This window comes from Triticum dicoccoides, chromosome 4B, assembly GCF_002162155.2.
Source record: "Triticum dicoccoides isolate Atlit2015 ecotype Zavitan chromosome 4B, WEW_v2.0, whole genome shotgun sequence".
Taxonomy (NCBI): Eukaryota; Viridiplantae; Streptophyta; class Magnoliopsida; order Poales; family Poaceae; genus Triticum; species Triticum dicoccoides.
This window is the reverse complement of record NC_041387.1, coordinates 39,906,658-39,972,309: the sequence shown is the minus strand read 5'-3', so window position 1 is coordinate 39,972,309 and position 65,652 is coordinate 39,906,658. Positions and strand designations below refer to the sequence as shown.

Here is a 65,652-nt window from a genome sequence, read left to right as displayed (position 1 = left end):
GCTATTCTGTTACGCGTAACAGAATATTATTTTGTTACCCTACTTGAACTGATGAATTCAAGCGGTTGAACTGATGAAATTCGAGCGGTCGAACTGATGCTTTCTGTTGCTATTAAAAATCGTCTTCTTTAGTTCAAATTGTTTTGCAATTTTTTTTGTCGAAACGAGGCATGTAATATATCGTTGGAAAGCACTTGGCATCCACATTACAATCTTATAATTTGTTTTTGCAAAAAAATTATGATTTTAGAGCAGTTTTGAAAATACCGTTTTTCTCAAAATCGAAAACACGAATTGTATTTTGGATTTAATTTTCAAACGGTTTGTCGGAATTGAGCAAATGAGATGGCGTTGGAAAGCTTGTGAAAATCCGCATCTTCCACATATCTACTTTTTTCAAATTTTATATGATTTTAAAGTAATTTGAAAAACGGTGAAATTCTGGCAAAATGTATTTTCACTGTTTTTGCAAACGATTTGTCGGATTGATGCAAATGACACGGCATTGAAAAGCTATGGAAAATTCACAACTTTTGCGTATAGAAAGATTTTTCTAATTCCTTACGGTTTAAATATGAATTCAAATACGGTTAAAATTGGTTTCGAACGCGTTTTTTTTAAAGTTTGTCGAAATGGGGCAAATAATATATCGTTGGATAGCTATCGAAAATGCGAAACTTAGTCATGTTGGACATTTTCTCTACTTCGCAACGGTTTAAGAGTAATCTTGAATACGGCATGACGGATCCTGCTGTTTTCTCGTGTGAAAAACATAGTAGTCGTACTGATATATGTGTATGTTTGTACTGAGCTATTTTTTGTAGAGTAATTTTGAATGGTTCCGAAAAAGGGTACTTGTACTGATGCTTGCATGGGTTTGTACTAAGCGTGTTTTCACTAACTAGACTTTGCTCTGTTTTTTGGGTAAGATTTTTCTCGTAAGTTTTCAATGGTTTACTGTATCGTCGCCTCTGTACTTGTATGGTTTGTATCATCGAACTGAATGATATTTTATATTGAGTAGTTTTGAATGGTTCCGAAAAAAGAGTACTTGAACGGATACCCGTATGTTTTTGTACTGAGCGTGTTTTCACGTAGTAGACTTTACTCTGTATTTTTCGATATGATTTTCCTCGTAACTTCTCAACGGTTTACGATATCATCGTCCCTGAACTTCCATGGTTTTATATCGTCGAACTGAATGACATTTTATTTAAAAAAAAAATATTGTGTGTTTCTTTTTTTTCAACTCTAATGTTTTTTTCAACATTGTTCTGGACTTCTCTCATTCCGTGACTTGAACTTTCACCATTTGAATTTCCACAGGGTTTCTTTTTGTTTGAGCTTTTTCCTAAAACTTATCTCGGACTTCGTGTTGAACTTACAACTTTTTAAATTGTGAACGTATTGTGTTTTTACAATTCCAAAGCTAGCAAGTAGTAGGAGATTTACCCAACAAAGGGTTTAATTACATGGAGCAGCCGCAGTAGTACCACAGTCTGATCGATAGCTAGCAGCAATACCAGTGATCACTAATACACATACACATGAACTGATAACCAACTTGCGCACGACCTGAGAAACAAGAAAATGCATTAACCGACAAAAAGAACACAATACACATGAACTGATAATCCCCACGGCTGATGGCAGAGCTTTGTAGCATCTAGGTTCACCCGTTTACTGAAAGTAGAACTTCTGAGTTTTATTAATTCAGGTGATGTTTAAATGCTCACCATTTTGTCCTACATCAGAATACTCACAACACAACAATATTTGCTAAAGGTCCTGCAATTACAGAGTTACAGAACAAATTCTTGGTCCAACGACAATGTAAGAGTCATGACCAGTAATCACAAACAACACTAGCTCGACCGCCCAGCACGTGTGTGCGGCAAGGGGAGGAGATACTATGATGCTAGTGTTGGGGAACGTAGTAATTTCAAAATTTTCCTACGCACACGCAAGATCATGGTGATGGCATAGCAACAAGAGGGGAGAGTGTTGTCCACGTACCCTCGTAGACCGTAAGCGGAAGCGTTAGAACAACGTGGTTGATGTAGTCGTACGTCTTCACGGCCGACCGATCAAGCACCGAAACTACGGCACCTCCGAGTTCTAGCACACGTTCAGCTCGATGACGTCCCTCGAACTCCGATCCAGCCAAGTGTCGAGGGAGAGTTCCGTCAGCACGACGGCGTGGTGATGATCTTGATGTTCTACCGTCGCAGGGCTTCGCCTAAGTACCGCTACAATATTATCGAGGAGGACTATGGTGGAGGGGGGCACCGCACACGGCTAATAGATCTCATGGATCAATTGTTGTTGTGTCTTTGGGGTGCCCCCCTGCCCCTATATATATAGGAGCAAGGGGGGAGGCGGCCGGCCTATGGAGGAGGCGCACCAAGGGGGGAGTCCTACTCCCGGTACTCCCACCGGGAGTAGGACTCCCACTTTCCTTGTTGGAGAAGAAAAGAGGAGGAGAGGGAGAAGGAAAAGGGGGCCGGCCCCCTTGTCCAATTCGGACCAGAGGGGGGGGCGCAGGCCTCCTTCCTTTTGGCCTCTCTCCTCTATTCACGTATGGCCCAATAAGGCCCATATACTCCCCGGCGAATTCCCGTAACTCTCGGTACTCCGAAAAATACCTGAATCACTCGGAACCTTTCCGAACTCCGAATATAGTCGTCCAATATATCGATCTTTATGTCTCGACCATTTCGAGACTCCTCGTCATGTCCTCGACCTCATCCGGGACTCCGAACTCCTTCGGTACATCAAAACTCATAAACTCATAATATAACTGTCATCGAAACCTTAAGCGTGCGGACCCTACGGGTTTGAGAACAATATAGACATGACCTAGAACTATTCTCGGTCAATAACCAATAGCGGAACCTGGATGCTCATATTGGCTCCCACATATTCTACGAAGATCTTTATCGGTCAAACCGCATAACAACATACGTTGTTCCCTTTGTCATTGGTATGTTACTTGCCCGAGATTCGATCGTCGGTATCCAATACCTAGTTCAATCTCGTTACTGGCAAGTCTCTTTACTCGTTACGTAATGCATCATTCCGTAACTAACTCATTAGTTACATTGCTTGCAAGGCTTATAGTGATGTGCATTACCGAGAGGGCCCAGAGATACCTCTCCGACAATCGGAGTGACAAAACCTAATCTCGAAATACGCCAACCCAACATGTACCTTTGGAGACACCTGTAGTACTCCTTTATAATCCCCCAGTTACGTTGTGACGTTTGGCAGCACCCAAAGTGTTCCTCCGGTAAACGGGAGTTGCATAATCTCATAGTTATAGGAACATGTATAAGTCATGAAGAAAGCAATAGCAATATACTAAACGATCAAGTGCTAGGCTAACAGAATGGGTCATGTCAATCACATCATTCTCCTAATGATGTGATCCCATTAATCAAATGACAACACATGTCTATGGTTAGGTAACATAACCATCTTTGATTAATGATCTAGTCAAGTAGAGGCATACTAGTGACCATATGTTTGTTTATGTATTCACACATGTATCATGTTTCCGATTAATACAATTCTAGCATGAATAATAAACATTTATCATGATATGAGGAAATAAATAATAACTTTATTATTGCCTCTAGGGTATATTACCTTCAGTCTCCCACTTGCACTAGAGTCAATAATCTAGTTACACAGTAATGATTCTAACACCCATGGAGTCTTGGTGCTGATCATGTTTTGCTCGTGGAAGAGGCTTAGTCAATGGGTCTGCAACATTCAGATCCGTATGTATCTTGCAAATCTCTATGTCTCCCACCTGGACTTGGTCCCGGATGGAATTGAAGCATCTCTTGATGTGCTTGGTCCTCTTATGAAATCTGGATTCCTTTGCCAAGGCAATTGCACCAGTATTGTCACAGAAGATCTTCATTGGTCCCGATGCACTAGTTATGGCACCTAGATCGGAAATGAACTCCTTCATCCAGACTCCTTCATTTGCTGCTTCTGAAGCAGCTATGTACTCCGCTTCACATGTAGATCCCGCCACGACGCTTTGTTTAGAACTGCACCAACTTACAGCTCCACCGTTTAATAAAAACACGTACCCGGTTTGCGATTTAGAATCGTCCGGATCAGTGTCAAAGCTTGCATCGACGTAACCCTTTACGACTAGCTCTTTGTCACCTCCATATACGAGAAACATATCCTTAGTCCTTTTCAGGTATTTCAGGATGTTCTTGACTGCTGTCCAGTGATCCACTCCTGGATTACTTTGGTACCTTCCTGCCAAGCTTATTGCTAAGCACACGTCAGGTCTGGTACACAGCATTGCATACATGATAGAGCCTATGGCTGAAACATAGGGAACATCTTTTATTTTCTCTCTATCTTCTGCTGTGGTCGGGCATTGAGTTTGACTCAACTTCACACCTTGTAGTACGGGCAAGAATCCTTTCTTTGCCTGATCCATTTTTAACTTTTTCAAAACTTTATCAAGGTATGTGCTTTGTGAAAGTCCAATTAAGCGTCTTGATCTATCTCTATAAATCTTGATGCCCAATATATAAGCAGCTTCACCGAGGTCTTTCATAGAAAAACTTTTATTCAAGTATCCCTTTATGCCATCCAGAAATTCTATATCATTTCCAATTAATAATATGTCATCTACATATAATATCAGAAATGCTACAGAGCTCCCACTCACTTTCTTGTAAATACAGGCTTCTCCAAAAGTCTGTATAAAACCATATGCTTTGATCACACTATCAAAGTGTTTATTCCAACTTCGAGATGCTTGCACCAGTCCATAAATGGATCGCTGGAGCTTGCACACTTTGTTAGCACCTTTTGGATCAACAAAACCTTCTGGCTGCATCATATACAACTCTTCTTCCAGAAATCCATTCAAGAATGCAGTTTTGACATCCATTTGCCAAATTTCATAATCATAAAATGCAGCAATTGCTAACATGATTCGGACAGACTTAAGCATCGCTACGGGTGAGAAAGTCTCATCGTAGTCAACCTCTTGAACTTGTCGAAAACCTTTTGCAACAAGTCGAGCTTTATAGACAGTTATATTACCATCAGCGTCAGTCTTCTTCTTAAAAATCCATTTATTCTCAATGGCTTGCCGATCATCGGGCAAGTCAACCAAAGTCCATACTTTGTTCTCATACATGGATCCCATCTCAGATTTCATGGCCTCTAGCCATTTTGCGGAATCTGGGCTCATCATCGCTTCCTCATAGTTCATAGGTTCATCATGGTCAAGTAACATGACTTCCAGAATAGGATTACCATACCACTCTGGTGCGGATCTTACTCTGTGGACCTACGAGGTTCAGTAGAAACTTGATCTGAAGTTTCATGATCAATATCATTAGCTTCCTCATTAATTGGTGTAGTTGTCACAGGAACCGGTTCTTGCGATGAACTACTTTCCAACAAGGGAGTAGATACAGTTATCTCATCAAGTTCTACTTTCCTCCCACTCACTTCTTTCGAGAGAAACTCCTTCTCTAGAAAGGATCCAATTTTAGCAACAAAAATCTTGCCCTCAGATCCGTGATAGAAGGTGTACCCAATGGTCTCTTTTGGGTATCCTATGAAGACACATTTCTTCGATTTAGGTTCGAGCTTATCTGGTTGAAGTTTCTTCACATAAGCATCGCAGCCCCAAACTTTAAGAAACGACAACTTTGGTTTCTTGCCAAACCACAGTTCATAAGGCGTCGTCTCAACGGATTTTGATGGTGCCCTATTTAACGTGAATGCGGCCGTCTCTAAAGCATAACCCCAAAACGATAGCGGTAAATCAGTAAGAGACATCATAGATCGCACCATATCTAGTAAAGTACGATTATGACTTTCGGACACACCATTTCGTTGTGGTGTTCCGGGTGGCGTGAGTTGCGAAACTATTCCGCATTGTTTCAAATGTAAACCAAACTCGTAACTCAAATATTCTCCTCCACGATCAGATCGTAGAAATTTTATTTTCTTGTTACGATGATTTTCCACTTCACTCTGAAATTCTTTAAACTTTTCAAATGTTTCAGACTTGTGTTTCATCAAGTAGATATACCCATATCTGCTTAAGTCATCTATGAAGGTGAGAAAATAACAATACCCGCCGTGAGCCTCAATATTCATTGGACCACAAACATCAGTATGTATGATTTCCAACAAATCAGTTGCTCGCTCCATAGTTTCGGAGAACGGCGTTTTAGTCATCTTGCCCATGAGGCACGGTTCGCAAGTACCAAGTGATTCATAATCAAGTGATTCCAAAATCCCATCAATATGGAGTTTCTTCATGCGCTTTACACCGATATGACCTAAACGGCAGTGCCACAAATAAGTTGCACTATCATTATCAACTCTGCATCTATTGGTGTCAACACTATGAATATGTGTATCACTACTATCGAGATTCAATAAAAATAGACCACTCTTCAAGGGTGCATGACCATAAAAGATATTACTTATATAAATAGAACAACCATTATTCTCTGATTTAAATGAATAACCGTCTCGCATCAAACAAGATCCAGATATAATGTTCATGCTTAACGCTGGCACCAAATAACAATTATTTAGGTCTAAAACTAATCCCGATGGTAGATGTAGAGGTAGCGTGCCGACCGCGATCACATCGACTTTGGAACCATTTCCCACGCGCATCATCACTTCGTCCTTAGCCAATCTTCGCTTAATCCGTAGTCCCTGTTTCGAGTTGCAAATATTAGCAACAGAACCAGTATCAAATACCCAGGTACTATTGTGAGCATTAGTAAGGTACACATCAATAACATGTATATCACATATACCTTTGTTCACTTTGCCATCCTTCTTATCCGCCAAATACTTGGGGCAGTTCCGCTTCCAGTGTCCAGTCTGCTTGCAGTAGAAGCACTCAGTTTCAGGCTTTGGTCCAGACTTGGGTTTCTTCTCTTAAGCAGCAACTTGTTTGCTGTTCTTCTTGAAGTTCCCCTTCTTCTTCCCTTTGCCCTTTTTCTTGAAACTGGTGGTCTTGTTAACCATCAACACTTGATGCTCCTTCTTGATTTCTACCTCCGTGGCTTTTAGCATTCGAAGAGCTCGGGAATAGTCTTGTCCATCCCTTGCATATTATAGTTCATCATGAAGCTCTTGTAGCTTGGTGGCAGTGATTGGAGAATTCTGTCAATGACACTATCATCAGGAAGATTAACTCCCAGTTGAATCAAATGATTATTATACCCAGACATTTTGAGTATGTGTTCACTGACAGAACTATTCTCCTCCATCTTGCAGCTATAGAACTTATTGGAGACTTCATATCTCTCAATCCGGGCATTTGCTTGAAATATTAACTTCAACTCCTGGAACATCTCATATGCTCCATGACGTTCAAAACGTCGTTGAAGACCCGGTTCTAAGCCGTAAAGCATGGCACACTGAACTATCGAGTAGTCATCAGCTTTGCTCTGCCAGACGTTCTTAACGTCGTCAGTTGCATCAGCAGTAGGCCTGGCACCCAGTGGTGCTTCCAGGACGTAATTTTTCTGTGCAGCAATGAGGATAATCCTCAGGTTACGGACCCAGTCCGTGTAATTGCTATCATCATCTTTCAACTTTGCTTTCTCAAGGAACGCATTAAAATTCAACGGAACAACAGCACGAGCCATCTATCTACAACAAACATAGACAAGCAAAATACTATCAGGTACTAAGTTCATGATAAATTTAAGTTCAATTAATCATATTACTTAAGAACTCCCACTTAGACAGACATCTCTCTAGTCATCTAAGTGATCACGTGATCCAAATCAACTAAACCATGTCCAATCATCACGTGAGATGGAGTAGTTTCAATGGTGAACATCATTATGTTGATCATATCTACTATATGATTCACGCTCAACCTTTCGGTCTCCGTGTTCCGAGGCCATATCTGTATATGCTAAGCTCGTCAAGTTTAACCCGAGTATTCCGCGTGTGCAACTGTTTTGCACCCGCTGTATTTGAACGTAGAGCCTATCACACCCGATCATCACGTGGTGTCTCAGCACGAAGAACTTTCGCAACGGTGCATACTCAGGGAGAACACTTCTTGATAATTAGTGAGAGATCATCTTAAAATGCTACCGTCAATCAAAGCAAGATAAGATGCATAAAGGATAAACATCACATGCAATCAATATAAGTGATATGATATGGCCATCATCATCTTGTGCTTGTGATCTCCATCTTCGAAGCACCGTCGTGATCACCATCGTCACCGGCGCGACACCTTGATCTCCATCGTAGCATCGTTGTCGTTACGCCATCTATTGCTTCTACGACTATCGCTACCGCTTAGTGATAAAGTAAAGCAATTACAGGGCGTTTGCATTTCATACAATAAAGCGACAACCATATGGCTCCTACCAGTTGCCGATAACTTTGGTTACAAAACATGATCATCTCATACAATAAAATATAGCATCATGTCTTGACCATATCACATCACAACATGCCCTGCAAAAACAAGTTAGACGTCCTCTACTTTGTTGTTGCAAATTTTACATGGCTGCTACGGGCTTAGCAAGAACCGTTCTTACCTACGCATCAAAACCACAACGATAGTTTGTCAAGTTGGTGCTGTTTTAACCTTCGCAAGGACCGGGCGTAGCCACACTCGGTTCAACTAAAGTTGGAGAAACTAACACCCGCTAGCCACCTGTGTGCAAAGCACGTCGGTAGAACCAGTCTCGCGTAAGCGTACGCGTAATGTCGGTCCGGGCCGCTTCATCCAACAATACCGCCGAACCAAAGTATGACATGCTGATAAGCAGTATGACTTATATCGCCCACAACCCACTTGTGTTCTACTCGTGCATATAACATTAACGCATAAAACTTAGGCTCTAATACCACTGTTGGGGAACGTAGTAATTTCAAAATTTTCCTACGCACACGCAAGATCATGGTGATGGCATAGCAACAAGAGGGGAGAGTGTTGTCCACGTACCCTCGTAGACCGTAAGCGGAAGCGTTAGAACAACGCGGTTGATGTAGTCGTACGTCTTCACGGTCGACCGATCAAGCACCGAAACTACGGCACCTCCGAGTTCTAGCACACGTTCAGCTCGATGACGTCCCTCGAACTCCGATCCAGCCGAGTGTCAAGGGAGAGTTCCGTCAGCACGACGGCGTGGTGACGATCTTGATGTTCTACCGTCGCAGGGCTTCGCCTAAGCACCGCTACAATATTATTGAGGAGGACTATGGTGGAGGGGGGCACCGCACACGGCTAATAGATCTCAAGGATCAATTGTTGTTGTGTCTTTGGGGTGCCCCCCTGCCCCCATATATATAGGAGCAAGGGGGGAGGCGGCCGGCCTATGGAGGAGGCGCACCAAGGGGGGAGTCCTACTCCTAGAAGAAAAGAGGAGGAAAGGGAGAAGGAAAAGGGGGCCGACCCCCTTGTCCAATTCGGACCAGAGGGGGGGCGCAGGCCTCCTTCCTTTTGGCCTCTCTCCTCTATTCCCGTATGGCCCAATAAGGCCCATATACTCCCCAGCGAATTCCCGTAACTCTCCGGTACTCCAAAAAATACCCGAATCACTCGAAACCTTTCCGAACTCCGAATATAGTCATCCAATATATCGATCTTTACGTCTCGACCATTTCGAGACTCCTCGTCATGTCCCCGACCTCATCCGGGACTCCGAACTCCTTCAGTACATCAAAACTCATAAACTCATAATATATCTGTCATCGAAACCTTAAGCGTGCGGACCCTACGAGTTCGAGAACAATGTAGACATGACCTAGAACTATTCTTGGTCAATAACCAATAGCGGAACCTGGATGCTCATATTGGCTCCCACATATTCTATGAAGATCTTTATCGGTCAAACCGCATAACAACATACGTTGTTCCCTTTGTCATCGGTATGTTACTTGCCCGAGATTCGATCGTCGGTATCCAATACCTAGTTCAATCTCGTTACTGGCAAGTCTCTTTACTCGTTACGTAATGCATCATTCCGTAACTAACTCATTAGTTACATTGCTTGCAAGGCTTATAGTGATGTGCATTACCGAGAAGGCCTAGAGATACCTCTCCGACAATCGGAGTGACAAAACCTAATCTCGAAATACGCCAACCCAACATGTACCTTTGGAGACACCTGTAGTACTCCTTTATAATCACCCAGTTACGTTGTGACGTTTGGTAGCACCCAAAGTGTTCCTCCGGTAAACGGGAGTTGCATAATCTCATAGTTACAGGAACATGTATAAGTCATGAAGAAAGCAATAGCAATATACTAAACGATCAAGTGTTAGGCTAACGGAATGGGTCATGTCAATCACATCATTCTCCTAATGATGTGATCCCATTAATCAAATGACAACACATGTCTATGGTTAGGAAACATAACCATCTTTGATTAATGAGCTAGTCAAGTAGAGGCATACTAATGACCATATGTTTGTCTATATATTCACACATGTATCATGTTTCCGGTTAATACAATTCTAGCATGAATAATAAACATTTATCATGATATGAGGAAATAAATAATAACTTTATTATTGCCTCTAGGGTATATTTCCTTCAGCTAGATGTGTAGAGACAACAAGCTCACACATAGAAGACGATGGACGACTCACGCAGGAGGCCTCGAACTGCTCTCCTGTTGCCACCGATGGCTATGGATCATGCAAAATCCTGACCAAAAGATCACATTTATTTTCACGAAACTAATCTCTTGTACTTGCTCCAAGATAATCTTGGAACCTCCTACAAGAACATTCATTATTTTAAAGTCCACATGAATACCTACAAGCAATGATCACAAACATTTACAGGACATTCTTTTAAAGAGCTATGCAAGAATAATTAAAATAGGGTGAAACAAATATCATCTAGATTCTAGCAACAACCGTTTTGCATGATCATTGACATTTGGAATAGCATCCAACAACTATCAGAGTTCCATAAGACCACATTTGTACTTACTATGACGATGTACTTGTGCTGCGCAAAAACATACATGGAAGCACAAAATAAACATTTAAATACATTGGTGCTCACATGAATAGTCACAAACACCTAAAGAGCATGTTTTTTTCACATCTCCCCAACTACTCAGTTAGCAGAATACCACATCTATGCATTTTAATAGCAGGAGCAAAGAAAGAGAGAGAGATTGCTGTGAGAGAGTGCCATTGACGCACACATAGGACTACCATCAGCGCTCAACTTGGACGGCTGCCATCAACCATGGTGGACGGCTGCCACCAAAAAAACAAATTGCAAACTACACAACTACGAATAGGCCAAACCGGTAAGCACATCAGAATCATAAGCAATCCCACCAGGTACAGGCACACCCTCCTATTCACAACTCTGAAGTATTGATGAACCCTGTTCTCAAAGATAATGCCATATTGTGGGATCATTTAAGTGCACAACTAAGAGCACTATGAGACAGAAATATTGTACAACTACAGCGACAACTGCAAAAAAGTACAATATTGGTAAAAAAATAGATTCTTTGTGACAGCAGGGCAGATGGCAACTCGGTTATTCAAGTTCCAATTGCTTAAATCAGACCGTTCTAGCTTAGAATCTAGCTAACACAAAACAAATCTGAAGCAGTCGGCCTAGCCACACCCCCAACATAACTAATTCCACCAGAAGAGCCATTTGCAACCTACATGGCCTTCGCTCGACCAAGATCTTAGCAGTCCTCACACAGGATCCAGGCACTGGAGCAAGAAGTGACAGCTTGCCAAAGTGTGAGGAGGGGCTCTTCCGGTGGCGTATCAAGGAGAGATTGCGGTGACACGCTGAGACCGTGATGCGGGCGCCCCTGAACTGATGTGAATTTTCTTGCGAAACTGCTGTGCAATCGTGCAATGAGTGAGGTACCATATAATATAAAGTCGAGCTCTCTCTAACACACATCAAAATATTTTTTACGGTTGTTCTGTATGAACTAATGACAAAATACACACTGAACTGATAATAATATATTATTTTCTCATATAGGAAACATGTTCTTCGCCACATGAATTGATACTCTAACACACAGAGAATTGTTTCCATGCTAAGAACGGAGGATAAAATAAATAGTGATTTTCCAGGGTCTCATTGCAACCTTGCTTCCTATTCAATTAAGGATTCATGTGACACTTGCTTCCCCTTTCATCAGTACTAGTACGACTCAACAATAAGTTCAGAATTGTAGACGACATCCTTGTCAGTATGACTCATCAGTATTATATGGATGTTAGTTTTAACATTAAGGATAGTACTGATCAGTACTAATATTTTGTGTAAGTTGTACTGATCAGTACTGCTACTTGTCGTACTAATGAGCAGTACTGATGTAGCTAACACAAAGATTTTTTCATCTAGTGGATTTTTAACATTATATTAGAAAAAGAAATCTAGAGCAATTATCTTGTAGAACCAATAAACATGTATAGCGGAGAAGCTGCAAACACAACCCGCAATCGTCAACTGAAGTTGTGTTCTTACTCTGACCAAGTTCAGTTTTCTTCAGAAAAATGGATAAAAATAGCATCGGCTTTGCCATCAAATTTTTAGCATGTATGGGGACAGACAGGTGATGAGAGGATGGACCTTCTAATGGTGGAGAAGAACTACGATCTGAGGGGTGGCAGGAGACGTACTAGTGTAGGACGCTGTCGATGGTGCAGCGTTGTCCATGGAGAGTCCTCCCAGGTGGCGCTCACTATCTCAAATCAGAAAAAGACCGACAACAATGGTGTGTGAACCAGTACGACGGACGCTGGGCACGAACCAGGACGCCGGCTACCGGATTGTTGAATGGATCAAGGGTGCCCTGCAAGCAGCCCTTCTGGTGACCGACGACGGAGCGTGCAGTTGTACTGCTGAGAGGAACAATCTCGACCCGCGGCTCCCTCCTGCAGCCGCGGGTGGCGTGTGGGAGGGAGGCGACAACTGGTGGTGCGGGGATCTGGGGATGGCCGGCGATGCGCGATTTCAGGGATGGCCGGCGGCGCGCGGACCTGGGGGTGGGCAGCGGCGCGCGGACCCGAGTGTGGGTGGCGGCAAGCTGGTGGAAGGAGGTCGCCGGCGATGTGGAAGGAGGAGGCTGGCTGGGCGGCGCAGGACGACAACAAACGCAGTGGCGGTGGTGCGCGGGTAGGGAGGGGCCCGGTGGCGACAGCGCGTGGGGAGGGAGGGGCGGCGGGCCGGCACCGGCAGCGCGCTGGTAGGGAGGGGCGGCCGGCCGGCGGCGGAAGCGCACAGGTAGGGAGGGGCGAGCGGCCGGCGGCGGCATCGCGTGGGTAGGGACTAGGAGGGAGTGGTTAGGGGTGGGCTTGGTTTTGCTCTTTTAGTTTTTCCATTCGGGTGGGGCGGCCGGTCTGTCGAGATTATATATATATATATATATATATATATATATATATATATATATATATGGAAAATCCATCCTACCACCCGGTGGTAGTATTAAATCCTAAAAATATCAAACATTTGGCTTTTTTGTGGAAAGCGGCTGAAAAAACAAAAAAAACAAAAAAAATAAAACTGCTGAACATAGTGCACCATGCGTAACCAGAGTGGGTCAGCCCATTAGCTTGAACTTGTGCGAAGCCTCAACTATTTGACCCTAAAACCGTCAAATAGGAGGTCTCTACACCTTTGCTCGCCGATTGTTTTGGCCTTTGAGGACTTGTTCGAGTTCAAGCCGTGCGTGTGTTCTCTTTTTCTTTTTCTTGTTTCGTCCGCATGTAATCTGTTTTATAAAATGCAGAGAACATTTTATTATTCACGGTGAATATATGGTGAACATTTTTTAATTACACTGAGCTTACTTAAACACATTTTTATACCAAGTGGATTATTTAAATGTGTATTTTTATTTTTAATAAGTATATATATTAAATCCTAAAAATATCAAACAACTGTCTTCTTTGAGGAAAACCGACTGAAAAACCCAAAACCCAATAAAAGAAAACTGCACAACAGAGTGCAGCACGCGTCGCCAGAGTGGCTCGGCTCATTAGCTTGGACTTGTGTGAAGCCTCAACTATTTGACGCTAAAAATCGTCAAATAGAAGGTCTCTACACCTCTACTCGCCGATCGTTTTGGCCTACGAGGACTTGTTCGAGTTCAAGCCGCGCGTATGTTCTCTTTCTCTTTATCTTGTTTGTTCCCATTGTAAAGTAGTTTCCTAAACATTCTTGGGTCATGGATTTATTAATTCAAAGCTAAGTGTGATGCATTTTATATAGAGAAAACATCGATCTCACTTGCTAGTGGCTGGTAATTTTAAAAGCAACATCGTATCTTAAGGCATCTCCAAGGCGGATCCATAAACCGCCCGCATCCGTCCGGACTGTGTTGTCCGGACCGTGAAAGTCATCCAACGTGGTCCTGTATCGGTCCGCGGGGTAATTCGGACGCGATTTCTGTCCAAATTGAAGGCAAGGTTGGGGAGGTGTGCGGGATTTCGGACACCCAAAATGTATGACTCCGCCACCCCGACCCACCCAATCCCTCCTCCCGGTCCCACTTTCTTCCACTCCGCCCTCTCCCCTTTGCTTTGCATCCGCACCCTTCACCTTCGCCGTCGATGTTGTACGTCTCCAGCCGCTACAGAGGCATTGCCGGACATCCGCAACTAGCATGGGCACGCCCGCTCTCCGTTATGACAGAGCTTTCCACCCTGGAGCCCCGGGCGATGAATGAATTTTGGAATGAACAACAACAGTGCACCATTTTTGTTGATTTGGATTCTGTCCAACGCGTTATGCTGCCAAAATTTCTAGCCACGACTTGTCCAAATTTTGACCTTCTTTGTAACAAAACCGAAACTTTTGGGTCTTGACTGCAAACATTTTAGCCTTGTTTTTTGGAAAGCCAAAACTTATGGGTTTGGAACAGTTGGATCTGACGCGTGCGGATGACTCCTTCGAAAGTACCCATATCTGCCCCACACATGAAGATGTTCAGAAAATGTCTCCGGTATTAGCCCTTTCCAGTCCAGAATTCCAGCTGCCGGCAATCTCCCCCTTTATGTGAAACTTACAAAATATGGCAATCTCTCTCATGTGAAACTTACAAAATAAGAGAGAAAAGACATAAGAATTGTATCATAGTGCGAAATAACAATCCATAATGCACTAAATATCAACATAAAAACATGATGCAAAATGGATGTATCATAAACCCATCACACAAGATACATGTAAACAATCCTTGGTCATGATGAAAAAAGGGAGACTAAAAAAAGCAAAGAACCATCCTTTTTGAGCAGCATAATGTCTTCGATGATGTTCAAGAAGCCTTTGCCGACAGAAGCCATATTCGTCATAAGGGGAGCCATCTGCCAAATGTGAATGATGTCTTCGTCAAGGATATAGCATCGTTGAAGACAACATTCGGATAAAGGCCCTGTTTGGATCCATGATTTAGAGTTAGTTTGGGTTAGTTTGGACTCAAGTAACCCAAAAATATCCAAACATGAGGGTTAGTTTGGTTAGATGCATCTAAGCCATCCAAAAAATCTAACACATCCAAGAGGTGCTTATTTGGGTTAGTTCTCCTTGGGACCGCTAAAAAACACCTTTTTCTCTCGCTCTCCCCGTAGCAGATCCCTCCCCACTTCCTCGAAGCTTCTCGTCCTCTCCCTCCCTCCCTCTCGCACTGCCCGTGAAGGCGCCTCGTTGTATCCGCGCTCCATCTAACCCTGCCGTCCAAACACCTCTTTGGCTAGAGTTAGTTCAGAGTTAGAATCTAACTCTAACCTCTAACTGAGTTAGAGTATCCAAACAGGGCCAAAGTATCGTCAAAGACAACATTCAATGATGTTCTCTGCGATATGCCATATTTGAATATTGTCTTCGGCATTGCTAGCAAGCACCCAGTTCAAGTCCTCATCACCAGGGGCAAAGATAAGGGGGCCCTTGCCCCCTCCCATAATACCATTGATTTCAGCTAATCTTTGTATGAACATTGTGGATTTGTTCTTATTGCTCCCCCTCAACATCTAAAATTACGCAATCCTGCCTCCGCCACTGAATATCTATATACAGAGAACTATTAAACACCCCTTATTCTTCATGTTATCTTGGTCTCTATCAGTTCAATGTTCATTTTGTTAGAGGCACCACATGAACTTGGAGATGATAAGTTACAACACTTGCATAAAATAAAAGTATGAAAATTTTTCTACATTAGTTTGGTATTAAAGTAGGACACTGGGAGAGATATGTTGTCGGTTTCTTAACCCAAAGCTTGATGGATTCTCTCCAAAAGGTCAAGCGTCAACGTGCGGAAATTGACACGCACGACGACGTGGAGTACAAGTTCCAGACTCAAGAGTATGAAATGGAACAAGTACGTGATGAAGCAGACGAGCAACGAGCCAAGGCATTGCCGGACATCCGCAATCAGCATGGACGCGCCCGCTCGCCGTTATGACTGAGCTTTCCACCCTGGAGCCGTTTGTACCAAGGTACACTCCGTCCCCTGTCGATGACCTTCATGGTGGACACCACGCCCAACAGGTGCTCGGTCAAATGCCATTAAGCTTATCTAGATCAGTGTCACCAAGTTTTGCGACGTGGTTCGTCAGGTCGAGGCAAGGTGGCCATTGCACGTGGCAGAGGATGAGATGGTAAGTTTTTCTTTCTCGTGCTCAACTTGTTGATTTGATTCATTCATTCAATGTTGGTCTAGATGTTATATGTATCTCGCACGCGCTGCCGTGGTCCCACATGATAGAGCGACGGCCATTTACGTGCATACACTATTGGATGAAGCTGAAGGGCAAATATGTGTGAGATGACATGATCCGTTTATGAAAAACTTGTTGGACATCCGGGATCTAGTCGAATTTGAGACCTCGTTGTACTAAACTTAATTTGCATGATACGTATGGATGACTTGTGCTATTTTCTTTTCGAATTTTGATGAATATCGGGTGGTTTGCATGAACTTCGCCCGGTTTGTTAAAATGCGGGTTGAAATGTATACGGCTAGGATTAGATGGCGTCGTCATGTATCCGTGTCCGCGGACTAGTCCCCGTCCACAGACGATTGCGAAAGGAAATTTGCGGGTTGCTGTTGGAGTACTGTTTTCTCTACAGACATGTTGATGTAGATGATGATTATATTATCTTGTAAACATGCATGCATCCTCCATTAAACACTAAGCACACGAACGGAATAATTAATTGCTGTCGATGGTTAGATGATGATCGAACCCGTGCGTCATCGGCCCCACACCAACCCAGGTGGACGCGTACGCTGCATCCGCATCGACGGTCGCCGTCGGCGACCCCGACCACCCATCGATCGATCCATCCATCCCCATTGGAGCCCGAAAGCGCGCACTAGAAATGCATGAAATAACGAAACGGGGACGGATGGAGGGGGACCGGCCGACTTGTTCGTTACTAAACCGCCCGCACAGCGCGCGGCGGCGTCACATCGGCCACCAACAACGGCAACGCCGACGGGAGTGGGAGCGGCGGTTGGGGAGGACCGGTCGCGGCCGGAATCTTGGCGCGCGCGCGTCCCCCGCTGCAACACGCACGCACGCACGCACGGCCCCTAGCTAGCTACCCCCGGCCCAGCGCGCGCCGGGCGATCACTGATCCGTGCGGCGTACAGTTCCCCGGAAAGCGACCGGCGCACGCGTGCGGCGGCGACGCGCGCGCTAGCTAGCTCGGTGGTGGGGGTAGGCGAGCGGGCATACAGCTCGATTGATTGGCTGGTTTATTTTGGGCTGCCTTGTGCGCGTATGTTACTTGAGATCAAATTAAGCACCCCCTCTTGTGCGGTGGCCTGCTCTGCCTCTACGACTACGTACGTACTTGGAAGTAGCCTGGTGAGCGAGCTAGCTATAGCTTGGCCTGCTGATGGTGATGTCTCTGCCAAGTACAGCGTAACTAACTGTTGGAGATGGCTATGTGGCTTTATATATGAAATGATGGGAGCCGATCTGGTGCATAACTGATAAATAATTCACTCTCCAGGGCGCAACACGTGTTCTAATTAGGCCATACTGTCATAAGTTAGGTGGTTATTTGGTACTTCTTTTTTCTGTGGTTCGGTACTTCCACGGACACACAGGCGTATATTTTTGTTGCACGTAACAGATTAGCCAGATTCAAGAAGGTCACCACGGAGAACTACTGTGCCGAAATCGATGAATCTCTCTTCAGTACGTGTGTCGGTTTTGTGTTAATTCTCGTCGCTAAGCGTGGTGTAATGTGTGAAATGGGGACAATCTAAGTGGGGCACATATACAAATCAGTTTTCTCTTTATCAAAAACAAATCAGTTTTCTGTCATCTCCTTGGGGTGACGATATCAAATGATGGCAAGATTTGGTGTCAGTTGCTTTAGATCTAATAGGGTTCAAAGGCGATATATGACTGCGGCTTCAGGACACTGGTCCTTAGGTATATGTGTATGAAGACTTTCTGGTTGCCATTGACAAAGTCAAGTCGGCTCTGGTAGGGGAAAGGCGACATCGGCGCGTTGGAAGCTTGTTCTAGCGGCAGTAGTGGTCGTTCAGTGGTCTAGAGATCTCAATGTAATTTGTATTATGTTTGACATGATTTATACTTCTGATGAACTTTTTCGCAAAAATTTCTCTCACTTTTCTGTTTATGGGACTTTCTAACGAGAATTTCTTTATTATGAGAGGAGCTTTGCTACACTTACATTTGCATATTTATGTTTGTTGCAACGAATACTTTCGAACAAGATCAGTTTGCTTGAATAGATTTTGACAACCTATTTTCATTTACTAAGTTTCAAATATTAAAACTTGCTAGTCATAATATTTAGTTCTTAACAAGTTTCATTTGCTTAAGGGGTTAAGTTCTAGTACCTCCGTTCCAAATTGCATAACATTACAAATACATCCGTATCAAGATAAATCTAAGACAAATAATTCAGTATAGATAGAATATTTTTTAAAACTTTGTAAATTTATCATTCGTTCCTATCAAGTTTTACTAGTTGAAACTCGGTGAAGTTTTTAAAGCTTGTCAAAACGTATTAAAAATGGTCTTGTTTCAAAGCACTCGTTACAAGAGACACGAATATGCAAATGAAATATAATTTTGACTTTCGGTTCAAACATAAAATAAATTCAAATGTAGAAATAAGAAAAGCATAGGAGGTGAAGTGAGCGGGCATGCACTCTCTGCTGAAAGCTGCATGCGGGGACCATTTTACAACAATTAAATCCTAAACACATACAGGAGGCAATCACGATGCAATCGGATGGACACAAATCTAACTGAGTGGCGTAAATCGCCTCCCGTCATCATTGGATAATTAGCATATCTGTGTGCATCAAATCGCTATAGAGGCCGAGTGTTCCTCCTTTGAACAAATTGTGAGCATCTACATCCGGACTTGACAAATTCGATCCCTCAAACGACGCGACTGGGCGCCTTTGCGGACAGTGGCCGGTCACGTCTCAAATTTGGTGCCATGCACCTGAGTCTCTCATATTTCATCCTCTAAATCCATACAAACCATACAAAATAAATCTACGTACTACCACACACTAACTATGCTTCGTCATCTGAGATGTCCACGACGTCAGTGCCGGGCACCAGGTGGATGGCCGCATAGGAGGGCTCGGACTCCTCCTCCTCATCATCATCATCCATATACGCGAGCATCTCGTCGACTTCCGTAGCATGCTCTACCTCCACCTCCTGCAGACGACGGCGTCTCGCCTCCGCCTCCGACTCCGACCGGAGTCCCCAGCGTCCCCCACATCCTCCTCCGGCTCGTCCTCTCCTCAACCTCGTCCTCCTCCGGATCCACCGCGTCCGGAGGTAGCACCGCGGTGATCCGAGCTTTGCACCTTGTCCAGATCTGTTCAAGGAGCTGCAGCTGGCGCTCTGGCGTTAGATATGGGTAGCTTCTTACCTGGCGGCATGGGGGCATGACTACTAATGGTGGCGAGCGGCCATTGGAAAGTGCGGCGGCGGTGGAAGGGAGGGAGGAAATGTGGACGCGTAGGGTTTTGGTGTCTGCGGTCGGCTTAAATAGACGGGCTAGGCACTACGCGGCCCACTGGAGCGGCGCCACACGGCGCCATCAGTCTGACAGAGAAGACTAGCTTCGGACCGCCAGGTTTCAGAGTGTTTTGTTGTGGGGCGCATCGTTAGTCCGACATGGCGGATGCGCCCGGGCGTGCCCATGCTCCTCATATCCGCCCTAGATTTGGGCTGGATATGAGGGATTTTAGCCAGCCCGGGCGTTTGAGACCCGTATGAAAAGCCTAGACGTTTTTAGTAACCGGTCACTGACCGGGCCGTCCCACCGAATCGTTTGAGGCGGGTTTGGAATGCTTGGTTGTAGAAGCTCCGACGAGTACTTGGTTTGAACTTTTAAGTAAGTGTGAATTCGTGGCTACCTTGTAGTCTATTTTACATAGCACGTGAATCCCTAATGGCCCATGTACACGCCTTTTTCTCAGCAAAACGTCAATTGTAAAAGTCGTTGATCCAGGTTTGTTAAATGTCATGTCGATCAGGTCAATATAGTACAAGAGGCTTCACCGTTACACCGTCTAGGGCAACAGGTTTCCAAAAGCGATTCGACGACAAAGGAAGCGTGAATGGATCAGGCTTGTGCGCCGAAAGGCGACAAAGATCAATTACACACCGGTATATATCAGCTTTCGTCCATTTTCACTTTCACTGAGATGGAACGTGCATTTCATCCGTGCGAGCGAGCTGAGCTAGCGAGAGTGGAGGTCCAAATCAGGGAAAGTTGCGCGGGGATTAACTACTGACGTGAAACGACTGTTGTAGCGATGATCATGGAGATGTTCGCGGACAAACCGGTAGACGATAAATATGGTACACGGATGCCAACAGCTAGCACCTAATCCCTCTGTTTCTAAATATTTGTCTTTTTAGAGATTTCAAATGAACTACAACATCTCAGATGTATATAAACATATTTTAGAGTGTAGATTCACTCATTTTGATTTGTATGTAGTTACTAGCTGAAATCTTTAGAAAGACAAATATTTAAGAACGGAGAGAGCACATGACTGATTCAACACGATCACCAACGTGTCCACTTGCAACACATTTACACATCATGCTGCTCATGAGTAAGGCGTATCGCTCAATGCAGACTTAACTTTTTGTTGCACCTACGTGTGTGTATATATAACGTGATAAAAGTTAATAATATATAATGCTCCTCCCTTTTATCTAAAAAGTTATATAACGCCATAAAATGAGTTATTAGTGATATATATAGCATATAATGGCATATATGTAATGATGAAATAATCAAGTAGATGCTATAGACACCTAGCACAATATTTAATAATATGACAAAACATTTACGCAAAACATCTATCGCGAGCACACGCAAGGAAACTTAATACATGCAAGTGAAATCCAATCTACGGACGACACCATTGTGGTAAAGGTAGTAATTTTAGAGAAAACATTATCACATGGCATAGAGGGGAGGGTCATAAATGCCTATACCGGAAAATCGGAATCAACAAGTCATATATGATAAAATCGTAATCATTGAATACGACCCTAGCATACATAAGCACACACATCGTTCTAGTAACGCGTACTAAAGGCTCCGTGAGTGTCAAGTTTAGCGGAAGTCACCTCCACCCTGATGAGACATAGAGAGCAACAAAAATGAGGTTCAATCTCTGATGGACTGCCATTCCCTGGAGAGCCTAGCTTGTGGTGCTCCCGAGGGGTTTATGTTGCTGGAGTCGTTTTAACTGTCTGTAGGTTATCGACAGTTATGCCGATATAGCCTTAACTGTTTTGTAATCTTGGCAGACAGACGAGTCTAGCTCGTGCTGTTCTGCCAAGATTGTCTATCGTTTTATTTCCTTTTGTCGTTTCTAGTCCCTAGTAGTAGTACAAAAAAACAAGTGGTTTCTGATATATGAAAAGCAGAGAGGGTGCTCTCTTTATCAAAAAATAATAATCTCTGATGGAATGGCGGGTACAATACACCATGGGTTATCTTTGATAGTGGAAGGTCTGAGGGGGAAAAATATCTCATGACTGATTAAAAATCCATAATAACCAATAATCAAACAGATTAAATGACTGATTAAAACATCGGAAAAACATCCCATGACTGATTAAAACCCTCCCTAAAAAAACCCCATAATGACCAATAATTAAACATATTAAATGAGAACAAAAAATGTTTATTATTAATTAAATTTACAAATGATGAGAGAAAAGCCCCGTTCTCCATATCTCACGAAGAACTCTGCATGGACGGGCATATACATGCATGTGTGCGTACATCAATAAATTACATGTACATGTCATATATATATATATATATATATATATATATATATATATATATATATATATATATATATATATATATATATACACACGTTTGCATTTGGCTTAGCTTCCTCTATAAGTATATTTGGTGTTAGATTGCTACATGTCGCATGCCCCGGCCTCCTCACAAAGCATTACAAGCTGCTTTGGATGCACCACCCCTAGTTAAATACTGACCCGTAAGGCCATAACATATATAGATAAGATAAATCACTGATGAGAAGTCCCAACCTCCATGAAATCTATGAGCGACACCTGCCCTTCAGCTTGCTGATCGCCTTCGTCCCGGTTCTCCTCTTGCTCCTCGATGCTCGAGCCGCACTTGGTGTCGCTCGAGCTCACGTTCACCTGGAGAAAATCGTAGAACTCCACCGATCTATTCGTATCTGCAGAACAAATTAACCCTAATTGATTAGTTCCGGACACACATGGCTAAATTTTAGTACCATGCATGCATGCAATGGGTCAATCATTTCACCTTCATTCGTGGATGAGCAGTAACCCTCCTTGCTACTGTGACGGCTGATCGCGAAGGGGGCAGCAAATTCTCTGCGGTACTTGTGGAGCAAGGCGGCCATGGTATTCACCTCCGGAAGTCTCGGCTTCTCGCCGCCGGTGGTGTTCCTAGGGCTATCGTCTTTCTCGGCACCGGCCGTGGTGGTGGAGGCAGCGGCAGGCGTGGCACGTCTGTTGGACGACAGCCTCATCCGCTCCCTGCACCGGCGGGCCATGATCACATGCCAGTGGTTCTTGACGGCGTTGTCGGTGCGGCCCGGGAAGAGCCTGGCGATGACGGCCCACCGGTTGCCGTGGACGCGGTGCGAGGCGAGGAGCAGCTCCTCCTCCTCCTCCGAGAAGGGGCTCCGGTTGATCCTCGGGTCCAGCTGGTTGAACCACCTCAGCCGGCAGCTCTTCCCTGAAACCACACAACGGGTCATTTTCCATGGGTTAATTAATCATCTAAGAAGCTTAGACGATGTGCTTCAACGACACCATGGATAGCTAGCTTGTGCGCGATAGATGAATTAGGAAGCAAGAAAGGTAAAATTAACTCTCTCAGTGGCTAGCTAGCTAGATAAAATTGCTCCACAAGTGAAAGAGATGCCATATGCACATCAAGGTGAGCATGACACCCTAACAAATCGAAATTCTCTCGTGGACTAACAAGAAATCCCCCAAAAGTCAGATAAGCTTAACGGAACCGGATTGCGCCTTAACGGAACACAAAGTACACCTAATTAGCCAATAAGAGAGATTCATTAATTCCACACATGATCGGCTGATGATCATGCATGCATACATGGTATCTATCGTACCTGATCGGCCCTGGAGCTTCTCGGCGATGGCGTTCCAGTTGTGCGGCCCGTACCGCGCGACGAGCTCCTTGAGCCTCTCGTCCTCCGATGGCCTCCAGTGGCCTCTGGTGCACATCCTCGGTCGATCGATCAACCAACCACAAACAACAGCAGCAAATCGCTCTAACCTCTATCGATCGATCCCTCCAGCTGGCTACCTCTTAAATATATAATTAGATTTGTAAGGCTAGCTGCACATAGACAGCAGCAAAAGAATAAACTAATAACTAAACTAATTTCAGACGCAGATCGGTCGATCCGAGGCCACTGGAGAGAGATGAACAAAGAGAGGGAAGGGAAGAGAAGAGACAAAGATCGATCGGCAGGATGAGAAGAGGCAAGAGAAAGATAAGGAGTGGGGGATATATAGATAGATAGAAAGGTGGGGAGAGGGGCCAAGGGAAAGTGATGAGCAGGCAGTTTCTCTCTCTCTCTCTAACTGGCCAACCCCAGCGAGCTAGCTCTCGTTATTGTTGATCGGTTAGTGAGGGAGAAGATAGCGAGTTGGGAGATGGTTACACCGGAGTTAGTTTGATGCTACGTGTGGGCTAACGGGTGGTTTTGTACGTTAAGCTTCACGAGCGAGAATAGAAAATGTTAGTTACATGCTATCTAAAGCTTAGAGCTAGGTCCACAAGATCAACGATATGTGCAGTGTCTCGCCAGTTACATTTGCTCAACAAACAACATACGGAAGAGATACCAAATTAAGCACACTGTTTGTGTTTTCTTGTGTGTGTTTGTGTCTCCATGTGTGACGTGTCATGGACAAAGGCCAACAACTTACTACTATGACATTTGCGGCAAACCGGTGGCTTATATTATACTAGCAACAGTTGATTTGAGAGTTACAACTAATAATTACGACAAATTCTGTTGTGACTTTTTATTACTTAACAAATCAATTTGGCCAAACCAATGTTATTCTGTGCTAGCTTGTGTTGTAAACATGTGATTAATTAAGCTGGTGCAATAATTAATTAAGCCTGCAGGTTGGATCACTATATACATATGTGCCTTTCAGAGAGATCATTTGTTACTGTCTTTCACAAGACCGGTGAGCCGGTCTTGGTGCGCAAGGAAAATTCTGCACTTGGTGCACCTAATGTTTCCTGGGGATTTTGGGGGCAGAAAGATGCCGCTAGCTGCAGGGTTGCTTGGTGGGGGGAATTCTGTTGTTCAGGTCTCAACATCCCTCTGATGTTTCAAACCTACAACGTCTACTTAGAACCAACCCGTCACTCTCCTTCCCCAAATGTACGCCGCACCTAACTACAACAGTAACATACCTTAAAATAGGTTCTGCTGCGTTCGCCGGTCAGCTGAATAACCTCCTTTTCTTTTCCTTTTAGATGGCAATTAGCTCCAAGCCGACTAATTAATCGTCCTGATCACTACTTCGTGTCTTTTCATTGCTATACCATACCATGCTTTCATTCTCAGGGCTAGTGCAGTGTTGCATGCATGGGCATTAATGAACAAGAACACTAATTAAGTAGAGTATAAACAGATCAACATGCTGGCCAGTTGATCTGTAAGTATACTCCATTACAGTACAACTTGTTTGATCTTCTGCTTGCCTAAAATAGGCAGTATAGTTAATGAACAAGAACACTAATTAAGTATAAACAAATCAACAGTACTACTGAGAATTATTTATGGGGAAGACTTTGTTTCTGCTTGTTAATTATTGGGGACAAAGAGCCAGCAAGTTAGTTGTTACGGGTTTTCCTGTGCCGTTGGGCGCCTCAGACCTACCTGGCCAATCAATGCAATTCTCTATTCGGTTGCACTGCTAAGTACTTCAGTTGCTGCTTAGCAGTACTAATTTGTTGTTTTCAGTGTGCTGAAATATTTGTAATTCCGTTTGTGCGACTTAATTTGGAACAGCTCTTTTGGCGGTGCAACTTTATGGTTTGTTTCAAGATAATCAAAATTTGGCTATTGGATGAAACAATATTCTCTTTATATATCATACTAATACTAGTTAATGTGTACTATGTGTATTTAGGCGTGATTTCGGTAAAATATGTTCTGTGCCGTGTGTTACCTATAAGCCAAGTGTTTTCAGTTGGTACAAAGCGGGCTCTTTGCCGAGTGCCCATGAAAAAAATACTCGGCAAATAGCCGAACACTAGGCAAATACAGATTTTCCTATAGTGGTATGTTTTAGCACTGTGATTTCTATAGTTATAGCTTCGCATACATACATGATACATGTACTAGCTAGCCATACACAAGTCAAAGAAAAAAAATTGCTGAAACATATATTTCGAAAAGCATACAAATGCATACACGAACATGCATTAGGAAAATAGCGCCAACCTTAAAATATGTTATTAGCAATGCTATATCACATAGTGTGATATTAGCGCCAACATTAATATATTTAGTGAGTCATTCCTCAACACACTATAGCTAGCATCCTATATTTTTCAATGGTATTAGCGGTGTGTGTTGCATTTGTATCCCGTTGGACCTTGGCTGTGCTTTTGGTGGTTTGCTTACTTATAAAGCGGCGTGAAAACATTTTTTGGTAATGATATAGATTGAAGAACACACATGCACGAGCTCCCAAAAGATACAAACATTTTAGTAAGAGTGTATTAGTAATTTGGAACATAAAAGAGGTTATTGTTATGTCTCTATCTTTATTGCTTTTTCTTTTTAGCTTTACCTATATAGAACGTAGCCATCTTTTTTATGATGGACTTATAAAACTTGGGTGATGGAGCCTTGACAACTATATGAAACATTCCTACGATAACGAGTTTATATCACGGTAACAGCAACTACCTGCCAGAAGTTCACATAAATTAGTTCCTTCCTGCCGTAGATTGCTTTGATGGTCAACAAAAGAGGAGCCACTAGATAGGCAGCTTGTGCTTGTGCGGTGCTTCTATTGCAGGTAAGATGCATCACAAGAATGTAGTTGCTAGCTAGATGTCAGCTTCAACCGTTGGCCTAACCCTGTTCCGTATACATGGCAGATAAAACTCCTTAGATTTTAAGCAACGAACACCGATCAGCTTAAGAAACGTTAAATAAAACTCAACTTGCTGCTGGTATGCATCTTTGTCTTCGACTAGTGGCAGCTCGAATTGACATATATACACGCGTACACTGAACTAACTACTTTTCGAAGGTGGCATGTTGTACACGTTCTTTTTATAAAGAGTATGTTGGGCGTTGTGTCGTTAACTAGCTTTCAGTCTAACACTTTACTGTGCCAAGTCTTTCTCGTTTGAACATTTCGATCCAACCGCAGCGATTTCGTACCGTACCCGATGTCGAACGAGATGGTACTTTTGGACTTTAATTGGACGATTAAGCACACCCTAACGTGTGCATGTCTTGACTGATCGAGACATCACGGAGAACATAAACGCTCCTTAATTTTCTTCCTCGCACACGGTGAAAGATTTTTGTTCCCAAGCATTTGAGAGAGTACAAATTCGTTTGAACGCACACATGATCGAGAAGAGGAGTACGTACTTAACGGCGTTTCGGTGGAGAAAAAGGAGGAACTAACGGTGCAGAAGTGACGTGAGTGCCGTAGACGACTTGGCCATTTTTTTATAACCAAGGAATCTTGTTCGATAAGGTATCAGGGTGAGGCGACCTAGTAATCACCCACCACCGGGCTTGCTGAGCAGCTTAGCTGAACCGGTGCTAGTTTCACGTACGGCCCGCCGGGGTTTTCCTGCCTACTACCATCTTTGAACGCCGTGATCTCAGCACGCATGCACGGAGACTGACATGCATGTAAACCACGGAAGATGGAGAGATGTGGTTCGAGTTTTGATATGATCTATGCGTGCGTGTGCAAGACAAGTATCTTTTCACTCTATTTTTTTCTCTTTTCTATATGTTAGGGCATTGAGGTAGTTGGTTGGGGTAGCATCGGGTCTCGGGTGAGGTGGTGTCAAGGTTTTGGATGCCGAGGCGGCGGCCCTGAGGATGGTAGCGTGGTGCTCACGGGCAGAGCCCGTGGCTTGGAGCCCATGGTTCGTGGTATGCGGCTTCATCTCTTCGCGGTGGCGTGTTCAGGTCGAGGACTCCGGCTGCTCTTGTAGTGTTTGGGTTGGTGTTGCTGCGCTCAACGCCTATGTATCCTGCCTTGGGTGTGTGCGTGTGTTTGTACCGGGTTGTTGTTGATCGTTGCCTTATATGTAAAGTGGGGCGAAAGCCTTTTTGGGTATACGTTAGGGCATTTCTAACCAATCCCCTAAAAGATAGCGGAGTATCCGACCGAGTAAATCTTAGTGGAGTATTTATACTCCACTAAGTTTTAGTCGGTCCTAAGAGATCCTCTTAACTTAGCGGAGTAAAACGTAATTTGCATCAATTCAACCTAATTTTAACCAAAGTTTGCATGCATTTAAACATAAGTTCAACATAGATAGGCTTGACGACCGAACATTAAACATATATTCAAACTTAAACCACACTAAAATAGACATCTTCATCGGCCGTAGTGGAGGTTGAGCCAATCCTTCCTCGACAGGCCACACTCTGTTGGGGAACGTTGCATGAAAAACAATCTTACGCCCACACAAGATCTATCAAGGAGATGCATAGCAATGAGAGGGGAGAGTGTGTCTACGTATCCTTGTAGACCGTAAGCGGAAGCGTTTGACAACGCGGTTGATATAGTCGAACTTTCTTCGCGATCCAACCGATCGAGTACCGAACGTACGGCACCTCCATGTTCAGCAGACGTTCAGCTCGATGACGTCCGCGACTTCTTGATTCAACAAGATGGAGAGGTAGTGGACCAGTTCTGGTAGCACGACGGCGTGGTGACAGTGAAGGTGAAGTTATCTCCGCAGGGCTTCGCCTAAGCACTACGAAAATATGACCGGGGGTGTGAACGATGGAAGGGGCGCCGCACACGGCTAGACAATTGTCTGTTGTGCTAGGCGCCCCCTCCCACATATATATAGGTGGGAGGGAGGGAGGAGCAGCCAAAGGAGGCTCCCAAGTAGGAGGAATCCTACTTGGAGTCCCTTCGAAGCCGCGCCCCCCTACCTTATATAGGTGCGAGGGAAAGGCGGGGAAGGGTGCCCCCCCATCGTTTCTCCCATGAGAGGGAAAGGCAAGAGGGGCTAGCCCTCCCCCTTTTCCTTTCCTTAGGGCCTGTTGTCTAAAGAAGGGACGCACCAGGGGCTGGTCTGTTCCCCCTTTGGACCATTAGGCCCATATCTTTGCCGGGGGTGCCCGAAACTCCTTTCCGGCGACCCATAAGTACCCGGTACCCTCTGAAACACTTCTGGTGTTCGAATACCATCGTCCTATATATCAATATTTACCTCTCGACCATTTCGAGACTCCTCGTCATGTCCGTGATCTCATCCGGCACTCCAAACAATATTCGGTCACCAAATCACATAACTCATATAATACTGTATCATCGTCGAACGTTAAGCGTGCGGACCCTATGGGTTCAAGAACTATGTAGACATGACCGAGACACCATTCCCGTCAATAACCAATAGTGGAACCTAGATGCCCATATTGGCTCCTACATATTCTACGAAGATCTTTATCGGTTGAAACGTTATGACAACATACGTAATTCCCTTTATCTGCCGGTATGTTACTTGCCCGAGATTCGATCGTCGGTATCTTCATACCTAGTTCAATCTCATTACAGGCAAGTCTCTTTAATCGTTCCGTAATACATCACCTCATGACTAACTCCTTAGTCTTTTGCTTGCAAGCTTATAGAGGGCCCAAAGATACGTCTCTGATACTCGAAGTGAAAAATCCTAATCTCGATCTATGCCAACTCAACAAACACCTTCGGAGATACCTGTAGAGCATCTTTATGATCACCCAGTTACGTTGTGACGTTTGATAGCACACAAGGTATTCCTCCGATATCCGGTAATTGCATAATCTCATAGTCAAAGGAATATGTATTTGACATGAAGAAAGCAATAGCAATAAACTGAACGATCATTATGCTAAGCTAACGGGTGGGTCTTGTCCATCACATCATTCTCCTAATAATGTGATCCCGTTATCAAATGACAACACATGTCCATGGTTAGGAAACATTAACCATCTTTGATCAGCGAGCTAGTCGAATAGAGGCATATTAGGGACTCGGTATTTGTTTATGTATTCACACATGTATTTAAGTTTCCGATCAATACAATTCTAGCATGAATAATAAACCTTTATTGTGAATAAGGAAATATAAAATAACAACTTTATTATTGCCTCTAGGGCATATTTCCTTCACACTCGGAGAGACATGGGTCCGGGTCGGTGTCGTCCCCGTCGCAGTCGCGGAAGATGCTCCGCCACTCACCAACGTCGAACTCCCTCCTCCTCGCCGCCTTGCACCTTGTCGTCGGAGATGACGATGACCTCCCCACCGTTGTCGACAAATATCGCCCGCTGTGCCTCCACGAGCTTCGGGTGCGTGCTAGTGGTGGAGGTCCTCCATGTACACCTCAGCAGCGGCGGCTCCGCCTCGATGCGCTCCCTCGCCTCTCGGTCCTCCGGAGCCATCGCCGTGCTCACCACATGCGGCTCCGGCGGGACGAGGTGGAATAGCATCGAAGTTCAGCCTTGCATCACGGTCGTGGTACCGGACTTGCCACCGGTCATACTCCATCGCTGTGAGCTCCGCCGTGTGGAACGACCCTACCCACTTCCTCTTGTTGGTCTCCTGGTCGGTGATCTCCGCCATCCATAACACCCACGGGCGCTGTCGAACGCCAAGGTAGGTCCTCAGCGACGGAGGGAGCTCCGGGAAGTTGGTGAATTGGGTGGGGGCGGGCGGATCAGGCAAGCGGAGGCGGCTCGAGGATGCGCAACGGACGATGACCCGCGGGCGTGCCGCCACGGGTCCATGTTGCGGATTGGCAGCGGGGACCTCCGGCCACTGCTTCTAGCCATTGGGAGGAGAGGGGCGGTGGGGAACGGCAGGGGACGCGCCGACGCCAGGGCGAGGAGGAGAAGAGGAGGCAGAGGAGGGGAAGAGGAGGAGAGATTATTTACTCGGTTGCGAACGGTGGAGTAAATATAGGGAGATTTGCGGTGGCCGAGTAATTTTTTTACTCCAGTATGGTCTATTGGGGATCGGTTAGGTCCTGGTCAGAGTAACCGGTTATTGGGGGTTGGTTTGAAATGTCATCCCCTATCCGGCGTTGGAGAAGTAAAAAGTCGGTTATCCTCTATCCGGTGGCGACTTCTCCTTCGCGTGCCCGTGCTCGTCGAGGAAGCGGAGGTTGTAGCCTGGTCGACTTGCAAGGAGTCGTTGTCCTCTGGCCTTCGAGAACGATCATCAATCACATTACGCCGCTTAGAGCCACTACCTGATACTAGTGCTACATCCACTAATATAGGTGTCAACTGTTGGAAATATGCCCTAGAGGCAATAATAAAATGGTTATTATTATATTTCCTTGTCATCATTATTGTCTATTGTTTATGCTATAATTGTAATAACCGGAAACCGTAATACATGTGTGAATACATAGACCACAACATGTCCCTAGTGAGCCTCTAGTTGACTAGCATGTTGATCAATAGATGGTCATGGTTTCCTGACCATGGACATTAGATGTCATTGATAACAGGATCACATCATTAGGAGAATGATGTGATGAACAAGACCCAATCCTAAGCATAGCACAAGATCGTGTAGTTCTTTTGCTAAAGCTTTTCTAATGTCAAGTATCATTTCCTTAGACCATGAGATCGTGTAACTCCCGGATACCGTAGGAATGCTTTGGGTGTACCAAACGACACAACGTAACTGGGTGGCTATAAAGGTACACTACAGGTATCTCCGAAAGTGTCTGTTGGGTTGACACGAATCGAGACTGGGATTCGTCACTCCGTATGACAGAGAGGTATCTCTGGGCCCACTCTGTAATGCATCATCATAATGAGCTCAATGTGACTAAGTATTTAGTCACGGGATCATGCATTATGGAACGAGTAAAGTGACTTGCTAGTAACGATATTGAACGAGGTATTGGGATACCGACGATCGAATCTCAGGCAAGTAACGTACCGATTGACAAAGGGAATAATATACGGGATTGCTTGAATCCCTGACATCGTGGTTCATCCGATGAGATCATCGTGGAACATGTGTGAGCCAACATGGGTATCTACATCCCGTTGTTGGTTATTTCCCGGAGAGCTGTCTCGGTCATGTCTGCATGATTCCCGAACCCATAGGGTCTACACACTTAAGGTTCGGTGACGCTAGAGTTGATATGGGAAATTAGTACGTAGTTACCGAATGTTGTTCGGAGTCCCGGATGAGATCCCAGACGTCACGAGGAGTTCCGGAATGGTCCGGAGGTAAAGATTTATATATGGGAAGTCCAGTTTCAGTCACCGGAATAATTTCGGGGGTTACCGGTATTGTACCGGGACCACCGAAAGGTGTCCGGGGTCCACCTGCCATGGGGGACTTCGTGGGCTGAACAAGGGTGGGAACCAGCCCCCTAGTGGGCTGGTGCGCCTCCCCCCAGGGCCCAAGGCGCCTAGGTTTGAAAACCCTAGGAGGTGGGGGCGCCTCCCACCAACTTGGGGGCCAAGTCCCCCCCTCCCTTGGCCGCCCCCCTAGATGAGATCTAAGGGGCCGGTCCCCTCTCCCCTTCCCCCTATAAATAGTGGGGGGGGGAAGGTGGGAGGGTTGTGATACCCTTCCCCTGGCGCATCCGTCCCCCTCTCCAACTCCACCTCCTCCTCCATAGTGCTTGGCGAAGCCCTGCCGGAGAACCGCAAGCTCCTCCACCACGCCGTCGTGCTGCCGGAGCTCTCCCTCAACTTCTCATCTCCCCTTGCTGGATCAAGAAGGAGGAGACGTCCCCGGGTTGTACGTGTGTTGAACGCGGAGGCGCCATCCGTTCGGTGTTAGATCGGATCTTCCGCGATTTGAATCACTATGAGTACGACTCCCTCATCCACGTTCTAAATGACGCTTCCGCTTAGCGATCTTCGAAGGTATGAAGATGCTCATCCTCTCCCTCTCTTGTTGCTAGAATCTCCATAGATTGATCTTGGTGATGCGTAGAAAATTTTGAATTTCTGCTACGTTCCCCAACAATGGCATCATGAGCCAGGTCTATTGCGTAGATTCTATGCACGAGTAGAACACAAGCAGTTGTGGGTGTTGGTTTGTTCAATTTTCTTACCGTTACTAGTCCTATCTTGTTTTGGCGGTATTGTGGGATGAAGCGTCCCGGACCGACCTTACACGTACGCTTACGTGAGACAGGTTCCACCGACTGGCATGCACTTGTTGCATAAAGGTGGATAGCGGGTGCCAGTCTCTCCCACTTTAGTCGGATCGAATTCGATGAAAAGGGTCCTTATGAAGGGTAAATAGCAATTGGCATATCACCGTTGTGGCTTTTGCGTAGGTCAGATACGTTCTTGCTAGAAACCCATAGCAGCCACGTAAAACATGCAACAACAATTAGAGGACGTCTAACTTGTTTTTGCAGGGTATGCTATGTGATGTGATATGGCCAAAAGAATGTGATGAATGATATGTGATGTATGAGATTGATCATGTTCTTGCAATAGGAATCACGACTTGCATGTCGATGAGTATGACAACCGACAGGAGCCATAGGAGTTGTCTTAATTTATTGTATGACTTGCGTGTCATTGGATAACGCCATGTAATTACTTTACTTTATTGCTAAACCGTTAGCCATAGTAGTAGAAGTAATAGTTGGCGAGACAACTTCATGAAGACACAATGATGGAGATCATGATGATGGAGATCATGGTGTCATGCCGGTGACGAAGGTGATCATGTCGTGCCTCAAGATGGAGATCAAAGGCGCAAGATGATATTGGCCATATCATGTCACTTTATGATTTGCATGTGATGTTTGTCATGTTTACATCTTATTTGCTTAGAACGATGGTAGCATAAATAAGATGAGCCCTCATAAAAATTTCAAGAAAGTATTCCCCCTAACTGTGCACCATTACGAAAGTTCGTTGTTTCGAAGCACCACGTGATGATCGGGTGCGATAGATTCTAACGTTCGCATACAACAGGTGTAAGCCAGATTTACACATGCAAAACACTTAGGTTGACTTGACGAGCCTAGCATGTACAGACATGGCCTCGGAACACAAGAGACTGAAAGGTCGAACATGAGTCATATAGTAGATACGATCAACATGAAGATGTTCACCGATGATGACTAGTCTGTCTCACGTGATGATCGGACACAGCCTAGTTGACTCGGATCATGTATCGCTTAGATGACTAGAGGGATGTCTATCTGAGTGGGAGTTCATTAAATAATTTGATTAGATGAACATAATTATCATGAACTTAGTCTAAAAACTTTGCAATATGTCTTGTAGATCAAATGGCCGACGCTAATGTTGCCCTCAACTTCAATGCGTTCCTAGAGAAAACCAAGTTGAAAGACGATGGTAGCAACTATACGGACTGGGTTCGGAACTTGAGGATCATCCTCATAGCTACCAATAAAGCATATGTCCTAGAAGCACCGCTAGGTGAAGCACCCATTTTCCCAGCAACTCAAGACGTTATGAACGCCTGGCAGTCGCGTAGTGATGATTACTCCCTGGTTTAGTGCGGCATGCTTTACAACTTAGAATCGGGGCTCCAAAAGCGTTTTGAGCAGCACAGAGCATATGAGATGTTCCAAGAGCTGAAAATGGTTTTCCAAGCTCATGCCCGGGTCGAGAGATATGATGTCTTCGACAAGTTCTACGGTTGTAAGATGGAGGAAAACAGTTCTGACAGTGAGCACATACTCACTATGTCCGGGTTACACAACCGTTTGTCTCAGTTGGGAGTTAATCTCCCAGATGACTTGGTCATTGACATGATCCTCCAGTTGCTCCCACCTAGCTACAAGAGCTTTGTGATGAACTACAATATGCAAGGGATGGAGAAGTCCATTCCCGAGTTATATTCAATGCTGGAGTCAGCGGAGGTGGAAATCAAAAAGGAACATCAAGTGTTGATGGTGAATAAGACCACTAGTTTCAAGAAAGGCAAGGGTAAAAAGAACTTCAAGAAGGATGGCAAGGGATTTGACGCGCCCAGTAAATCAGTTGCCGGGAAGAAGCCAAACAATGGACCCAAGCCCGAGACTCAGTGCTTTTATTGCAAGGGAAATGGTCACTGGAAGCGGAACTACCCCAAGTACTTAGCGAACAAGAAGGCCGGCAACACCAAAGGTATATGTGATATACATGTTATTGATGTGTACCGTACCAGTACTCATAGTAGCTCCTGGGTATTTGATACCGGTGCGGTTGCTCATATTTGTAAGTCAAAACAGGAGTTGCGAAATAAGCGGAGACTGGCGAAGGACGAGGTGACGATGCGCGTCGGGAATGGTTCCAAGGTCGATGTGATCGTCGTCGGCACACTACCTCTACATTTACCCACGGGATTAGTTTTAAACCTTAATAATTGTTATCTAGTGCGAGCTTTGAGCATGAACATTGTATCTGGATCTCGGTTAATGCAAGATGGCTACTCATTTAAATCCGAGAATAATGGTTGTTCTATTTATTTGAGAGATATGTTTTATGGTCATGCCCTGCTGGTCAATGGTTTATTCTTACTGAATCTCGAACGTGATGTTACACATATTCATAGTGTGAATACCAAAAGATATAAGGTTAATAATGATAGTCCCACATACTTGTGGCACTGCTGCCTTGGTCACATTGGTGTCAAACGCATGAAGAAACTCCATGCAGATGGACTTTTGGAGTCTCTTGATTATGAATCATTTGACACATGTGAACCATGCCTCATGGGCAAGATGACCAAGACTCCGTTCTCCGGAACAATGGAGCAAGCAACCAACTTGTTGGAAATCATACATACTGATGTGTGTGGTCCAATGAGCGTTGAGGCTCACGGTGGCTATCGTTATGTTCTCACCCTCACTGATGACTTAAGTAGATATGGGTATGTCTACTTGATGAAACACAAGTCTGAGACCTTTGAAAAGTTCAAGGAATTTCCGAGTGAGGTGGAGAATCAACGTGACAGAAAAATAAAGTTCTTACGATCAGATCACGGAGAAGAATATTTAAGTCACGATTTTGGTACGCACTTAAGGAAATGTGGAATTGTTTCACAACTCACGCCGCCTGGAACACCTCAGCGTAACAGTGTGTTCGAACGTCATAATCACACTCTATTGGATATGGTGCGATCTATGATGTCTCTTACCGATTTACCACTATCATTTTGGGGATACGCCTTAGAGACAGCCACATTCACTTTAAATAGGACACTGTCTAAATCCGTTGAGACGACACCATATGAATTATGGTTTGGGAAGAAACCTAAGCTGTCGTTTCTAAAAGTTTGGGGATGCGATGCTTATGTCAAGAAACTTCAACCTGAAAAGCTCGAACCCAAGTCGGGAAAATGCGTCTTCATAGGATACCCTAAGGAAACCATTGGGTATACCTTCTACCTCAGATCCGAAGGCAAAATCTTTGTTGCCAAGAACGGATCCTTTCTGGAGAAAGAGTTTCTCTCGAAAGAAGTAAGTGGGAGGAAAGTAGAACTTGACGAAGTACTGCCTTTTGAACTGGAAAGTAGTGCAGCTCAGGAAGATGTTTCTGTGGTGCCTGTACCGACTAGAGATGAAGTTAATGATGATCAAGGTACTTCGGATCAATTTGCTACTGAACTTCGTAGGTCCACAAGGACACGTTCCACACCAGAATGGTATGGCAACCCTGTCCTAGAAATCATGTTGTTAGACAATGGTGAACCTTCGAACTATGAAGAAGCGATGGCGGCCCAGATTCCAACAAATGGTTTAAAGCCATGAAATTCGAGATAGGATCCATGTATGAAAACAAAGTATGGACTTTGACAGACTGATCAGCGAGCCATAGAAAATAAATGGATCTTCAAGAAAAAGACTGACATGGATGGTAATGTGACCATCTATAAAGCTTGGCTTGTCGCTAAGGGTTATCGACAAGTTTAAGGGGTTGACTACGATGAGACCTTCTCACCCGTAGCGAAGCTGAAGTTTGTCCGAATCATGTTAGCAATTGCCGCATTCTATGATTATGAGATATGGCAAATGGACGTCAAAACGACATTCCTTAACGGTTTCCTTAACGAAGAATTGTATATGATGCAGCCGGAAGGTTTTGTCGATCATAAGAATGATAACAAGGTATGCAAGCTCCAGCACTGCATCTATGGGCTAGTGCAAGCATCTCGGAGTTGGAACATTCGCTTTGATGAAATGATCAAAGCATTTGGGTTTATGCAGACTTATGGAGAAGCCCAGGTTTACAAGAAAGTGAGTGGGAGCTCGGTAGCATTTCTCATATTATATGTGGATGACATACTATTGATGGGAAATGATATAGAACTTTTGGAAAGCATAAAGGCCTACTTGAATAAGTGTTTTTCAATGAAGGACCTTGGATAATCTGCTTACATATTAGGCATCAAGATCTATAGAGATAGATCGAGACGCCTCATAGGTCTTTCACAAAGCACATACCTTGATAAGATATTGAAGAAGTTCAATATGGATCAGTCCAAGAAGGGGTTCTTGCCTGTATTGCAAGGTGTGAAATTGAGCTCGGCTCAAAGCCCGACCATTCCAGAAGATAGAGAAAAGATGAGTGTCATCCCCTATGCCTCAGCCATAGGGTCTGTTATGTATGCCATGCTATGTACCAGACCTGATGTAAACCTTGCCTTAAGTTTGGGAGGGAGGTACCAATGTAATCCCGGCATGGAACACTGGACAACGGTCAAGAATATCCTGAAGTACCTGAAAAGGACTAAGGATATGTTTCTCATATATGGAGGTGACGAAGAGCTTGTTGTAAAGGGTTACATCGATGCTAGCTTCGACACAGATCTGGATGACTCCAAGTTACAAACCGGATACATGTATATTTTGAATGGTGGGGCGGTCAGCTGGTGTAGTTGCAAGCAAAGCGTCATGGCGGGATCTACATGTGAAGCGGAGTACATGGAAGCCTCGGAGGCAGCACATGAAGCAATCTGGATGAAGGAGTTCATTAGCGACCTAGGACTTATTCCCAATGCGTCGGTCTGATGACTCTCTTCTGTGACAACATTGGAGCTATTGCCCTTGCCAAGGAGCCCATGTTTCGCAAGACGACCAGGCATATCAAGCGTCGCTTCAACTCCATTCGTGAAAATGTTCAAGATAGAGACATAGATATTTTTAAAGTGCATACAGATCTGAATGTTGTAGATCCGTTGACTAAACCTCTTCCACGAGCAAAACATGATCAACACCAGAACTCTATGGGTGTTCGATTCATCACAATGTAACTAGATTATTGACTCTAGTGCAAGTGGGAGACTGTTGGAAATATGCCCTAGAGGCAATAATAAAATGGTTATTATTATATTTCCTTGTTCATGATAATTGTCTATTGTTCATGCTATAATTGTATTAACCGGAAACTATAATACATGTGTGAATACATAGACCACAACATGTCCCTAGTGAGCCTCTAGTTGACTAGCTCATTGATCAGTAGACAGTCATGGTTTCCTGACCATGGTCATTAGATGTCATTGATAACGGGATCACATCATTAGGAGAATGATGTGATGGACAAGACCCAATCCTAAGCATAGCACAAGATCGTGTAGTTCGTTTGCTAAAGCTTTTCTAATGTCAAGTATCATTTCCTTAGACCATGAGATTGTGTAACTCCCGGATACCGTAGGAATGCTTTAGGTGTACCAAACGTCACAACGTAACTGGGTGGTTATAAAGGTACACTACAGGTATCTCCAAAAGTGTCTGTTGGGTTGACACGAATCGAGACTGTTATTTGTCACTCCATATGACAGAGAGGTATCTCTGGGCCCACTCGGTAACGCATCATCATAATGAGCTCAATATGACTAAGTAGTTAGTCATGGGATCATGCATTACGGAACGAGTAAAGTGACTTGCCGATAACGAGATTAAACGAGGTATTGGGATACCGACGATCGAATCTCGGGCAAGTAACGTACCGATTGACAAAGGGAAATGTATACGGGATTGCTTGAATCCCCGACATTGTGGTTCATCCGATGAGATCATCGTGGAACATGTGGGAGCCAACATGGGTATCCAGATCCCGTTGTTGGTTATTGGCCGGAGAGCTGTCTTGGTCATGTCTGCATGATTCCCGAACTTGTAGGGTCTATACACTTAAGGTTTGGTGACGCTAGAGTCGATATGGGAAATTAGTACACAGTTACCGAATGTTGTTCGGAGTCCCGAATGAGGTCCTGGATGTCACGAGGAGTTTCGAAATGGTCTGGAGGTAAAGATTTATATATGGGAAGTCCAGCTTCAGTCACCGGAATAATTTTGGGGGTTACCGGTATTGTACCGGGACACCGAAAGGTGTCCGGGGGTCCACCAGGTGGGTCCACCTGCCATGGGGGACTTAGTGGGCTGAAAAAGGGTGGGAACCAGCCCCCCACTGGGCTGGTGCACCCCCCTAGGGCCCAAGGCGCCTAGGGTTGAAAACCCTAGGAGGTGGGGGTGCCTCCCACCAACTTGGGGGGCAAGTCCCCCCCCCTTGCCCCCCCCTTAGACACTACAAGAAATATGTCAACTTGTGAATACCACTATTGGTCACTGAAAGGTCATGGTTTTTCATTTCTGACCTTTTTGTGACAAAAAACAAAAGGTCAAAAGCTGGCGGTCGTAAACTGACTATAGCGACCTTCTCTGTGAGAAGGTCGTAGACGTTTACGACCAAAACAGAAGGTCGTTGAACCCATGACCTTTTGTTTTTGGTCACTGGCTAACTGCCCAGGCCACGTCAGATCCGACGTGGCAATCTGACGTGGCAAAATTGCGACCCATTGAAAAGGTCAAAAATTAGAATCGGCCCGGTCCAATTGGGTGTTTATATGGGCCAAGCCCATTAATTTAGCCAATTTAGTGTATTTTTTCTGTCAATTTTTGTTAGCTTCATGGGCCAAGCCTAACATCGCAGCCTTTTTATTTTTGGGCCATGGCCATTTTGGCTGAGTAGTTCAAGTATTTATTTTTTATCTCAATAGTTGGTTTTTTATATGTATCATGGGTCCACTAGTCAGATGGATCCCAGTTATCATGTTCTCATAAGTGGGTCCAAGTTGTCATGTTTCTAGCAAGTGGGTCCGACTTGTCAGGGTCATATTCCTCATTTCATTTTGACAGTAAATAAATAACCAATATTTATATTGGCACTGACAAAAAACACATATAATACTTCAAATAACAACAGCCAGATTCAATATAGAGCCAGATTCTGTATGGAGCTCCTTCTCTACAAATAACACTACAAGTGGAGTAACTAATTTACAAGCTCTACAAGCACTATATTCTTGAGGATGGAGCTCCTTCGTTAGCATTACAAACAGGCACATGCACCTGCTCCTGCTCATAGTCAGGACGCCCTGTTACATGAATCAGCAAAGAATCATCAGAAAACTGGAGCAAATATATTATGAAGAGACCATTCAATAAAAAGGACAAGTTCTTCAGAATGATAACACAAATTCAACTAGTACAATGCTTTTTGAAGTCATAAAAAATAATGATTACTACATGGCAGATGATCATGAAGAGTATAAACACATCTTAAATCTTACTTGTAAAAACAGAATACATTAGTGCATGGGAGTTCAGGCAGAAAACATACTGCCACAGTGTGCCCCTGGTTAGCCCAAATCAGCAGCTCACCATACTCCTCCAACAGACTGAACCTCTACTTGCTGTCTCGCCTGGCCGCCTACACGTGAGAAGGCAAAAAAACATTTACTTGAAGCATCTTACAATTCACAACAAATTCAAGACTGGCCCAATTAATTTTACAGCATATAGAGATTTTACAATCAAAGTTCATGGTGCTAGGCTGCTAGCTATCAAGATGAAAACAACATGTAGCAGATACATTGTACAAACAGGAATTTTACAACATCGCATTAACACTGCGTGTGCAATCATTTGGCTAACAAGTGCAAACAACACGGAACACATACTGTAGCACAACTAAGAACAGCACGGTCCATCACAATAATGTAACTAGTCAAGGGCTGCTCTAAGCAAGCATAGTTGCACATGCAAAGTCAATTGTCTAGTTAAATGCTCTACAAGTCTTCTAAATTGCTCGACAGATAAAAATAGCGCAAAATACTTCATGAAAGCACAAAATCATTACATTGTACTAGTACTGAAACAGAAACAAAAACAGGAACAAATCGAGCTTCGGCTCCCACGCAGATTGGGAATACAACAATACTGTATCAAAAATAAACTACCAGAATACATAGAAATTCCATGCAGATGAGTAATTCCATAATACAATTTCTTTTTTTGAAGAGTTGCATATCACAATAAAAACAGATACAATGTTTTATTGCCCGAGGACAGAACCGTATAGTAAAGAACACAGAACATACAAGGCATGCATACATTGTTAATTAAAAGAGAGGATCGATAAATAAGGATGAGTTAACCCATATCGATAAATAATATCTATAGATGATTCCATACAATGTAGTACTGTTGTACTTGGCAATGCACACTAGCTACTGATGACTGGTTATATTGGTTCATTGTCATCAAATTAAAAAAGAACTACCCTGATCAAGCATACATAAGCATAAAAAAGATCAAACAAGCTCATTGTGCATTTTCTTTTTAAATGTGATACACAATAAGCATAAGTAACCACTAGAAAAATAACTTGCTATCTACATGCCCTATTATCAGCAACAAGATCATTAGGCAAGGAATAACAGAATATTTCCAATGCAATCTGTCTCCATCCCCAACACTGCAGCAATAGGCTCCAGCATCATTGCGCGACAGCCATACCTCCTCTGCAGCCCAATTTGAAGGGTCAGCTTCAGAAGATGATAAACTTCGAAGTACAATACAGGAGACCAAGATGATAAACTGGTGCAAAAATCATGATAAACAGGTACCCCTCTCTGTCTGAACCCTTTTCTTGCACATATGGATGTGCTAACAATACAACTAGCATTGAAGCTGAATATATGTCCATGTTTCCTAGCAAACAAAAATCTTGTACAAACTAGCATTGAAGCTGAATATATTCCCATAACAACTAGCAGCACCATCTTATGAAACCACATATATATTCCCATCTAATTTATTCCAATGGATGTTAAGTTAAGAGATGTATTGCAAATGTCTGAAGCAATGTTATGCGCTATATCCATCTCATTATCTGAAGGCAGGCAAACTAAGATTTCACCCAACCTACAACAGTTGCTGCCACAACCAAACTACATAGTAGTTCTACCTGTAGTACATGGAGGCAATTGTCTCACCTTCGGTAGCTCTCCAGGAGCAAGTTGAGGACGGCCGGGGCGGGAGCAGCAGGATGCAGCTTGGGGACTTGGTCGGGTAACACAACCGGCAGCAGCAGCAGGTCCAGCACATCCTACACTAGAAGTAGCTCCCATGGCCTTGAATTACTTTCCTTGAAACAATACAAGCACACATCAATAGGAGATGATGAGAAGTTGTAGAAGGAGGAGTCCACGAGCATCAGCAGGCAATGGAGTGGAAGAAGATGAAATCGAGAGGCGGGGTGAACCTTGCTGCTGTTGCTGCCGTTGTGTCCTTGAGCTCGACCTCGCTGACCTTGACAATGTCTGCCTGGTCCCAGATGCTCAAGATCTTGGTGCGAGCTTCCTCAAGGGATGGACACAATGCCTCCCTCAGGTTCAGGTCATACGAGAGAAGCGCGCCGGCCTCTTTGGCAACCTTCATGGCGTGTAGATGCGCTGTCCGGCAAGGCTTGGCAATCAATCTTATTGATCCATAGTGGAAGACTGCAGCCTGGGTACATCACAAGTTGTGAGACATTTTCCCTCAATGAAATAAAACATTGCAGTACAGAAACTTTCACAACAAATTAACTGTTCAGTCCATCATCTGCAAAACAAATTGGAAGATAAGAATTGGAACACTTTCTTATAAGTTCTGCACCCAGAGCACAAATTTATAACAATAAAACAGTCGAAACATCTAGCGCCACCAGATATGTGGTAGTTCTGGGTCACAAAATTATACTGTACATAGAAAGGACATGCATAATTCTAAACTTACAGCAGTCTGACAGTACAAAACACCTAATAACATGCAAATATTTTCCATAAGTTTTACTAACCAGGACAAGAACTGATCTATCTGTCACCAGCGGACACTCTAAATTATTGTGCATCACACGGATTCTTAAAGTATCATACTTGGCCGGCCAGCTCAGGACGGCCGACGGATCCAAGAACCACAAAAATGATTTGTGTCATATAGGAGATATGATTTGCTGGACCCACAGAAACAACTCAGACCAGAACAACACTATAGAGTTCAGTCACAAATTGGTTCTAGCATACAGATTTTTGGATACCTAGAACATGTGGCGATACAGGTTGACATAACTGCAAGGGAATACATTAGATATTTGACAAAACTAACAACGCATGCTTCAAGATTAATCACGGATAATAATGATCAGCCGCATAATCTACCACGAACCCGTGGTAACAGGCACTCACTCAGCTACACCAACAGCCTACCGAAGCAAAATTCCAAATCAGATGAAAAATCACGGCGCACATCCAGCCGAATCACTTTTGAATAGGATGGGATCTTATCTGATACCGGCATCATCTAATTAGGGAACAGCCTAAACAAACATCGGTAAGAATGATGCCGAAAAGGAGAGAGAAGATTTGAAGGGAAGGGGAATTGCTTACCATGAAGAAGGAGTAGGGGGACTGGACGAGGCGCTTCTTCTTGTGCTTGAGTTTCTCGAGCTCCGCCGGCGGGTTGAGCAGGTCGATGTCGTTCTGGAGCACCTGCACCACGCACCACGCAAGAAGAATCACGAACCATAAATCCAAATCCAAAGAAGAACCAAGCAAGGGAAGGCATGGAGATCGGTCGGTCGGTCGACGCACCATCGCTTGAGGGCTCGGGAGTCGCCGGAGGTAGAGCAGCGCCGGAGTTGGAGCCGACTGAAACCCTAGCCGCCACGGGGTAGGGTTTCGGGCTCCCCCTTCCATGGCCGCGGGACCTGAGCTGCTGCTAGGTTGGATCTGCCGCGCGCCAGCGGTGGGGTAGCAGGTCGCTGGCGGGGCTGGTGGAGCGGAGGTCCCGTCGGCCGATGGGATTGGGGGAGAGGAGGTCGCGGGAGGGAGGGGTTGGGGTCGGAGGTCGCAGGAGGGAGGGAGAAAGAAAGGAGGCGGGGGGTGGATGGAAAATGTCCACGAGGACTAGGGTTTCAGCTTAGGTGGGCTTGGGGTGAGGACTACCGTTGGATCCGCGAGCATCCGACGGTGTTCGATCCACGATCCGCGTGAAACGCCCACAGACCAATCAAAATGCAGCACATGGGTACGATGTCATGACCATTTAAATTGGTCGTAGTTGACTAAAAAATTGGTGATGGTTGATTAAAAATTCATTTTTCATTTTTCAAGTGCCGAAAATGATTTTTTTGTGAAGGACCTACAATATATTTGTCGCAAAATTAGACCAAATTAATTTTCTAAAATATTAGAACATACTTAATGTATAATTGACCAAATACTTGGGTGTCAAAAGTTTTGATTCACCTCTCATGAAAAAGACAAATTTACGCCGATCCAGCTGGAAACGGGTCAAATTTGAACTGCAGCTACCTTATAGTTTGTTATTTAATTTTTCCAAAAGTCATTTTTTGGTACATAAGTATCTATTTAATCAGAGAAACATCAAAAAAATTCAAAGATTCAACTACTAGCTAGGAACGCTCATTCCCGCCGTTTTGACCGCATTTTGAAATGGGCATAGAAATTTCAAAAAAAATCAAAATATTGGAAAACCTTCGCATTGTGTCATTTTATGTGACTAAGTAACCAGGAAAAATAATAAACTTATAATATGGCAATTCTTTTTAAAAAAGTGTTCTCGAAAATGAGCTATCATGTGTGAAGATTCATGGCTTTCAAGTCAAATGATCAATCTTATGGCCACATTCATGGCATAGTTTGTTAAAATGATCTCATATTGTGCACAAGGGTGCATATTGTTATGGCAAACAATTTTGCCTAAGGGAGTTTACATTTTCTTTGCACGGAAAATTCATTTTTCATTTTTCGAGTGCCCGAAGTGAGGGTTTTTTGTGTAGGAACTACCAAATAATTGTTGCAAAAATGGACCAAATAAATTTTATAAAATACTATGCCATGTTTAATGCACAATTGACACAATGGTTGGGTGTCAAAAGGCCTGATCCACCTCTGGTGAAAAAGACAAATTTCCGCCGATTCAGTAGGAAACGGGTTAAATTTGAACTGTAGCTGCACCATAGTTTGCTATTTATTTTTTCGAAAATCATTTCTAGGTGCATAAGTATCTATTTAATCATAGAAACATCAAAAAATTCCAAGATTCAACCACTAGCTAGGAACGGTCAAGCCCACCGTTTTGATCGCATTTTGAAACCGGCATAAAAAATAAAAAAAATAAAAAATGGAAAACCTTCGCATTGTGTCATTATATGTGACCAAGTTTCCAGGAAAAATAATAAACTTGTAATACGGAAATTATTTAAAAAAAGTGTTCTCAGAAATGAGCTATCATGCGTGAAGATTCATGCCTTTCAAGCCAAATGATCAATCTTATGGCCACATTCATGGCATAGTTTGTTAAAATGATCTCATATTGTGCAGAAGGGTCCATATTGTTATGGCAAACAATGTTGCCTAAGGAATTTTTCATTTTCGTTGCACGGAAAATTCATTTTCCATTTTTCGAGTGCCCGAAATGAGGTTTTTTTGTGAAGGAACTACCAAATAATTGTTGCAAAAAATGGAACAAATCAATTTTATAAAATACTAGGCCATGTTTAATGCACAATTGACAAAATGGTTGGGTGTCAAAACTTTTGATCCACCTCTGGTGAAAAAGACAAATTGCCACCGATTCAGCTGGAAACGGGTCAAATTTGAACTGCAGCCGCCTCATAGTTTGCTATTTATTTTTTCCAAAAATCATTTGTAGGTACATAAGTATCTATTTTATCATAGAAACACCAAAAGTTTTCCAAGATTCAACCACTAGCTAGGAATGGTCAAGCCTGCCGTTTTGACCGCATTTTGAAACGGGCATAAAAAATTCAAAAAAAAATCAAAAAATTGGAAAACCTTCGCATTGTGTCATTATATGTGACCAAGTTTCCAGGAAAAATAATAAACTTGTAATACGGTAATTATTTCAAAAAAGTGTTCTCAGAAATGAGCTATCATGCGTGAAGATTCATGGCTTTCAAGCCAAATGATCAATCTTATGGCCACATTCATGGCATAGTTTGTTCAAATGATCTCATATTGTGCACAAGGGTGCATCTTGGAATTCCAAACAATGTTGCCTAAGGAAGTTTTCATTTTCTTTGCATGGAAAATTCATTTTTCATTTTTCGAGTGCCCAAAAGGAGGTTTTTTTGTGAAGGAACTACCAAATATTTGTTGCAAAATTGGACCTAATCAATTTTATAAAATACTAGGCCATATTTAATGCACAATTGACAAAATGGTTGGGTGTCAAAATTTTTGATCCACCTCTGGTGAAAAAGACAAATTCCCGTTGATTTAGTTGGAAGCGGGTCAAATTTGAACTGCAGCTGCCTCATAGTTTGCTCTTTATTTTTTTCCAAAAATCATTTCTAGGTAAATAAGTATCTATTTAATCAGAAATACATGGTTTGATGGCGAGACATCGAGGTTTGGACGGTGGCCGAGGGCCCCAACTCTAGAGCGCGTAAGCTCGCATGCCCGCCGCGTGGTCACCGCGTGACCGTGGCGTTGCCATGTGTTCTGGGCGGCCTAGGCATGTCTAGTGGGTTGGGCACTCCCCAGGTAGGTGCTAGGAAGAAAATCAAAACATAAGATTCTCACGAGGAGACCAATCGATGCTCAAACATGAATAAGCAGCCAAGTGTTTGATTTGCGGTACGGGAAATGCACATGGCTAATGGGCGTGAGTTTTGGCTGAGGATGATCAGTTACTAAGAAGACCGTCTTCACAAATTTTCACCTCAAAAGGAGGAGCCTAGGTGGTACTTTCTTTACAAAGTATCACACTGGACATAAATACGAATGTTGAAGCTAGGCTCAAAATAATGAATGGATTGAGCTGGCATTTCGTGGAGGATGGTTATTGGGCATAGGAAAGCACTGTAGAAAATGGATACCATTTGGACATGCCAAAGTGGTACTTCCTTCACAACCTAGGGCAAAAACTGGATAATATTTTCGAATTATTTTTGAACTAGGCAAGGAATGTTTTTGACATATTTGATGAAGATATGATCCAAAACATTTATGAGAATTTTTTGGGAATTTTTGGAATAACAAAAATATAGGTTGCTTCACAACCTAGGGCAAAAACTGCCACATGGACATGACACATAGGCAAAACTGATGAGATGGTGCCTAGTCATCACAACCCACCACAATCTACAAGGCTATGACCATCTATATTGGTCATTGACAACTAGAAATAAGGCAGCGGACCAGCACTGTTTGCTTTGTGACCATTTCGTGTAAGGAAATTATGACCTTTCTGACCAAAATGGTCGCAATGGTTTAGGGTTTGGAGCCCCCCCGAACAGCTTTTGACCAATTGGTCTGAAAAGGTCATAGATCTATGACCAATTCTTCCAGGGTCACTAACAGAAGGTCACTAGTTGACATATTTCTTGTAGTGAGATGAGATCTAAGGGGGCCGGCCCCCTCTCCCCTTCCCCTTATAAATAGTGGGGGTGGGAGGGATGTGATACCCTTCCCCTGGCGCAGCCCTCCCCCTCTCCAACTCCACCTCCTCCTCTGTAGTGCTTAGCGATGCCCTGCCGGAGAACTGCAAGCTCCTCCACCACGCCGTCATGCTGCCGGAGCTCTCCCTCAACTTCTCCTTCCCCCTTGCTGGATCAAGAAGGAGGAGACGTCCCCAGGTTGTACGTGTGTTGAACGCGGAGGCGCCGTCCATTTGGCATTAGATCGGATCTTCCGCGATTTGAATCGCTACGAGTATGACTCCCTCATCCGCGTTCTAAGTGATGCTTCCGCTTAGCGATCTTCGAAGGTGTCGTGGAATTGTCACGTCAGATGTCCTCGTGACAGGACTTAGTTGTGGAGCCATCGCAACTAGGAAGCTTGAAGGGGTTAAATTGGGACAAAGGACACGAGAGAGTTATACTAGTTCAGCCCCTTACGGTGAAGGTAAGGCCTACATCTAGTTGGGTTGGTATTGATGTTTCGATGACCAGGGAGCGAGATATGCTATGCCCGGCTCTCGATGAGTTGTTTCCTGCCCTAAGCCGCCAGCAGGTCGTCCCCTTATATACACGAGTTAACGCCCCGTGGCTTGCAGAGTCCCGGCCGACTTATAAACAGTGTCCGGCTCGGTGACTAGTTAAATCTACCTTATGTTACAAGTCATGCCATCATGGCGGTATATGACAACGGGCCTTAAGTCGTCTATGGGCCTTAAGCCCTTTATCTAATCACCATCTTCATGCTTGGTCTTGGGCTTCTCATGATAAGTCTTCTTTGTGTAACCCGGCCCCTCCTGGGCGGCTTACTCAAATAGTTATATCCCCAACATTAGGCCCCGGATTGATTTGAACCTGTTCATGTCCATCTTAAAAAATATTTTTAAAGAATAAATCTTCAATCTTCTGGCTATACAGAGGGTTTTCTTTAACCCGCCATGACGTCATCTTCTGGATCCATCTTAACCCGGCGTGACGTCATCCTTTCTTTAACTCATTTTTTATTCCATCGTATCCTTCAACAGATCTCCGCTTTTATTGATTGTTCTGAAAATCGAGGCGTCAGGGCCGCTGGATAGTAATTCTTATCTCCTCGTTTCCCATGCCGTCTCAGTTATCCTCTCCCTATAAATAGACGCGACTTAGGGCTTTCACTTTCGTCCTTCCAGTCGTCTTCTTCCTCTCCTCTCTGCCACTCAAGCTCCGCCGCCGCCGCCATCGAACCCCTCGTCTTCATCGACCCAGGCCGCTGCATCAACCTGACTCTGACCAGAAATCGGTGGCAAACCTCCACAGCTCATCCTCATCCGTGAGTTCCTCTCCTTCCCTTTCTGTAGATCTGCATTGGAATCCTCTTGAGTTCGTCGGTGTTCATCACCGCCCGATGCAAACCCTTGCTAGTTTGCACCTCCAATGCCCTGTTTTAGATCGTAGAAACTATGTAGAACTGCTGCGGTAAGCGTTTGTGTTGATCTTGCGCAAAAACAGATCTCATTTCCCTTGTTTGGAAACCCTCTTCGAGTGCATGAACTTCTCTGCCCTGTTTTTAGGTCTAGAAAATTTTCCTTTCAGAGCAATAATTTGATTCAAAATAATAACTGTCGTCTGTGAAACTTGTTGTTATCACCCGGAAAACTTCTTCTGGTAAATGCCCTTAAACACACTGCCCAGATGTCCGGTTTAAATAAGTGATACTGAGTTGCAAGCCTTGCCTTCTTCTCATGACGATAAAAAATTATGAATCGCTCTTGATACTTGTAGCAGCTTAAATACTATTGCACAATTACCCTTATATCATTAGGCCCCTTCCTAAGCCGCCTACTTTAAATAATGTAAACATTTCTCCCGGGTTAAAGGTTGAACCGGAGCTTCTTATTTTGTCATAGGCCAACTGTTGTCATGGCACCTAAGGCGGCCAAAGCCCCTGTGACTTGCAGTTGGGTTCCATCCACAATTACTAAGAGCAAACTTGCTGAGTTCGTGAAGTCTGGCCACTTGCCAAAAAGGGAGGCTATGTCGTATCGTGCTCCTGATCCGTCCGAAGAAAAGCCTCAAGCCAAAGACGGGGAGGTGATCGTTTTCACAGATCACATGAACCGGGGATTTGCCCCTCCCGGTTCAAAATTCTTCAGGGAAGTCCTGAACTTTTTTGATCTTAGACCTCAAGACATTGGACCCAATTCCGTGTCAAACCTTTGCAATTTCCAAGTCTTCTGCGAGTTTTACCTGGGAGAGGAGCCAAGTCTGCTTTTGTTCAGAGAACTTTTTTATTTGAACCGGCAAAATGAACGTGCCAACGGGCCTAGTCTTGAGCTCGGTGGCATCTCAATCCAGCGGCGGAGATATTGTCTTTTCCCTTATGCTGAGCTGCTGAGTCACCCGAAAGACTGGAACCAGACGTGGTTCTACTATCAAGATACATCACCAGCTGATGAGAGGCCTCTGCCCGGTTTTTGCGCCCTGCGTCTCGAATCCAATCATCCGCTGGCAGATAAGTTATCCGCTGTTGAGCGCCTGCCTCTCAACCCCACCATCAGGAAGATCAAAGATCTTCTAGGGAACGGGTTAAACGGCATCGATTTGGTTCGAGCCTGGGTCACCTGGCGGATACTACCATTAAGCCGCCGCTCCGGCTTAATGTGTACTTACACAGGCAAAAAGGATGACCCAATGCGTCATAGTCCTGATGATTTAATGGTAGATGCTATAGTCCAATCACTGTTGAAGGAGGGCACTGTAACCAGTAATGCCTTCGGCTTACTTCCCTTCTGCAAGAAGAACCCGGCTCCTGCGGTAAGTTATCAATCTTCAAAAATACTCTTTAACATGTTATACCTTCTTGTATTTATGATTCCTTATCTTTTTCCATAGGCCGATGACAATTTCTGGAAGGTCAAGTATGACCATGAGGCTGCCAAACAGGCCAGGGCAGCCAAGAAAACCGAAAGGAAGGCCACCAAGACAGGCACCTCTAAGAAGAAAAAGCCCAGCGCCTCTGATATGTTTTAATTGGATGACTCGTCTTCGGATGAGGAAGAGGTAATCTTTTAATTTCCTTAACTCCTTTGGCGTTACTGTACTGATATTCTATCCTTTTAGGAGGATACTGGGAACAGTCAAGCAATTGACGAAGAGGTAACTATAATCTCCTCCGATTCAGAGCCTTTGCCAAAGCAAAAAATCCGAAGGGTGACCCGGAAAGTAAGATTTTCACATCCTCTAGCTTACCAAGATCCTCAATTTCTTTTGAAGCAACAACAGCTTGAGAACCGGAGGCAGACTCGGGCCAACCAAGACGTAGAACTCTCCTTTGGCTTACTCGATGTAACCAGGAAAGGTCGGACCGAGGTTATCTCCGATTCTCATTCTGCTTTACCCTTGGCAGGTCTGATTCGCCAACCTCTTAATTCAACTGACTCCAATTATCAGGATAACTCTCCTCTCTGACGAGTCGATGCAATCAAACATGCCGGCTTTCAAAACAGCTCCCGGGTAATGTGACCTTTCTTACCTTAAATTTTCCATACTTATACTTCAATACTCATCCTTCTACCTTTATTGACAGCCTGCAAGTGAAGCCCAGCAAGAGTGCAAAGAAGAATAAGCCGTCCCAAGACCCGGTGGTCACTGAACCGGCGCTTGACTCATCCGTTCCTGATAGCTCCACTCATCAGCCACCGCCTGAACCGGTTTGGGATATTCCGAAGCCAACTTCTGACCCGCCTGCAGAAAATGTTATCCACACTTCTGACAACCCGGAGATTCCTAGCCCGGTCAAGACGACTGACCCGGAAGTTGAAATTGTGAAAAGTCAATATGTTGAACCGGGCCGTCCTACTATTCTTGCTCAATGCACTGCCAAGGAAGAGTTTGCCCAACGTCGAAAAGCCAAACAAAATATCACAGATTACACTCACCTAAGCATTGGTGATTAGTCTCGGGTTATCTGAACGAAGTGCACAATAGTCGTGACCTGGAAATTGACATGGTGAAGCAAATACAACACAAATTTGAGGTATAACTTATGTTTTTTTCCTGAATCTTCCTTACTGTACCAGCCCCCAAGTCTACTGCTTATGAATGAATACGTTGTAGACTTAGAAACTTACTTATTGTTAGTTTTTCCGGTTTAAAGAGAATATACATAACCCGGTTAGAACATGATAGTTTTAAATTTGCCATACACATTAGCCCCCAAGTGTCAAGTACCTCTACTTGTAGAGTGCTTGAGACTTAATACGTGTAATCTGGTATAGTAGGTTTTTTAAAATTTCTTCAGCATACATTAGCCCCCAAGTGCCAAATATCTTTACTTGTAAAGTGCTTGGGACTTGAATGTTACCTTACCATTACTCTTACCATAACCTGGTGTCAATGCAGGCCACCATAAGTCAATTTGAGTCGGAAATTGCTAACCTGAAGAGCCAGCTGAAACTTCAAGAGCCGGAAAGTCAGAAAGCAAACTCCAAGTTTGAATTCAGCATCTCTGAACAAGAGAAACTGAAGAAAAATTTTGAATCGGAGAAAAAAGCTTGGGTTGACGAGAGGGCTTCACTGGTGACTCGGGCCAAAGCGGCCGAAGCATCTCTTGCGGAAGCAACAACTGAGCTGTCTGACTTAAAACGACAGATATCCCAAATGGTCTCAGCCATCTTCGGTAAGTCACTCCGAAGAACCCTTAAACATTGTACTCTTCCAATGATAATTGTAATAACTATCTCCGGCTCATTGCTATGCTTGTGAACATACAGGCCCCAGGAGTACCAACCTCAAGCAAAACATGCTGATGAAGCTCTAGGTGGTTTATACCCTTGTGGAGCAGCTGTACTCCGGGTCACAACGTGCTCTGGCCGGTGTGGCCTTATCAAATACCGCTCCTCGCCTCCTACAAGATGTGCTGAAGCATCTCGCAGTGCCACCTCAACGGATTAAGGATTTAAGGCAGGCGTCTGCAAGAGCTGGAGCCGTGGCCGCATTAAGCCGGGCAAAGGCATGGGTGTCGGAGCTTGACTTGGCTGATCTTACTCTTGGATATCCAAGCCTGAAGGAGGATGGCTCTGCATTTGATGATCAAGACTTCACCGCCTTTGTCAAAGTCGTGCGTCCCTTGACGACTCTCATTGGCAATGATAATGATCTCACTAAGTATTCTCCGGGCTATGATAGCGAGAACCGGAGAATCCCAAATGTTCCCTATGACCAAGTCAGCCTGATCCCTCCAACGCGTAAGCATACCTTTGCCCCTGAAGTGGACCCGGCCGGTTTAATAGATGATGAGGTTGAATTTGAAGCCTTAAGCGGCATTAACTGGGCCTCGTCCACCTTCTAGGACAAAGCAACCGACGGAGAGGCGGAGAAGGATAACCCGGAGTCGTCAAGCCCACCGAAGGAATGAGCTGCCAGGCGTTTTAACCTTTGTCAAAACCATGCTTCCCTTATTCAGACTCGGGGAGTCTTGTAATAGGATAGAAAAACTTCTCAATGTTTGTCATGCCTTCGTGCATGTTTATGGCGCTTAACAATTTTGTAAGCCGCCATTAGCCTATATCGCCTGCTTATGTTGATCGTTTGTCTCGTTGATGTTAAATTTTCTTTGCCTTATCCCGCACATAAAACAAGCAAAATTTTCTTGGGCGGTTTACTGCGCCAGGGGTTTATAGAGTATTGATAACCCGGAACATAGCACAAAAACATCATATACAGGCCGATTTATGATTATTTATAATCGCAATAGCATACCTGCGAACCCTTTGGTAACCTTCCCGGCTCATATGATGCTTTACCTGGCACTTGTAGAACTTGGGGTAATCAATACTAAACCGGAAGAACCAAGAACCATCTCCTCAAGAAGGTTTCAAGATAGTTAAAGTAACTACATTCATAAGCAATGTTCACAGGCTCCTGATTCGAATACGATCAAAGAACCGTCCCAAAGGGGTTAAGCTAAGATTCGGATACGATCATATAGCCCCCAGTGGCTTTGGCGATGCCGATCAAGTGGGTATCGACAGCTATGTTCTCTTTGGTTCGAATACGACCTATGTTTGAACAGGAAGCCCCCAAGTGAACATAAGTGTTGTTTAATGACGCTGATTCGAATACGATCCACGTCAGACCCAAAGGGGTTAAGCTATGATTCAAATATGATCAAGAAGCCCCCAAGTGGGTTTGGCAGTATGCCGATCAAGTGGGTATCGACAGCTATGTTCTCTTTGGTTCGAATAGACCTATGTTTGAACAGGAAGCCCCCAAGTGACCACGGCTAGATTCAGATATGATCATAAGCCGGACCAAAGGGAAAGCCGGATTCAGATATGATCCGGTCCCTGTTGGTAGTGTCCACCACCTGATAAAGAAGACGTAAACACATTCTTTATGGAAAAAAGGACATAGGTCCTGCTTTATTGCTTTATATAATATGTACATCGTCAAAGGTATATACATCTTAAGAGCCGGAGGCTTAAGTATAGTAAGGCCGAAGATGAGCAATATTCCACGGCCGGCGAGTCTCCTCCTCCGATTTACGTGAGTCTTTGTGCTCTCGAACATCAATGAGGTAGTATGACCCGTTGTTTAGATTCTTGCTGACCACAAAGGGTCCTTCCCAAGGCAGAGATAGCTTGTGTATATTAGATTGATCTTGGATGAGCCGGAGCACCAAGTCGCCTTCCTGAAAGGCTCTGCTCCTAACCCGGCGGCTGTGATAGCGGCGCAGGTCCTGCTGGTAAATCGCCGAGCGGGCTATTGCCAAGTCTCACTCCTCATCCAACAAGTCAAGTGCCTCCTGACGAGCCTTTTCGTTATCCGCCTCAACGTAAGCCACCACACGGGATGAATCATGTCGGATGTCACTTGGCAGAACTGCCTCCATAGGTCATGAAGAAAGCTGTGTATCCCGTAAATCTATTAGGCGTAGTGTTGCTGCTCCATAGCACGGAGGGTAACTCCTCCACCCAACAACCCAGAGTCCGTTGTAAGGGGACTAAGAGCCATGGCTTGATGCCTTTCAGGATCTCTTGATTAGCTCTTTTTGCTTGACCATTGGACTGAGGATGAGCAACCGCCAAAACATCAAGCTGGATATGTTCTCTTTGACAGAACTCTTCCATGGCACCCTTGGAGAGATTAGTGCCATTATCAGTTATGATGCTGTGTGGGAAACCAAAACGAAAGATCACCTTTTTCATGAATTGAACTGTCGTGGCTGCATCACATTTACTGACCGGCTCTGCCTCAACGCACTTGGTAAATTTATCCACTGCCACCAGGAGATGTGTCTTTTTATCCTTGGACCTCTTGAAAGGCCCAACCATATCAAGCCCCCAGACTGCAAATGGCCAAGTGATTGGTATCATCCTCAATTCTTGAGCAGGCACATGAGCTCGTCGTGAGAACTTTTGACAACGGTCACACTTGCTAACCAGATCCTCCGCATCAGCATGAGCCGTCAGCCAATAGAAACCATGATGAAAAGCTTTGGCTACAAGGGATTTTGACCCGGCATGATGGCCGCAATCCCCTTCATGGATCTCACGGAGTATTTCTTGACCTTCTGCAGGGGACACACAACGTTGAAATGCCCCAGTGACACTCAGGTGATGTAACTCGCCATTAACAATCGTCATAGATTTGGAGCGCCGGACGATTTGTCTTGCCAAGGTTTCATCCTCAGGTAACTCACCCCGGGTCATATAAGCCAAATAGGGCACTGTCCAATCCGGGATAACATGAAGGGCTGCCACCAGCTGTGCCTCCGGGTCTGGCACTGCTAGCTCTTCCTCGGTAGGCACCTTGACAGAAGGGTTATGTAACACATCAAGAAAGGTGTTAGGCGGCACCGGCTTACGTTGAGACCCCAGCCGGCTTAAAGCATCAGCCGCCTCATTCTTCCTTCGATCAATGTGTTCCACTTGATAACCTCTGAAGTGACCAGCTACGGCATCTACTTCATGACGATAAGCCGCCATAAGGGGATCCTTGGAATCCCACTTGCCTGACACTTGTTGCGCCACGAGGTCTGAGTCGCCCAAGCATCTTACCGGCTTAAGTTCATCTCCTTAGCCATCTGGAGACCATGGAGCAAAGCCTCGTACTGAGCTGCATTGTTAGTACATGGAAACATAAGCCGGAGTACATAACAAAATTTGTCACCTCGAGGGGAAGTTAACACCACTCCAGCCCCTGAGCCTTCTAGCTGCCTGGACCCATCAAAGTGAATCGTCCAATATGTATTATCCGGCTTCTCCTCAGGGGCCTGTAACTCTGTCCAATCATTGATGAAGTCCACCAAGGACTGAGACTTAATAGCAGTATGTGGCATATACTTCAAATCATGAGGCCCAAGTTCAATGGCCCACTTGGCGACTCGTCCTGTGGCCTCCCTGTTCTGAATGATGTCTCCCAAAGGGGCATAACTTACCACAGTTATAGGATGACTTTGAAAGTATTGCTTCAACTTCCGATTGGCCATAAATACCCCGTAAACAAGCTTCTGCCAATGTGGATACCTTTGCTTAGACTCAATGAGTACCTCACTGATATAATAAACCGGTTGTTGAACCGTATACTCCTTGCCAGCTTCCTTACGCTCCACCATGATGGCAACGCTGACGGCTTGTGAATTGGCAGCCACATATAACAGTAAAGGCTCTTTATCAATTGGAGCCGCAAGAACCGGCGGTTCAGACAATTGTCTCTTCAAGTCTTCAAAAGCAGCATCGGCGGCCTCACTCCAGACAAAAGTGTCAGTTTTCTTCATCATCTGATATAATGGAAGGGTCTTCTCACCTAACCGGCTTATGAAACGGCTTAAGGCAGCAACACGACCCGCTAGTCGCTGAACATCATTGATGCACGCTGGCTTAGCCAGAGAGGTAATCGCCGTAATCTTCTCCGGGTTAGCTTCGATGCCTCTGTTTGATACCAGAAAACCCAAGAGCTTCCCCGTAGGTACGCCAAATATACACTTGGTCGGGTTAAGCATCATCTTGTAAACTCGGACATTATCAAAGGTCTCTTTCAAGTTAGATATCAAGGTTTCCTTTTCTCTAGACTTCACCACAATGTCATCCACGTAAGCATGAACATTACGCCCAATTTGGTCGTGCAAACAGTTCTGCACACAGTGCTGATAAGTCGCCTGGGCACTTTTGAGTCCAAACAGCATAGATACATAGCAGAAGGCCCCAAACGGAGTGATGAAAGCCGTTTTCTCCTTGTCCTTAACTGCCATTTTGATCTGATGATAACCAGAGTAAGCATCCAAAAAACTCAAACGTTCACAACCCGCCGTAGCATCAATAATTTGATCAATACGGGGGAGGGCAAAGGGATCAGCCGGACAAGCCTTATTTAAATCCGTGTAATCCACACACATCCGCCAAGTGCCGTTCTTCTTGAGGACAAGAACCGGGTTAGCCAACCACTCTAGGTGAAAAACTTCAACAATAAACCCGGCTGCTAAGAGCCAGGCCACCTCTTCCCCAATAGCTTTCCGTCTCTCTTCGTTGAACCGCCGGAGAAACTGCCTAACCGGCTTATACTTTGGATCAATATTGAGAGTGTGCTCAGCGAGTTCCCTCGATACACCCGACATGTTAGAAGGTTTCCATGCAAAGATGTTCCGGTTCTCATGGATGAACTCGATGAGCATGCTTTCCTATTTAGGATCCAAATTGGCACTGATACTGAACTGCTTAGAGGCATCTCCTGGAGTAAAGTTCACAACCTTTGTCTCAGCGACTGATTTAAACTTCAACGTCGGGTCATGTTCAGTAGTGGGTTTCTTGAGGGAGGTCATATCCGCCGGGTCAACATTGTCTTGATAAAATTTGAGCTCTTTAGCCACGCAGGCCGACTCAGCATAAGCCGCGTCGCCTTCTTCACATTCCAATGCCACCTTCCGACTTCCATGCATAGTCATGGTGCCCTTGTGACCTGGCATCTTGAGCTGCAAGTAAACATAAGACGGCCGGGCCATGAACTTAGCATAAGCCGGCCGCCCAAATAGAGCATGATATGGGCTCCTGATTTTGACCACCTCAAACGTTAACTTCTCAGCTCTGGAATCATATTCGTCTCCAAAGGACACCTCCATCTCAATCTTGCCAACCGGGTAGGCCGACTTACCAGGGACCACTCCATGGAAAACAGTGTTGGACGTCCTCAGATTTTTGTCAGTTAACCCCATACGCAGAAAAGTCTCGTAGTAGAGGATATTGATGCTGCTTCCGCCGTCCATGAGCACCTTAGTGAATTTATATCCACCAACTTGGGGTGCTACCACCAAGGCTAACTGACCCAGATTATTGACCCGTGGAGGGTGATCCTCTCTGCTCCATATGATGGGCTGTTCGGACCACCTCAAATAACGAGGAATCGTCGGCTCAACAGAATTGACAGCCCTCTTATGAACCTTCTGGTCACGTTTACATAAACTAGTGGTAAACACGTGATACTTTCCACCACTCAACTGCTTCAGATGGCTTTGATAACCCGATTGTTGCTGCTGTTGTCCTCCTTGACCAGACTGCTGCTGACTATTACCGCCCGGATGCCCCTGAAAGCCGGAATTTGAGCCGCTGCCCGGGCCATGGAAACCACCAGCTCCTGAACCGCCACCGGACCCATGATGACCATCATAGGTGTTGGAGTTTTTAAACGCCTTCATGATCGTGCAATCCTTCCACAGGTGTGTGGCGGGCCGCTCCCTGGTGCCGTGTCTCGGGCAGGGCTCATTAAGTAGTTGTTCAAGAGATGGGCCTGACCCGCCGGATCGAGGCGGTCAACCCTTACGTCTCTGATTATTACCCTGTGCATTGGCGTTGGCCACAACCTCCGGGTTACCGTCCGCCTTACGCTTATTGCCGCCTTGATTCCCCGGGTTATGCTGCTGACCCTTTCCATTGCCGTTCCTTTTTCCCTTCCCTGTCTTCTCATCGTCGGACGCGGGATCCTTGGTATTATAAGAATCGGCATATTTAACTAAAGCCGCCATCAGTGTACCCATATCCGTGAGGTCACGTTTAAGGCGTCCCAGTTTTTGCCTCAGCGGCTCAAAGCGGCAATTTTTCTCCAGCATAAGGACTGCAGAGCCGACATCCATCTTATCGGATGAATGAATTATCTCCTTTTCCCGGCGTACCCAATGGGTGGTGGATTCACCTTCCCCTTGCTTGCAATCCGTCAAGTCCACAATCGACATAGATTGCTTACAGGTGTCCTTGAAGTTCTGGATGAACCGGGCCTTTAACTCGCCCCATGAACCAATGGAATTGGGTGGCAGGCCCTTTAACCAAGACCGGGCCGTTCCATCTAGCATCATGGTGAAATATTTAGTCATCGCTGCATCACCTACTTCCAACAACTCCATGGCCATCTCATAACTCTCAATCCATGCTCCGGGATGCAAGTTGGCCGTGTAATTCGGCACCTTTCGAGGTCCCTTGAAGTCTTTGGCCAACCACACATTACGCAAAGCCGGAACCAGACAAGGAACACCACCAGTTCTAGTGGCTACTCCCGCCTCAACGGAAGTTCTTGGATACTCTAGAAAGTCTTGATGTGCCGTCTGTTGACCCGCCAGCTGAGCCGCCTGCTCATTCTCCTGACGTATTCGATCTTGCACCGGATTATAGCCACCGTGCTGGTTACGGCGTTGGGCGTTGCTTGACAAAGCCTCCGACTCCATGTGTCGGCTGTAACTCAGGCTCTGGTTCTGGCGAGGCGGTGCTAACCAGGGCGGGGGAGTTGAATGAATCATGTCCCGTCTGTAAGAATAGGTCTCCTGCTGAGCTAGGGCCGTCTGGAGGAGTTCTTTGACTTTCCGGGTTTCCACTGCCGCCGGGTCATCACCTTCCATAGGAAGAGCCGCCAAACGTGTTGAAGCTGCGATTAAGTTCTCCATGGGGTTGGAAAAGTGACCCGGTGGGATCGGCACATAACGAGGTGGTGGCATGCTCACGTGAGGCGGTGCCATATCCCGAGGTTGAGCTGGTCCTCCTGTTCCGGCTGTCATACGCTGATCGGCTTCTGGCGGGTTACTGGGGCCGGCTCCGGGTGTAGCAAAGAGAACCCAGGGGTCGTAATTCGGAGGTAAACGGGACTGAGTTTTCTGATATCTCCTCCTCATTACCTCATTGGATGCGTTTAAGCTCAACGTGAGCTGGTAAGCTTCTGACTGCAAGCGCTGTGCCCGGGCGTCGAGAGCCGCCCGCTCTGTAGCTAGTCTAGTATCCTTAGCTGCCAAGGCCTCCTTGGCCTGAGCTATCTCCTCACGCACCTGTGCCACCGCTGCATCATGCTCATCTTTGTCTGCAGGAATAACCGTGGCGGTTAACAGGGCCGTAAGCTTGTCCATGAGATCCATCAACACCTGAGCCGGTGGGCGTACGGGGCCGCCTGCCCCGGCTGCTCCTAACCCGGATGTTATCAATGCAGCAGCTGTAGAGTTTGAGCCGGGCTGAGTTCCAGCCATGAAGATCCCTGTGTTGGGGAACGTTGCAGAAAATTAAAATTTTTCCTACGGTTTCACCAAGATCCATCTATGAGTTCATCTAAGCAACAAGTCAAGGGAGAGAGTTTGCATCTACATACCACTTGTAGATCACGAGAGGAAGCTTGCCAAGGGGATGGTGATGATGGAGTCGTACTCGAACGTGATTCGGATCACCGATGTCCTAGTGCTGAACGGACAGCACCTCCACGTTCAACACACGTACGGGACGGGAGACGTCTCCTCCGTCTTGATCCAGCAAGGAGGAAGGAGAGGTTGAGGAAGGCAGCTCCAACGGCAGCACGACAACGTGGTGCAGTTGATGCGGCAGTATTCCGACAGGGCTTCGCCAAGCACGTACGGATGAGGAGAGGTGTTGGGGAGGGGAGGGGCTGCGCCTTGGCTTGTGGTGTGTGTTGCAGCCCTCCCCTCACCCCTCTATATATAGGGGAAAGGGCAAGGGGGGCCGGCCCTCTAGGGAAAACCCTAGGGGGGGCGGCGGCCAAGGGGTGGGGGGCTTGCCCCCCAAGCAAGGGGGGTGCGCCCCCTTTAGGGTTTCCCCCCCAACCCTAGGCGCATGGGCCCAAGAGGGGGCGCGCCAAGCCCACTAGGGGCTGGCTGCTATCCCCACGCAGCCCAAGTGGCCCCCCGGGAGGGGTGGCCCCTCCCGGTGGACCCCCGGAACCCTTCCGGTGGTCCCGGTACAATACCGGTATGACCCCGAAACTTTCCGGTGCCCGTTTAACAACTTCCCATATATAAAACTTTACCTCCGGACCATTCCGGAACTCCTCGTGACGTCCGGGATCTCATCCGGGACTCCGAACAACATTCGGTAGTCACATACTAGTCTTCCTAACAACCCTAGCGTCACCGAACCTTAAGTGTGTAGACCCTACGGGCTCGGGAGACATGCAGACATGATCGAGACCACTCTCGGGCAATAACCAACAGAGGGGTCTGGATACCCATGTTGGCTCCCACATGCTCCTCGATGATTTCATCGGTTGAACCACGATGTCGAGGATTCGATCAAACCCTGTATACAATTCCCTTTGTCAATCGGTACGTTACTTGCCCGAGACTCGATCGTCGGTATCCCAATACCTTGTTCGGTCTCGTTACCGGCATGTCACTTTACTCGTACCGTAATGCATGACCCGTGGCCAACACTTTGGTCACCTTGAGCTCATTATGATGATGCATTACCGAGTGGGCCCAGAGATACCTCTCCGTTATACGGAGTGACAAATCCCAGTCTCGGTCCGCATAAAACAATAGATACTTTCGGAGATACCTGTAGCGCACCTTTATAGTCACCCAGTTACGTTGTGATGTTTGATACACCCAAAGCACTCCTACGGTATCCAGGAGTTACACGCTCTCATGGTCAAAGGAAGAGATACTTGACATTGGCAAAGCTCTAGCAAATGAACTACACGATCTTTGTGCTATGCTTAGGATTGGGTCTTGTCCATCACATCATTATCCTAATGATGTGATCCCGTTATCAACGACATCTAATGTCCATAGCCAGGAAACCATGACTATCTGTTGATCACAACGAGCTAGTCAACTAGAGGCTCACTAGGGACATATTGTGGTCTTTGTATCCACACGTGTATTACAATTTCCGGATAATACAGTTATAGCATGAATAAAAGACAATTATCATGAACATTGAAATATAATAATACTTTTATTATTGCCTCTAGGGCATATTTCCAATAGTCTCCCACTTGCACTAGAGTCACCAATCTAGTTACATTGTGATGAATCGAACACCCATAGAGTTCTGGTGTTGATCATGTTTTGCTCGCGAGAGAGGTTTAGTCAACGGATCTGCGACATTCAGATCCGTATGTACTTTGCAAATTTCTATGTCTCCATCTTGAACATTTTCACGGATGGAGTTGAAACGACTCTTGATGTGCCTGGTCTTCTTGCGAAACCTGGGCTCCTTGGCAAGGGCAATGGCTCCAGTGTTGTCACAGAAGAGTTTGATTGGCCCCGACGCATTGGGTATGACTCCTAGGTTGGTGATGAACTCCTTCACCCAAATCGCTTCATGCGCTGCCTTCGAGGCTGCCATGTACTCCGCTTCACATGTAGATCCCGCCACGACGTCTGCTTGCAGCTGCACCAGCTAACTGCTCCACCATTCAACATATACACGTATCCGGTTTGTGACTTAGAGTCATCCGGATCCGAGTCGAAGCTAGCGTCGATGTAACCCTTTACGACGAGCTCTTCGTCACCTCCATAAACGAGAAACATGTCCTTTGTCCTTTTCAGGTACTTCAGGATATTCTTGACCGCTGTCCAGTGTTCCTTGCCGGGATTACTCTGGTATCTTGCTACCAAACTTACGGCAAGGTTTACATCAGGTCTGGTACACAGCATGGCATACATAATAGATCCTATGGCTGAAGCATAGGGGATGACACTCATCTCTTCTTTATCTTTTGCCGTGGTCGGTGACTGAGCTGAGCTCAATCTCACACCTTGTAACATAGGCAAGAACCCTTTCTTGGACTCATCCATTTTGAACTTTTTCAAAATCTTATCAAGGTATGTGCTTTGTGAAAGACCTATGAGGCGTCTCGATCTATCTCTATAGATCTTGATGCCTAATATATAAGCAGCTTCTCCAAGGTCCTTCATTGAAAAACATTTGTTCAAGTAGGCCTTAATGATGTCCAAAAATTCTATATTATTTCCCATCAAGAGTATGTCATCCACATATAATATGAGAAATGCTACAGAGCTCCCACTCACTTTCTTGTAAACGCAAGCTTCTCCATAAGTCTGCATAAACCCAAACGCTTTGATCATCTCATCAAAACGAATATTCCAACTCCGAGATGCTTGCACCAGCCCATAAATGGATCGCTGGAGCTTGCATACTTTGTTAGCATTCTTAGGATCGACAAAACCTTCCGGCTGCATCATATACAGCTCTTCCTTAAGATGCCCGTTAAGGAATGCCGTTTTGACGTCCATCTGCCATATCTCATAATCATAGTATGCGGCAATTGCTAACATGATTCGGACGGACTTAAGCTTCGCTACGGGAGAGAATGTCTCGTCTTAGTCAATCCCTTGAACTTGTCGATAACCCTTAGCGACAAGTCGAGCTTTATAGATGGTGACATTACCATCCGCGTTTATCTTCTTCTTAAAGATCCATTTGTTTTCTATTGCTCGCCGATCATCGGGCAAGTCAGTCAAAGTCCATACTTTGTTTTCATACATGGATTCTATCTCGGATTTCATGGCTTCTAGCCATTTGTTGGAATCTGGGCCCGCCATCGCTTCTTCATAGTTCGAAGGTTCACCGTTGTCTAACAACATGATTTCCAGGACAGGGTTGCCGTACCACTCTGGTGCAGAACGTGTCCTTGTGGACCTACGAAGTTCAGTAGCAACTTGATCCGAAGTACCTTGATCATCATCATTGGTTTCCTCTTCAGTTGGTGTGGGCATCACAGGAACATTTTCCTGTGCTGCACCACTCTCCCGTTCGAGAGGTAGTACTTCATCGAGTTCTACTTTCCTCCCACTTACTTCTTTCGAGAGAAACTCCTTTTCCAGAAAGCATCCGTTTTTGGCAACAAAGATCTTGCCTTCGAATCTTAGGTAGAAGGTATACCCTACAGTTTCCTTAGGGTATCCTATGAAGACGCATTTTTCAGACTTGGGTTCGAGCTTTTCAGGTTGAAGTTTCTTGACATAAGCATCGCATCCCCAAACTTTTAGAAACGACAGCTTAGGTTTCTTCCCAAACCATAATTCATACGGTGTCGTCTCAACGGATTTAGACGGTGCCCTATTTAAAGTGAATGTAGCTGTCTCTAGAGCGTATCCCCAAAATGATAGCGGTAAATCGGTAAGAGACATCATAGACCGCACCATATCCAATAGAGTGCGATTACGACGTTCGGACACACCGTTTCGCCGAGGTGTTCCAGGCGGCGTGAGTTGTGAAACGATTCCACATTTCCTTAAGTGTGTGCCAAATTCGTGACTTAAATATTCTCCTCCACGATCTGATCGTAGGAACTTTATCTTTCGGTCACGTTGATTCTCCACCTCATTCTGAAATTCCTTGAACTTTTCAAAGGTCTCAGACTTGTGTTTCATTAAGTAGACATACCCATATCTACTTAAGTCATCAGTGAGAGTGAGAACATAACGATATCCTCCGCGAGCCTCAACGCTCATTAGACCGCACACATCGGTATGTATGATTTCCAACAAGTTGGTTGCTCGCTCCATTGTTCCGGAGAACGGAGTCTTGGTCATTTTTCCCATGAGGCATGGTTCGCATGTGTCAAATGATTCATAATCAAGAGACTCTAAAAGTCCATCAGCATGGAGCTTCTTCATGCGCTTTACACCAATGTGACCAAGGCGGCAGTGCCACAAGTATGTGGGACTATCGTTATCAACTTTACATCTTTTGGCATCTACACTATGAACATGTGTAATATTACGCTCGAGATTCATTAAGAATAAACCATTGACCATCGGAGCATGACCATAAAACATATCTCTCATATAAATCGAACAACCATTATTCTCAGACTTAAATGAGTAGCCATCTCATATTAAACGAGATCCAGATACAATGTTCATGCTCAAACTTGGCACTAAATAACAATTATTAAGGTTCAAAACTAATCCCGTAGGTAAATGTAGAGGCAGCGTGCCGATGGCGATCACATCGACTCTGGAACCATTCCCGACGTGCATCGTCACCTCCTCCTTCGCCAGTCTCCGTTTATTCCGCAGCTCCTGCTGTGAGTTACAAATATGAGCAACGGCACCGGTATCAAATACCCAGGAGTTACTACGAGTACTGGTAAGGTACACATCAATTACATGTATATCAAATATACCTTTGGTGTTGCCGGCCTTCTTATCTGCTAAGTATTTGGGGCAGTTCCGCTTCCAGTGACCCTTCCCCTTGCAATAAAAGCACTCAGTCTCAGGCTTGGGTCCATTCTTTGACTTCTTCCCGGTAACTGGCTTACCAGGCGCGGCAACCTCCTTGCCGTCCTTCTTGAAGTTCTTCTTACCCTTGCCCTTCTTGAACTTAGTGGTCTTATTGACCATCAACACTTGATGTTCTTTCTTGATTTCAGCCTCTGCTGACTTCAGCATTGAGAACACTTCAGGAATGGTCTTTTCCATCCCCTGCATGTTGTAGTTCATCACAAAGCTCTTGTAGCTTGGTGGGAGCGACTGGAGGATTCTGTCAATGACCGCCTCATCTGGGAGGTTAATGTTCAGCTGGGTCATACGATTGTGCAACCCAGACATCTTGAGTATGTGCTCACTGACAGAACTATTTTCCTCCATCTTACAACTATAGAACTTGTCGGAGATGTCATATCTCTCGACCCGGGCGTGAGCTTGAAAAACTATTTTCAGCTCTTCGAACATCTCATATGCTCTGTGATGCTCAAAACGCTTTTGGAGCCCCGGTTCTAAGCTGTAAAGCATGCCGCACTGAACGAGGGTAATCATCAGCACGAGACTACCAAGCATTCATAATGTCTTGGTTCT

The 65,652-nt window shown here is 45.0% G+C and overlaps 1 protein-coding gene across 1 annotated transcript; it reads right to left on the bottom strand.

The window, feature by feature from the left end:
* Window positions 1–22,413: 22,413 nt before the first annotated feature.
* LOC119294862 (transcription factor MYB52-like) lies at window positions 22,414–24,148 on the bottom strand. Its single transcript, XM_037573142.1, has 3 exons — window positions 23,691–24,148; window positions 22,853–23,290; window positions 22,414–22,760 (listed from the first exon to the last, which is right to left on the bottom strand). Exons 1-3 carry the CDS (start codon window positions 23,803–23,805, stop codon window positions 22,585–22,587), a joined length of 729 nt encoding a protein of 242 aa, XP_037429039.1. The 5' UTR covers window positions 23,806–24,148; the 3' UTR covers window positions 22,414–22,584.
* Between the last annotated feature and the right edge of the window lie 41,504 nt (window positions 24,149–65,652).

What these genes read in the sequence shown, in the direction of transcription:
- LOC119294862 (XM_037573142.1), bottom strand. Translation starts at nt 23,805, where the DNA reads ATGTGCACCAGAGGCCACTGGAGGCCATCGGAGGACGAGAGGCTCAAG. An exon ending in GAAGCTCCAGGGCCGATCAG is followed by an intron (nt 23,291 to 23,690) that starts GTACGATAGATA and finishes GTGTGGTTTCAG; the next exon opens with GGAAGAGCTGCCGGCTGAGG. An exon ending in CTGCTCATCCACGAATGAAG is followed by an intron (nt 22,761 to 22,852) that starts GTGAAATGATTG and finishes TTTGTTCTGCAG; the next exon opens with ATACGAATAGATCGGTGGAG.